At 35.5% G+C, this 72089-nt stretch overlaps 4 protein-coding genes and 2 long non-coding RNA genes across 13 annotated transcripts in view; 4 read left to right on the top strand and 2 right to left on the bottom strand.

The window, feature by feature from the left end:
* Positions 1-6416: 6416 nt before the first annotated feature.
* LOC112012100 (uncharacterized) lies at positions 6417-8529 on the top strand. Of its 2 annotated transcripts, none has more exons than XR_010626028.1 (3): positions 6417-6684; positions 7209-7270; positions 8209-8529. It is a non-coding gene; the product is annotated as an uncharacterized LOC112012100 (long non-coding RNA). The 2 variants fall into 2 exon arrangements; XR_010626027.1 differs by having other exon boundaries at positions 6420-6647.
* An 8939-nt stretch (positions 8530-17468) lies between these two features.
* On the top strand, positions 17469-18927 carry LOC136064411 (uncharacterized). The gene is made up of 2 exons (XR_010626024.1): positions 17469-17560; positions 18579-18927. It is a non-coding gene; the product is annotated as an uncharacterized LOC136064411 (long non-coding RNA).
* A 5708-nt stretch (positions 18928-24635) lies between these two features.
* Positions 24636-32159, top strand: LOC112012085 (cell division control protein 2 homolog A). Its single transcript, XM_065766105.1, has 9 exons — positions 24636-24783; positions 25046-25084; positions 25189-25373; positions 26864-26984; positions 27464-27637; positions 28699-28862; positions 29716-29803; positions 31149-31202; positions 31742-32159. Exons 2-9 carry the CDS (start codon positions 25076-25078, stop codon positions 31829-31831), a joined length of 885 nt encoding a protein of 294 aa, XP_065622177.1. The 5' UTR covers positions 24636-24783; positions 25046-25075; the 3' UTR covers positions 31832-32159.
* A 973-nt stretch (positions 32160-33132) lies between these two features.
* LOC112012081 (mitochondrial import inner membrane translocase subunit TIM14-3) lies at positions 33133-35059 on the bottom strand. Its single transcript, XM_024044442.2, has 3 exons — positions 35003-35059; positions 33809-33987; positions 33133-33483 (listed from the first exon to the last, which is right to left on the bottom strand). The coding sequence occupies exons 1-3, from the start codon at positions 35009-35011 to the stop codon at positions 33327-33329; spliced, it is 345 nt and encodes a 114-aa protein (XP_023900210.1). The 5' UTR covers positions 35012-35059; the 3' UTR covers positions 33133-33326.
* A 6261-nt stretch (positions 35060-41320) lies between these two features.
* LOC112012101 (probable cyclic nucleotide-gated ion channel 20, chloroplastic) lies at positions 41321-63594 on the top strand. Of its 3 annotated transcripts, none has more exons than XM_065766098.1 (7): positions 41326-41546; positions 43050-43572; positions 50327-50518; positions 53628-53726; positions 56164-56301; positions 62036-62278; positions 62973-63587. In XM_065766098.1, the coding sequence occupies exons 2-7, from the start codon at positions 43066-43068 to the stop codon at positions 63270-63272; spliced, it is 1479 nt and encodes a 492-aa protein (XP_065622170.1). In that variant the 5' UTR covers positions 41326-41546; positions 43050-43065; the 3' UTR covers positions 63273-63587. The 3 variants fall into 3 exon arrangements, with proteins under 3 accessions (XP_065622172.1, XP_065622170.1, XP_065622171.1); XM_065766099.1 differs by lacking the exon at positions 41326-41546 and adding an exon at positions 41594-41718 and having other exon boundaries at positions 62973-63588; XM_065766100.1 differs by lacking the exon at positions 62036-62278 and having other exon boundaries at positions 41321-41546; positions 62973-63594.
* A 6326-nt stretch (positions 63595-69920) lies between these two features.
* Positions 69921-72089, bottom strand: part of LOC112004563 (protein unc-13 homolog) — a 7100-nt gene continuing 4931 nt past the window's right edge. Inside the window, exons 7-11 of one of the 5 annotated variants that reach the window (XM_065766110.1) lie at positions 71971-72069; positions 71625-71834; positions 71435-71536; positions 70481-70711; positions 69921-70134 (exon numbers count right to left, since the gene is read on the bottom strand). In XM_065766110.1, coding sequence (XP_065622182.1) covers positions 70033-70134; positions 70481-70711; positions 71435-71536; positions 71625-71834; positions 71971-72069 — 744 coding nt within the window. In that variant the 3' untranslated portion in view covers positions 69921-70032. Of the gene's footprint in view, positions 70135-70480; positions 70712-71434; positions 71537-71624; positions 71835-71970; positions 72070-72089 lie in introns of those variants that run through there. The other 4 variants (XM_024036803.2, XM_065766111.1, XM_065766112.1 and 1 more) reach the window with 4 other exon arrangements.

Genomic DNA, 72089 nt, shown 5'->3' with positions numbered 1-72089 from the left:
CTTACTCCATCGTGGCAAAATTTAGCCATAATTCGAAAATCTTGAAATCGAGTTATAAGCATGTGTAGGTTTTTTTTTTTTTTGGTAAAACAGCACACAGGCCTAGTTAGAAAGCAAGGATCCTAGGCCCAATACTTTATGTTTAAGGGACTGGGCTTGGTTCACCGAAGCTAAGTTGGGCTGATTTCGAACCAAGTTGTGCACAAAGCGCAGATCCTACAACACATACATACTAACACACAGAAAACATATACGTATTGTATAGCAAGGAATAGTAAATAAGTGATGTAAGAGAAAAAAAATGAATTAAACGTTAGGGATCCTTAGGATGATATGGAATGTTCATTATTTTCTTAAGTTTTTAATACATCACGCTCACTAAGATATGTTACAATGTCCAAATAAGTTCAAAAATTATAAACCTAGATGACTCCTTAGGCCTCTATGACTTGCGAAGTTTGAATCCCTTTGAATCAAATTTTATTCTCTAGTGGCTGTTTCGGGATCCCGGACGGTGTTTTCCCTCTCTTTTCTCTTTTTTGAATTCTAACAGACTTTTCTTAATGATCTTTTCCTCTGATTCGCTATTGCTAAATTTCTTTCACTGTTGGTTGCTCCTCCTTTTATAGTGTCATCCTAGGGTTTCTGGTGTACCACTGATTTCCTCCATTTGCTACCCTAGGTACCAAAACCAATGTTGTGTTAGCAACATTGGTGGCTGGTCCCTTCCTTATTTTCTCACTATTTCCCTCTTTTGAGGTTCCCTCTTCAAAAGCTTTCGGCTAACTTTCTAATTCTAGGGGGTCCTAAAGGGTTGACATTTGATCTTTCTTTTTTCAAAGTTTCTAGATACCACATTTTCAGACTTACCTTCTGGTTGCTTTCCTTTTTATGATTTTTCCTAAATGGGTGGATTCCCTTCTATCAGGCTAAAAGATCCCTAGCCACCTTCCTTCATAGTCCATCTTTCTAGGTTCCCCGAGGTACCAGACTCTTATTTATGAATTGTTGGTTCCCCAAGTCTTCTGCCTCATTTCTGCATTGTTAGGACATATGTGATTCACTTGTTAGGAACTTATGTCACTACTTTATGTAATTGGCTAATCCTTTAACAAAATGCACTTTATTTGTATTTGGGTAGATCTAGGATGTGTTTAATATCTCAAGAAACCTTGTTTCAAGATCAAATGTTAAAGTCATACAGGTCTATCCAAGATTCAAGCTAAGAAAGTGCCTATCATTAAAACTCGACAACTAGCATCTATCAAGCTTAAAGAGCTATTCCAGCCCCGTGGCTCGACAACAGCTCGATAGATAGCTATCTGTCGAGGTTTAAGAAAAATAGATTTTTCTGTTCTATTTTATTTCAATCCATGATTATGTGTTTGGGCTTTCTTTTCTCACAGCCCTAAACATATAAAAGGATTATTTTAAGGGCCGTCAAAGGTAGATACAAGTTGCACAAGTGTTGAGCAAATTTTATTCAAGCAAATTATGACTAGAGATAGAATTTGTCCTAGTTCATCTTTCTTGTGAAGAAGCTGCTGTGTTTGTATACCATAGGATTTTGTGACCAAGCATCTTCTCGATCTTCATCACCTGGATGAATTGAAAAGCTTTGCAGCCTACAACCTTCTTTAGTTAGTGATTAAAGTCGCATACTGGGATCCACGTAATTGGTTAGTCACGTACTGGGAGTCGTGCATTGAAATGAGAGTTTGTCATTACAGAACAAGTCCAATTAGGTATTGGGGTAAGGGTTCAACTGTAGGTTGGTATAAGGTACTGGGATTCCTTTACTTGTAACCGCTTGTTGTGATAATAATGGATTCTCAGGAGTGGTGATCTTAAAATCACCCAATGGAGTTTTTGCTGTGTAGGTTTTCCCCATTCGTAAACAAATCACCACGTCAATTTAATTTTCACTGCATACTTAGTTTAATTGGTGATTTGTTTATGCTACTACGCTTATTGCATGTTAATTTGATTAATTAATAAACTTGGCTAATTAATCAATTAATTTTATCACAAGGGGTCAATACGTTTTGGGCCTATAAGTGGTATCAAAGCAGGCACACTTTAATTAGGTTTTAATTTTTTGCTGTATGATCCATTGACCCCTATTTGTCATGGATAGAAAACAATCTCTTATTATACCTACTTTATTCGATGGCACTAATTATGCATACTAGAAAGTACGCATGAGAGTTTTCTTGCAGTTACTAGATGAGAAGGTGTGGCAAGCTGTAAAGATTGGCTGGACCAAGCCAAAGGAAGGGCCAGCCGACTAGGATGATGCTAAGATCAAGGCGACAAACTTCAACAGCAGGATATTGAATGCTTTGTGCAGTGCAATCACTAATGAGGAATTCAAAAAGATATCTTCCACTAAAATTGCAAAGAAAGTATAGACCATCCTCCAGACAACCTATAAAGGAACCAAGGCTGTCGAGGATTCAAAACTTCAGAGGCTCACTACAAGCTTTAAAGAGATCAAGATGGATGAGGATGAGTCATTTGATGAGTTTTATGTCAAGCTCAAGGACATAGTGAACTCAGCTTTCAATCTTAGGGAAACCATTCCCAAACCCAAGATTGTGAGGAAGGCGCCCAGATCTCTACCCGAGAGATTCCATGCCAAGATCACTGTGATTGAGGAATCAAAGGACATTGACAAGATTCCTCTGACAAAGCTGGTTGGTAATATGCAGACCTATGAGTTAGGTTTAACAAGAATTAACAAGTTGGGTAAAGGCAAGAGCATGGCATTGAAGGCCAAGAGTAGTGATATTGATGAGTCTTCAGATGATGAAGATTCTAAGATGAAGTCCTACATCACCAGGCAATTCAAGAAGTTTATGAAGAATGCAAATGGAAAGGGCATCGACAAAGACCGTAGACAATCTAGCTCCTCACAGTTCAAGAGCCAAGATAAAAAGAAGAAGGATGCTAGGGATGGTGGTCAATACACTGTTCCTTTAGGACCAAAGTGAATGAGTGTCAAGTTTTCAGTCACATGAAATAAGAGTGCTCTACATATCTCAAGACCATTGGGAAGAATAAGGCACTTGCTGCTACTTTAAGTGACACCGAGCTTGAGGATGATTCCGACAATGAGGATGACGGAATCCTAAATGCCTTTACTACCACTGTCGATCCTACTGAAGGGATTGTTGAAGATGTGGATAAAGAAGAGGAATTAGTAGAGTCCAAGTTTGAGAAGATGGATGAACAAGATGACATCCACCACACAGCCTATACAAAGTTGTTCAAGGTCTCAAAAAAGCATGAGAAGTTGTATTCAACAAGTGAATATGAGTTTAGTGATTTATGATTTCTCACATATGTTCCTTTGTTTGTTGTGGTTTTGTCACAGATTGCCAAAGGGGAGGAGATTGTTAGGATATATGAGATTCACTTGTTAGGAACATATGTCACTACTTTATGTAATTGACTAATCCTTTGACAAAACGCACTTTACTTGTATTTAGGTAAATCTAGGATGTGTTTAATACTTTAAAAAATTTTGTTTCAAGATCAAGTGTTAAAACCATACAAATTTGTCCAAGATTCAAGCTGAGAAAGTGTCTGTCATTAAAACTCGACAGCTAGCATCTATCGAGCTTGAAGAGCTGTTCTAGCCCCGTGGCTCGACAGATAGCTATCTGTCGAGGTTTAAGAAAAACAGATTTTTCTGTTCTGTTTTCTTCCAATCCGTGATTATGTGTTTGGGCTTTTTTTTCTCATAACCTTAGACATATAAAATGATTATTTTAAGGACCGTCAAAGGTGGACACAAGTTGCACAAATGTTCAGCAAAGTTTGTTCAAGCAAATTGTGACTGGAGACAAAATTTGCCCTAGTTCATCTTTCTTGTGAAGAAGCTGCTATGTTTATACACCGTAGGGTTTTGTAACCAAGCATCTTCTCAATCTTCATCGCCTGGATGAACTGAACAACTTTGCAGCCAACAACCTTCTCTAGTTGGTGATTGAAGTTGTGTATTGGGATCCACGCAATTGTTTAGTCGCGTACTGGGAGCCGTGCATTGAAAGGAGAGATTGTCACAACAAAACAAGTCCAATTGGGTATTGGGATAATGGTTCAACTGTAAGTTGGTATAAGGTGCTGGGATTCTTTTACTTGTAACCGCTTGTTGTGATAATAGTGGATTTGGGAGTGGTGACTTGAAAATCACCCGGTGGGGGTTTTTGTCGTATAGGTTTTCCCCATTCGTAAACAAATCATCATGTCAATTTAATTTTTGCTGCATACTTAATTTAATTGGTGATTTGTTTGTGCTACCACGCTTATTACATGTTAATTTGATTAATTAATAAACTTGGCTAATTAATCATTTAATTTCATCACAATGGGTCAATATGTTTTTAGTCTACCATGCATCATTGGGTGGCTGATGGGACACATCTGCGCTCGTTCTTTATGCTCCTAGGCATGCTTCCTTGAGCTGTCTTAATCCCAACCTGGCCTTGCTGCATATCCCGAGGATCCCGGGCTTCTAGGAATCCCCAGGTATCCTGGTTCAGTTTTCTCTCTGGGTTCCCCAACAATTTTCTCCCTTAAGGGCTGGGCTGAACTTTTTTTTTTTTTTTTTTGTTTCGTAAGGTCCAATGTTTGCCCATTCATGGGCTTGGGTCACTTCCTATTGACTTTTAATGGATTTGGGCTTTGCCTTTTCATTGAAAGCTTAAATAGTTCTTGAATTTCAATATTTTTTGTAATGTTTTGGGCTTTGATACAATATTGTGATATTTTGGACCTCAACAAAGCAGAACTTGATTTTCTAAAAATCGAGTTTCAAAATAGAGACATATCCCTAAATAGTTTGGAAAGAGGGACAAATTGCTACATAGTTTGTAAATTAAGTGCCAATGCCCATTTTCCCTTTAAAAGCATATACTCATACGTATATGAAGTTTGTGTAGCAATTAGAAAACCAATTACGCACTAACTACTATAAAACAAGATGTTAGTAATTTTGCTTATATACATATCTCTACCATCAACGATTGCTACCTAGCCTTTAGACTCCATATCAACATCAATGCTTGATTATAGCAATTTTGCTTTTCACATCATATTTTTCCATTGATCAAGTGACTCTAGAAACCTTTTTTTATACACATTTAAAAGGTTAAAGACTAAAACTAAGACATTTAAAATGGACCAATTTGAAATATAGGGAGAAGGTTGAGGATCAAATGTGTAATTAAACATTTTAAATTTTAAACTAATCACAAATTGGTGTAATACACATAAAATTTCTAATAAAATTATATATGGAAAATTACATAAAAGACCTAAACTTATGCTTAAAAATTTAATTTTACCAATAAAAATTGTAAATTTATGTAATCATTTCAATTTGAAACATTTGTCTATCTCTATTATTCAAGATAGTAACAGAGTAAGAAAAGTAGGATGGTATGAATGCTGTCTTTTACAAAAAATTTTGGCATATTGTGGGTGATGTTGTGATTAATGTTGAACTGGATTTTTTGAACTTTGGATACAAGAAGCCTAATATTAATTATACTTATATTTTCCTTATCCCCAAAATAAAATCTCCGAAAAAAAATGTCTGATTACAGGCCAATTAGTCTTTATAATGTCATTTGCAAAATTATTTCTAAAGTACTGGTTAATAGATCTCTAGTTGATATCTCCTACCTAGAGTGTTTTTGTCCTAAGTCGCCTTATTACTGATAATGTTCTAGTAGCATATGAAACTTTACATGCTATGCATTGTTGTAAAAAAAGGAAAAACAGGTTCTCTTGCATTGAAGCTAGATATTAGCAAAGTTTATGATCGAGTTGAGTGGGCCTTTCTAAAAGGCATCATGGCCAAGTTGGGCTTCTGTGAAGTTTGGATTGAACGGGTGATGTGTTGTGTTTCCACTCCTTCATTTTCTGTCTGTATCAACGATAAATCCTATAGTAGTATTAAACCTTCTAAAGGGCTCCATCAAGGAGACCCGTTATCTCCTTATTTGTTTCTTTTATGTGCAGAGGGTTTTACTTCTTTACTAACACGAGCAAAGATGAAGGAGTGGCTACATGGTGTTTCCATCTGTAAGAGAGCACCTAGTATCTCCCATCTACTATTTGCAGATGACTATTGTAACATCCCAACCTATTTGTGTGGTTAATTTTATGGATTTACATACTTATCATTATTTTAATTATTTTAAGTGCATAAGACTTTGATATTTTGATGTTATAGAAGAAATAGACTCTTTTAACGTTATAGGAAGAAGTTTATAAAGGTAAGAATATATATATATATATATGCATAATTATCTTATTAGTTGGGTCTTTCTAGAATATAAGTTTATGGAGGGGTGATAAGTAAATTTTGAAAAGTCTAATGGGTGAGTCATCAACCCATTTTTCCCCTAGCAAGATACGTGCCCCACCGCCTTTTTCCCTTATCTCCTTGCTGCATCAGACTCCCTTTTCTTTGTTTCTTTATTCCTTTTTATTTCCTTTTTCTTCTTTCTTTACCCCTCTTTGCTTGTGCTTGATCCGGCCATACTTCCCTCTCTCACTGAAACCATAAATATCTATCTCTAAAGAAGAAATCAAACACCTAACACTAAAGTTTCAGCTTTAAAGTTTGTGGGCAAGTAAATAAAACTATTTCTTGTTTTGGGCATTTTAATGGTATAATTGTTTGCTTTAGTTTCCATTCTATATTCTCTAATTTGTTTTTTAAAAGCTAGAATTTGTGGTTTTGTATTAGCAATTTGAAAGATTGAAGGTATTATGGTTAATTTATTATACCTAGAAAACTGTGAGTTGAGATAATGGATTAGAAATTGTAAAGGTTGTTTTGTAGGTGAGTTTATTATGTAAAGATGCTATTTCACAAGGAAATCTAATTATTACTTGATTAAGTTTTCTTGTTGGCTTATAATTATAACCTGAACAACATGTTGCTATAATAATTTTCTGTTTTGTTGCTTGGTATGGCAGAAGCTTCATAATTCAAAACATGTGATTGGTGTGTGTGTGTGTGTGTGTGTGTGTGTGTGTGTATCTATGTGTGTATATTTATGTGTTGTTGTGGGAACCTTTGTGAGATGGGAATTAAGATTTTCTTGAGTTTGAGAGTTAGGTGGTGATTCCTATATAAGTTTATATACTTAGGAAGATTTGTTAGCAATAACTTTTGGTCCTTCATTTAGGTGACGAGAATGTGGACACATGATCTCCTCTTATCCAAATCTCTCGCGTCTTCTGCTTTCAGGTAAGGGATATGTGACACGTGTGTTTGATAAGTATAAGGTTTGTTTAGAAAATTTATTATGCTTTAAAACCTTTTAATTAAAGATATTACATATAAGCATGATTTAAGTAAAGATAGATGTTCGTGAGTTGTTGAATCTTATATATATGATAACTTTTAGCATATTAATGTTATCACTTATACCATGAACATAATATTTAAAAATGAAGTGGATATGCTACTATTATGAAGTATTTATGTAAAAGTATAATTGTCAGAAAAATATAGTTTTCGAGTTATTCCATTGTTATAATCTGAACTCAACCAGTAGGGGTTAAAGTACTAGCATTTCCATGGAAGTATTGATTGGTCATTAAAAGTGGTGAGGACTCTGTTGTACCCGCCCCTGTTAGAAAATGCCAACTTGTGAAAAATGCCAACCAACCCCCATGATTGATAATCTGAGCACACCGAAAGGGGTGTGATATTTTTGATATGATCTTGAGATTTTTTTAGCATTGTGGAGAATGCTGGATGCCTAGCACAATGTGCTGGAAGCCTCCCAAAAGTTGTGACAGACTTACAATTGCACTGACTAATATATTATTAATGAGCTATTAAGCTATTTTAAATTTATAAGAAAAGTATGATGATAAGAAAAGTATGTTGAATGTATTATAAGTCTGGTGGAAAGTTTATGATAAAATGTTTTATAGTCTATTTAAAGATAAGGTTACTGAGTTATGTTAAAGTTCCTTATTATGTCCTTTTATTATTATATGAAAGGAAAAATGATGTATCTTCATATGAAAGTTCAGAAGTTATTATTAAGAATAGTATGAAGACTATTTATCAAAGCTGACATATCCATAGAATATTTGACTTACATGCATTCTTATTAAATGCTCATGGAACTTAAAACCTTACTAGACTTCGTAGCTCATCCTATTTTATTTCAGTGTACAAGTTCTTTCCTAGAAGCAATGAGAGTATTAGAGGTGGCAAAAGATCTACGGTTCTCGTTTGTTTAGACTATATAGTTCTTTTGTTGTACAGGAGGAATCAAGATGTACTTGATCCTCATGAACAAAGATGTTGTTAAGTTTGTTTTGGTCCCCAGTGTATGTCTTTGGGGTTAGTTTTGTAAATAAGAGTTTTTGCTAAACATTTAGTTATGTAATATTTACTCGAAAACCTTTAGTTTCAACCAAGTGGTCAAACTTGCAAGTTTGAATGTAATGAAGTTTTAAGTTTTTATGAATTTTGTATATTATGGCTTTTATGCAAGGAATGAAAACGGATGACGAGAGGTGAAATTTGATAATCACCTTCAACTTTAGTCAGTTCATGTTAGTATTGAGTTTAACTTGATATTAACATGTCGGTCATGCTCTAATCTATGGAGTACAAGTTTGGGTTGTGACAACTCTCTACTATTTTGACGAACTATTCAAGAGTAAGTACAAGTGATCACTGAGATTTTACAGTTATATGCTACAGCATATGGTCAATGCATTAACTTTGAGAAATCTTCTATTTACTTCAATGGGAATACTGATGGTGGCCAGAAAGATTGGAGAAAAAACATTTTAGGTGTGAAGGAGGTGGATAGATTTGAGTCATACTTGGGGTTACCTACATTGGTTGGATGTTTAAAATATCAAACTTTCTCTTATCTTAAAGATAGCATTTGGAAAAAGCTACAAGGGTGGAAGGGCAAAATGATGTCTAGAGCTGGTAAAGAGGTGCTAATAAAAGTTGTGGCTTAGTCGATTCCTACCCATACAATGAGGGAATTTCAACTACAAGTGAAGCTTTGTGACAACTCAATGCTATATATGCAAGATTCTGGTGGGGTCAGGTTGGTGATGAGAGGAAGATTCATTGGAAGAAGTGGGACTTGCTGTCGAGATAGTGCCGACTCAATAATAGAAGCAGATGATGCAGTCGCCTAAAGCCTAAAAAAAATGCCCCCAATGTTATTTATTTATTTGTAACAGTATTAATTAAGCCCAAATATTAACCAATAAATAAAATAATATTTTTTATCAAATGAAAAACATGAAAAAGAGGGAGAAATGCTACGTCCTCAACATTTTTCACAACACTTTTACAATAAATCCTAAATGGCAGGTTGTTACGAGCTATTATTGAAGGCAAAAAATTAATTTCAGTAGTGGGTTTAAATTAGAACAAGTAACAACTTAACAGTTAGAATTTGTTATAAAAATATTGTAAATGCTGCACTTCTCAAAAAAAAAAAAAAAAAGTAATACACAAAAAAGTTCACAACATTTTTTATATGTTGAGTTGACAAACTTTTACTAGTTCTCATCTAAGTTTACCACTAACATAATTTTTTTACTTATTGTTACCAATCTGCCATATTAACATATGTGAATTTTTTTTATCAAATTCTTTGTTATAGACTTTCCCAAAAAAAAAAAAAAACTACATATGTTAATTAGTAGTAATTTTGCAACTAAAAAAAGATAATAGAGTTTAAGTAATATTTAATTTTTTCTAAGAGTCATATTTAAATATATAAAATGTCTCAATTTCAATTTTCGTCTTAGGCTTCCAAATACATTAAGCTGCCCTTGTGTTGAGATCCAAGAAAGAGGGGGGGATGAGATTTCGTGACATTCAGAATTTTAACTTAGCAATGCTAGCCAAGCAAGGCTGGAGGCTACTTCAAGAACATGGATCACTGCTCTATGGCTGTGTCAAAGCCAGGTATTTCCCATGGTGCAACTTTTTAGAGGCAGTGGATGTACCAAATAGCTCTTATGTGTGGAAGAGTATAATTGCAGCTCAACCTATAATAAAGAAAGGTTGCTGCTAGAGGGTGGGAGATGGTTCATCTATTTGGGTTACCAAGGATAAGTGGATTCCTAATCACCCAACTAATATGGTGATTCACCCACCGCTAGAAGAGGAATGGGAGTGGAGTGTTACGAAGTTGATTGATTAGAATGTTCGTTCATGGGACAATGAGCTGATTGAGATGAAGTTCCATTAAGATGATGCAATTGCCATTCTTCGAATCCCTTTGATCCATAAATAGATTATTGATGCTCTCTATTGACTATACAATAAAAATAGGGTGTATTTAGTGAAATCTGGCTATCATGTGACTAGATAGATCATGTGGGAGGAGAATGGGTGGGGTGAAAGTTCTTCAGCAATAGCTGGATGCCAGGTGTGGGCCAAGTTGTGGAAGCTCTATGCCCCTAATAAAATTAAAGTATTTGGCTAGAAAGCATGTCAGGATATACTTCCAACTCGTGAAAATCTTGCTCGTAGAAGAATTGTAGAGGATGGCAGCCATGGTTGTCAAAATCGCAATCCGGATCGTAAAATCGCACGATTTTACGATCCCACCTCACCAAAAAGTTTAAAATCGTAGCAGGATCGCAAAAATGGTAGGATCGTATGTAAGATCGTGTAGGATCATATAGGATCATAGGATTGTATGGGATCCTACCAATCCTACCATTTGGCTTATTTTTATTATTTTATTATTTTTTTAAGTGGGATTCATTTGGGTAAGAAAATCTGCCTAAACCCACAAGCCCAAAGGGTTATCAGAAGCCCAATAATGAATTTAAGTCCCAAATTTACCCCTGTGTCAATATAAAATCTCAAAAAAACCTATAGTACTTAAGTTTAACATTTTGAATGTTGATACTAGGAAGGATATAGATGATGAAATGGGATATGACAATGACAGTGATTAGATTAGAAGAACCTTAGAATGAGAATTCTCTTTTGGATTTCATATTTATAATTAGCAAGTTTACCTTAGATTGAGAATTCTCTTTTGGATTACATATTGTAAATTTGTAGTTAGCTAGTTTTTATATGCTAACTAGCTTAACTTATTTTGGATTTGGAACTTAGAATTTGGAAAACATTTTCCATATGTGTAGATAATATTTTGGTACTTAGTTGCTAATTAAACATTTACTGAACTTTTTAGATACATTATGTCAAAAGTTAAATATATTTTGTTTTGTTAGAATGACATAAGAACAATGTAATGCATGCAAATTACATTTTATGATACAATTTTTTTTTAACGGATGGATTCATATTTTAAGTGATTATATAAAATACAAAATCACTATCAATAGGTTTTTTGCTTAAAATCTGAAAATAGGTAGGATCTTACGATTCACGATCCAATCCTACGATCCACGATGCTACCTAGCTCCCATAATCCTATGTAGGATCCCAATTTTGACAACCTTGATAGCAGCAATGTACTCTGTAAGAAAGGCCACTGAATATGTACTTCATGTGTTGTGGGAGTGTAGCGTTTCGCAAGATGTTTGGACTGGGTGTTCGAGGCAATTATAGAAATGCATCTGTGGCCAAAATTATTTTTTGCAGTTGGTTGAGGAATTGATGAACAAGTTGCTGTTGGAAGAGTTTAAGTTGTTTCTAGTACAGGGATGGCTATTATGGAACCAACGAAACACGGTTCTTCATGGAGGAAACTTGCAGGATCTAGCTGGGCCAATAAAGAGAGCAAGGGACTATTTGGATGAATATAAAGAGACTCAAAATCAGTTGGCTGTCCTGACAAACACTGTGAGAGTGACATCGTGGAGCCCACCCTCTGATCCTAGATATAAACTCAATTTTGATGTTGCCATATTCCTCGTTCTAAATGCCTCTGGCTTTGGTACGTAATGAGTTGGGAGAGGTCATGGCCTCTGTGTCTGCTAAAGGTCCCCTGGTGATGAACAATGAGGAAGCTGAGGTGCTGGCCTGTCGAAAGGCTCTAGAGTTAGCAGTAGATTCGAGCTTCTTGGAGTTGATCATTGAGGGAGATAATGCAAATGTCATGACTACCATTCCACAACCATGGGTTAATCATTCTTACTTGGGACACTTGTATGAGGACATCTGCTATATTGTTTCAGGTCTTTAGTCTATTTCAGTTAGTTGTGTTAAGCGTATTGCTAATACTGTGGCTCACCCCTTAGCTGGATATGCTAGAAATATTGTTAATGAGATTGTATGGTTGGAGGACTCTCCACACCTGCATTAGAAGCTTTGTATTTTAATGAGACCATTGAATAGAGTGAGAAATTAATAAAAGTTTATTTTGTGTAGCATGTTTGTATAACGTCTTTCTCACATGGGGTGGACAATGGTTCCCACAAGCGTGAGACTCACCCTATGTGAGATATATGTTATATATAGCGTGTGTCTGGATTGGGCGTTTTTCCCAATCCGTGCGTTCTGCGTTTTTTTAGTGGGTCTCATGGGTACTGTTCACGGACCCACAAAAGTCAACAAAATACAGATTTCTAGGTAAATTTGAGTCCCACAACACCATTCAAACCTTTAAAAATTATTTTACTATAGTGTTTTCAGCAATAAGTTTTTAGTTTTCAGCAAATAAGCGGTATCTAAATACACCCATAGTAGTATATACCAAATACCACCTTCTCTCAAAGGGTAGAGAGAGAAATCTTCATTTAGAGATAACAAGTTTTTGTTGAGAGTGAAAATGTGATTACCAAAAAATCAAAAGTGACAAATTCTTGTTGCTGCACAACATTTCATTTCATTTCTTTATTGATTCATTTGACTAAGTAGTGTTTTCAACTCATTTTTCTTTTGCAAGCTATTATTAAAGAGGAAAAATGCCTAAATGCAAAATCACCCGTATAATTTAGGTTAGTTGTAAAAACATTATTTGGAGTTTTAATTCTTTGAGTAACTAACTCAGTTCCTAGCCTATATCTAAGTACCTCTGCTACAAAGTACAAGCTTAATATTTGTTACGATAGCTAAAACACATTAGCACAAGCTATTGCATCAACAACAATTCCAAAAGAAACACTTTAACCATCCAATCAAAGTGTTTTGTGAAAGTACAAAACTAAGTTTGAGAATAAAAGATAACCCCACTAATCTAATAATTTACACTCTGCATTAATCCTAGTCTTCTGCAATCTTGTCAACTTTACCCCCAAAGACACCCCAACATCTTCTTCTTCTTCTTCTTATTCTTCCCACAAATTTTCATGTCTCATACCAAACTTAAAAGCCCAAAAAGTAGGAACCCCTCTCTCATTGTCAAGTAGAGTACTATTTTTGCAATCGTTTCGCCTAAAACCTAGTAGGTATATTACTCCAATATATGCATACAAATATATAATAATAATATATATTTTTTTTAAGTTTAGAACCAACAACTAGCTCATAGCTAAAATGAACATGCATAAGCAAAGCACCCTTCTAATCCATTTCTTCTTAGGTTTCTTCTTTTCATTATGTCCCACGGTTTCTGTGAACTATCCTCAAACTAAATTACCTTCATGTCTAATGTTTATAAGCTCCTCAACAATAACACTCATTTTTTTATGGGTTATTTCCAGAGATCCATATTTGTGTAAAGGAGTTATGTGCAGCTAAAAGACTTCCTCAATAGCTAAAATCTCTCTATATGAGTTTTCCCTCTCTTGTTCATATTTCTACCTCTTCTTCACAAGATAGATTCATCGGACAACCTTGATCCCTCTAACAACCACTTCCATGACTAAGATAAATCCTCATAATTGATATGTAATACTTTTATCATATAAAATGCTTAATTTCATCAGCGACTATAAACTAAAATTATGAGTTTACAAGGAATTGTGATTAGATCTTTTGTATGCAAATCTCATTCCCATACATAACTCACATACAATGCATCTCATGGATTATATATAATTTATTCTCATATAAAATAAACCACTTCTATCAATTAAATGATGTCATACAAATTGGAATTTAGGGCACAAATTCAAACAATCCATTTATCAACCTCTTTGTAATTAGCTTATGTAGGATTCCTTGATGCTTCAACACAAGTGTCCTTGCATGTATGGCTCATGATGTGACATGACTCATAATGTTTGTGTTCCCACCAAGAGTGGGACATTGGTCTAAAATCATTTACCATGACTAAAGGAAACACTAGTCACATTTATATTATAACCTAATAGGATTAGTCATATTACAGTTAGGGTTCCTTGTAATCACTTATATAGTCAAGATCTACCTAGTAAATGTCTTTTGTAGGACTATGCACAAGCTCACATCACACACTTATTCTATACAATTTGATCCAATCAAATCCACACAATTCTTCGTATGACTGTTTTAACTTAGATTTAAGACATTCTTATTAAGGACCATATTGCATTATAGTGCCCCCAAATCATATGGCGTTACTAAGTCATTTGTCATAACCTTGTGAGAGACTACCTCCTCGGTCCAAACCTTGAAATATACATAGGTTTTGACTCATGTCCCATTCAAATAGTGTGGAGTTGTGTTGGTTGCCTCTTAATAAATCTCATCTCATAAATTTCATGTTGAATATTATTATTGTCGAATCTATAAACTCATGTTTTGCATATAAAGTTAAAATTTAAAATACTTTAAATTTAAAATTTTTATGCTGAAATAGTTATTAATTTTTGATAATCTTGATATTTATAAGTATGAAGAGTATGACAAAGCAATGTAATTCAAAGGTTGATTTGTCGAAACATTCCTTAAAAAATTAGATTAAATGTAACTTGAATTTTTTTTTTCTCATAAAGTGAGTCATTGAATAGAAGAAGGAAAAATATCTTTGTTACATGTAGGGTTTGTCAGTAAATTAGAGTCCACACATAGAGGCAAAGTCATAAATCAAAATAATGGTAAATTGCAAAGTACACCTCTAAAATTTGGGGTTGCTTGAGTTTTACACCTTAAAGTTAACTTTGTTAGCAAGAGCAGTCCCTTTGTTAGTGTACTTGCTTACGTGACAAAAAAAAATTACATGTTAAATGCCAACGTGTCACTTGACGGCCACCTAGGCAAGTCCACTAATGGAGGGGTTGTTTGTGGGATTTTTTTTTTTCAAAATAACATCTATTCTCAAACAATTTTGTTAGTTAGCAATGTTTCCAAACTATTTAGGAAACTAACATCTCGAGTCAGAAAGACTTGAGTTTACTATAGCAACTCGAGTCTATTAAACTTGATTTCTATGTGGAACTTGAGTTTTAGGGACTCGAGTTCCAGTTCCTGCGACTCTTTTTTCTTCCAGTTCTTTTTGTTCTTCCTTCTTTTTTATTTCTTAAGACCCAAATAAAAAATTCAAAAAATAACCAAAACTCAAAGGCTCTAGTTTCTGCAAATCTAGTTTAGAGAGAGAGTAAGAATATGATTTTCTTTCTTAAAACCCAAATAAAAAAATTCAGAAAATACCCAAAACCCAAAGGCTAGGGTTTTTGCAAATCTAGCTTTTAAAGAGAGAGAGAGAATTCGAATCGTTGCTAGTGCGTTGCTGTGTTTTTGTTGTGGGTTGCATTGTTGCGTTTTCTGGGTTGCGTTGCTGCGCTTTTGTTGTGGGCATTGCTTTGTTTTCTAGGTTGTGTTGTGGGTTGCGTTGCTGCGTTTTTTGTTGTTGGAGTTGCTGCGTTCTTGTTGTGTATCTGCTTTAGGGAACTCGACTCTATTATCCTCGATTTGCTTCAGTGAGCTCGAGTGCTTAAGACTCGAGATATTAGTTTCCTAAATAGTTTGGAAATGTTGCTAACTAACGAAATAGTTTGAAAATAGGTGTTATTTTGAAAAAAAAAATTCCTTTGTTTGTGCTAACTAAGGTAAATTTCAAGGTATAAAATCCAAATTTTCAAATTTCAGACTGTAAAATCAAAGCAGCCCCAAACTTTAGGGTGTACTTTACAATTTACCTAAAATATTAAATATAACATATAGCTTTTAAAAATTATAACAAAAACTGTGGGTACCTAGGATGTATCCTTGGCATGTCCTTCAACGTCCTAGGACGTCCTCGGACGGCTTCGCAACGTCCTAGCGAATAACTATAAACCGATGGTACACTACTCCCTTCGCTTCACAGCTTATAAGGCAGCAAGTGGGGGGGTTTTCCTTCGATGTGGGACTCCTAGGACACCGTCCGAGGACGTTGCCAAGCATGCCTAGGCATACTTTGCATGGCATATTGTGGGTACCTAGGATGTATCCTTGGCATGTCCTTCAACGTCCAAGGACGTCCTCGGACGGCTTCGCAACGTCCTAGGCATGCATGACAACGTCCTAGGCATACTTTGGCAACGTCCTCGGACGGTGTCCTAGGAGTCCCACATCGAAGGAAAACCCCCCCACTTGCTGCCTTATAAACTGTGAAGCAAAGGGAGTAGTGTACCATCGGTTTATAGTTATTCGAAATCCTAGGCATGCATGACAACGTCCTAGGCATACTTTGGCAACGTCCTCGGACGGTGTCCTAGGAGTCCCACATCGAAGGAAAACCCCCCCACTTGCTGCCTTATAAACTGTGAAGCAAAGGGAGTAGTGTACCATCGGTTTATAGTTATTCGAAAAACTATAAACCGATGGTACACTACTCCCTTCGCTTCACAGCTTATAAAGCAGCAAGTGGGGGGGTTTTCCTTCGATGTGGGACTCCTAGGACACCGTCCGAGGACGTTGCCAAGCATGCCTAGGACGTTGCGAAGCCGTCCGAGAACGTCCTAGGACGTTGAAGGACATGCCAAGGATACATCCTAGGTACCCACAAAAACTATAATGATTTGTTTTTTTTTTTTTTTTTTTTTACATCTTGCTAAATTAAAATTATTATATTTTTTTCTCACATCTTGTCAATTAAAATGGTTGGATTTATTTGTGTGTTTCCAAGGTAACCATCACTAAGATGGCATGGAGGGTCTCTTGCTTGTGTTAGTATTGTTAGAGACTTGAAGGCCCCTTGGTCAATAGGTTTAATGAGTCAATCCCGCCCTACATGAGAGGGTAGCAATTACAAAAAATTGATTATTGAACAAATTGCTCACAAATTATTTTTAAAAACAATATTAATTGACAAATGTTTTTTTTTTTTTATCTATAATATTACATTTTTGGCCAAAAAACCAAATCATATACTATATAATAAAAGTTAGGTTTAAAAGCTGTGATTATGCCAAGTGGTTTAACCAAATTGCAGAAATTTTTTTAGATTTTTTAATAAATTCATTCACTTAAGTTTTTAGATAAAAACAAAAAGTTGTTGACCTTTATCAACTTCTTAGTCCCTCTTGTGGAACTTTCTCTTTGAATTTTGATATGCATAAGGTAATTGCTTTATGTTAGTTTTGAATGTAGCTTGGTTGGTATTTTTGCCTAACTGAACTTTTTAAATGTCAGAAAAAGCGTGGTGCTAGAAAAGACCGTAGTAGTGAAGAAGAAACATGGCAGCTATCATGTTTTTACCCCATGATTGAGGTAAAATAAACACTAATTTCCTTTCAGATGGTTCTATGTATAGAGGACATGCCTGTCATCATTAGATATCCCATATTTTGGAGTACCTTTGTGGTCTTGTTTTGGCTAATGGTGATGTTTACAATTTGCTCCCACTATTATATCTGCTTAAGGTTGTCTGTTTTTGTTAGTGATTTAAGACCTGAGAGAAAAACCATATTAGTCAATGTTTGCATGTCTTAAATATATCTTGCTACCTTGAGAGTATCGTGGCAATGGAGGACTTATGTGTGACCAATATCTTTTCTACATTGGAAACTAAATTGATGGGATTGGTTACATTGCCATTCACAATATCAGTGGCAGTTAGTATATGCAATCAATGATTGATTCTGTTGTTTAGTCTATGGTATATTAATTTTTTATCTTGTTGGTAGAATAAAAGGCATATAAGAACAGAAAAAGTGGAGTTAGATAGTGTCTAGCAATGTGTCCAGAAATATTGCCAATGATCTGGACAAGCCATGAACTTAGCCAAATGTGGGCTACTCTTTGCTCCAAGGAATGTGAGTAATGGCATGGTGAACAAGCTTTTGTCAAAGGTTTGGTTTCAAAAGACTTGGTGCCAATTTGAAATATCTTGGGTCTCCTCTATTCTTAAACCAGAATGGAAGCAAAGGATTTTTAGTTTTTCAACCAAAAACTGGAAAGCAAGCTAAGTGGTTAAGCCAATAAGTGTCTTTCCTGAGATGGCCGTGTCACTATGATTAAGTCAAGTTATAGCCTCAAGCTATTTCCCTCTACCTTCAAAGATATCATCTCTGCATTGTTAGCAAAAATTAGTTGGATGATTCCTGTTAGTTTTATATCTATATCAGGATCATTATTTGAGTATCTGAGTAAATTTATTACTTATACTCTTATATACTTGGATGAAACATTTGGAGCAAAATATTTTTGATTTAGAAAATGAATTTTTTATTTGGTTTTTCAATTACAATTAATTGGTTGACCACTTTGGAATTTTTTTGGGTTGCAGGTACATGACTGGGAAGCTGCTTTTGAAGTTGGATACTATTAAATTCATAGCAGCAAATCATACCATAATTTCAGCTTTGAACTATATCTTTTAAAAAAAAAAAATCATTTTCCACTTTTTATCTGACTGTCTATGAAATAAATCTTTATACTTATCGTAGTCACTCTTGTGTACTCATTTCTTTTGGATTATGGTATTTTACACTACCAAATAGCAGCAATGATTGCAATGGCAACCCAACCTAGTGGCTGTAGTGATGCTTGAATAGTGAAAATGCCCATGGGACAACATTGAGTAGCCTAACTCCCTGTTTCATCTTTTCATTTTATGGAAATTGATTTATATCAAAGTTTGTGTTGTGCTTGTGGTTGGAGAAGAGCACCTACTCTAACAGATGCACACTTGTGTTATTGTGATGGAATTTGGAGTTGATCAGACATGCGGCCCTCTTGTCCACATTAGTTGCCATATTTGTTATTTTTTAGGGTCTATCCTGACTGAGTTCATTTACTTGATATAAAATTTTTTATTTATCTTAGTTTTGGTTAAATGTGGAATCAATTGGAAAAAAGAATTATCTTTTCTTTTTTCTAAGATCTAATCATATTAGCTTCTGCCCTTCTCTTTGCATCTGCATTTTTTTAATAAGTGAAGGATAGAAGTTAAATAAGTAATGACTAATGAAAAATGTATGCAACTAAAAACATACATACAGATATATATCAATTGTTTTGGTTAAACTTCATTTTTTGGTTATTATTATCACATTGTTAGTTTTCGGAATAGAGTTACTGGATTGGAGTTGGTATTAAGTTCATCTTGTTATCACTGGTTCTTTTTAGTTGCTTGCTTTATGTTTTTTGATATGAAAAACTCTTTGATTACTGATTTTAGAAGCAAACCCCGAGTTCTTAGTCATGTGGCTTAATGGTTAGAAATTTTCTGTTCTAGGTTCTGTTTTTATTTTTCTTTTTTCAGCTGCTAACCAGAACAATATTTTTATGGAACTATGACATGAACATCTGTGGTAATTGATGTAGTCACTTCCTTTTTGCTTGTATAATGTTTTCTGTTTTTCATTTCAGCTAGTGCTTGTATACCTGGAGCACTAGATTTGATGACTGACTTACTTCACAACCTCCAATATAAGACTATGGATTATGGTTTCCATATGACAATTACAAAATGGGATGAAGTTGTTTCAAAAGAAATGGAAATCATGGTTAAGGAAAAAGGTTGCTTTTCTTATATTTTCTGTTTGTATTGTACGGATTTCATCTTACATTGGACCTTTGTGAACACTTCTTTAATTTCCTTTTTTTCCATTTCACGTGAAATCTGTTTAAGTTTTCATGTATGTGCCAACTTATAGGTATAAACTCTTTCAAGTTCTTCAAAAGCAGGTATTAACTAAACATCCTAGCTAGGAACCTACAGCATTATGGGCTAGTGTTATTTTCCATTGCAGCTTGTTGGTTGCATAAAATAGCCCTAATAATGATGAAAAAAAATACCCATAGAGTTCTCTAGAAGAAGCCATGATGTCACCTGTACATATTCTGCTGACTTTATTTCAGCCTCATGGATTCTCTCACTAGCCCACTTTTAAATATTTCTTGAATGCATTGATTTGATCCCATAAGCAGGACTGCCACCCCATAGCATGTTGCTACCAGAGGTTCAGTTGTTGTTCCACTTCGACCCACAAGAACCTTTTTGATCAATTTATTTCCCCTGTTGGTAAGGTGGAGAATTGAACCAAGAGTTCTCTTTCTTTATTGCTAACCAAATTCCAATTGAAATGAAATGTTTATGATGAATCAATGCTATTTAGGAGGACCTAATAATAGTTCATTAATTCAAATCCTTGATTTTCAAGTTAAAGGGATGCTTATATTGGCAACTACAAGATTCTGTTTATGTCCTGTGACAACCTCATAGGGTGATACAATTGAGATGAGGGTAGATAAGTGTTTACCATAGATTTGGATAGAAGGAAATATGAGAAAGAAGGAATGAAATTAAGGAGTTATACACCCTCTTGACTATGGATCCATTTCTTTTATAAATCACGAGTGCCTTAAATATGAACTAGTTCTTTAATTACAATGTTATCGAATGGTGAATATATTGCAATAAGTCCCAAATAACTTAAATATTCAATTATTTGTGCTCTGCTAAACTTCTGGCCATTCAACCTTGTTTGAAGCCAAATATTTCGTTGAAATCTTTGACAAACTTGCTCTTTCATTTCTTTTAGCCTTCTCACAACACTCAAGTTCATAATTTTTTTCCCATCAGTGCCAAATAGCTTTTTGAAGTGATCGGACCACTTGATGTTCTTTCTTTCAAATTATCCTAGATTGGAGCACTACCTACCCTCTTAAGAATTTCTTCATTTTTATTCCTACTTTCCTTTTGTTACTTTGATTTCATATGGCTGAGACTTTTATAGTGAGCTTTGGAGTGGATACTTGTTTAGTAACTTCCTCACTTGAATGGAAGTTAGAAGGTTTAACTTAACTTCTACAACTGCCATCAGAAGTTAAGAAATTAGTGAGAAGTTAGAGCAGTGAGTAAGAATTTTGCTTCTACTTCAGAATAGTAGAAGTGGTCCGAATCATAAGCTTTGGATATAGATTTTACTCTGAAAATTTCTAAGTGTTTGGCGGTCATCCAGGTGACTCCATGCTGGACGACTTGCACTTGGATGACTTTCTGGTCTTAGACGATACTATAAACAATTGGAGATGGTCTAATTTTGGTTCACCATCATATATAAATAATAAAAATATAAAAATCAGGAAAATGATCTCAACTATGTTATTTTATAAGGAGGTATGCCTTGAATGTGATGGAAGCTACCAAGGGAGATACGTAGGAAGTTATTGGTATATTCAAATATTTGTGGAAGAAACCAAGATAATCAGTTGATTTTTTTTGTGAACAAGAGTAATTATTGTGGTTGGGCTAATTTCATGGGATGTTTTTTTTTTTTTTTGGATTTTTAGATATTAAATTTTTAATAACTTTAAAAAAATTACTATTGTGATGAGTGGTTATTAGTAAGTAAAAAGTGACTCAATTAAGCTAAATGTAAAATTATGGTAGATGTAATATTGGTAGTGCTTACTGTAATGATTGAACTATCAATTGTAAGGAAAAAACAGGGTACCACTGAATGTTACAAAAGTACGGTTAGGAGTAATGTGGGTATTGCAATGTAATAATGGAGACGGTCAAATTTGAGAATAAAAAAATAGGGTACACACTGAATGTGAAAAAAATAGAGTCAAATGCATGTTGGTACTACTTTAATGTGACAATGGAACCATCAAATGTGAGAAAAAGTAAGAAGAAACAACAAATGTGAGAAAAGAATTGTCACATGTGATGTTGGAACTGCACAATGTTGAATGGAAACCGTCAAAGTGTGAAAAAATAAGAAGGAACACCAAATGTGAAAAAGAAACTGTCACATGTGATTTGGAACTGCACAAGTGAATGTTGACGGAAATTATAAACGTCAGATGTGAGAAAAAAAGTAATGAAACATCCATGTGACAAAAAAGCTATCACATGTGATGTTGAAACTGCACAATGTGAAGATGGAACTGTCTAAATGTGAGAAAAAAGTAAGGAACCATCAAATGTGAGAAAAAAAACTATCACAATGTGTATGTTGTAGAATTGCACAATGTGAGGATGGAACTATCAAATATGAGAAAAAAAGTAAGAAACCACAAATGTGAGAAAAAAACTGTCATATGTGATGTTGAAACCGTACAATGTGAGGATGGAACCGTTAAATGTGAGAAAAAAAAGTAAAGGAACCACCAAATGTGAGAAAAACTGTCACATGTGACATTGAACTACACAATGTAAGGATGGAACGTCAAATATGAGAAAAAAAAGTAAGGAAACCACCAAATGTGAGAAAAAAATCACATGTAATGTTGACTGCACATGTGAAGATGAAACCGTCAAGTGTAAGAAAAAAGAAAGGGAACCACATAATGTGTGACAAAAGAACTGACACGTGTGATGTTGGAACCGCACAATGTGAGAATGAACCATCAAATGTGAGAAAAGTAAATGAACCACCAAATGTAAAAAAAAAACTGTCACTGTGATGTTGGAACTACACAATATGATGATGAAACCGTCAATGTGATAAAAAAAGTAAAAGAACCACTAAATGTGAGAAAAGAACTGTATATGTGATGTTGAAACCGCACAATATGAGGATGGAACCGTTAAATGTGAAAAAAAAAAAGGAACCACTAAATGTGAGAAAAAACTGTCACATGTAACATTGGAACTGCACAATGTGATGATGGAACCGTCAAATGTGAGGAAAAAAGTAAGAGAACCATAAAAGGTGAGAAAAAACTTCACATGTGATATTAGAACCTCACAATGTGAGGATAGAACTGTCAAATATGAGAAAAAGTAAGGGAACCACAAATGTGAGAAAAGAACTGTCACATGTGATGTTGGAATTGCACAATGTGAAGATGAAACCGTTAAGTGTGAGGAAAAAGTAAGGGAACCACCAATGTGACAAAAGAACTTGTCATATGTGATGTTGGAACCGCACAATGTGAGGATAAAATCGTCAAATGTGAGAAAAAAGTAAATGAACCACCAAATGTGAGAAAATCTATCACATGTGATGTTGGAACTGCATAATGTGAGGATGAAATCATCAAATGTGAGAAAAAAGTAATGAACCATCAAATGTGAGAAAAGAACTATCACATGTGATGTTAGAACTGCACAATGTAAGGAGGAACCGTTAAGTGTGAGAAAAAAGTACGAGAACACTCAATGTGACAAAAGAACTATTATATGTGATATTGGAATTGCCCAATGTGAGGATGGAACCGTTAAATGTGAGAAAAAAAGTAAGGGGAACTACTAATGTGAGAAAAAAATTGTTACATGTGATGTTGGAATTACACAATGTAAGGATAAAACCGTCAAATGTGAGAAAAAAGTAAGGGAACCACCAAATGTGAGAAAGAACTGTCACATGTAATGTCGGAACTGCACAATGTAAGGATGAAACCGTCAAATGTGAGAAAAAGTAATTTGGTGTAGCAGGTTACCTATTAGTGGGTACCGTACCCCTTTTTTTGGGGGGTCCGTAGAATTACTCATATATTTATGTGTTATTGTGAATTCTTCTTTCAAATATATTTTTTTTAATTTTATAAATTTGGGTAGTTTTAATTTGTAAATTCATGATGATTGCTTGGGGTTAAAGTAAAAATATTAGGTCAATTTTAATCATAATTCATGCAATAGTAGGGTGTTAGATGTTGATATTAATTTTATGCGTATTTATTAATTAACACAAACATCTTAGCATGTTTAGTATTGATATTAATTTGACACTTTGAGATGCAAGCGCTTCATTATAATTAAATATAAATGTTATTATGCTAGTATGTTATAATTATTATGTTGTTTCTCGTCTACTTCACCTTAATTGTTATTTGAATAAGTAAAAGTTATCTCTTAGTTCGATCGGTATAACATTTCTCTTCAATTATTAATTAGTCTTTCTCAATAAAATTATTCATGTTATAAGTTTATGACCAAAACCGTGCAAAACTTGATCCATTTACTACTAAAAGCTTTTAGAAATTAAAAAACTTGCATAATCTTTAAAATGTTTTTATTATTTTATTTGTTATTAAATTTAATTATATTATCAAAAAGTAAATATTTTTTAAATTTATATATAATTCTTTATTAACTGTGCATTAGACATGATACTAGTTTCAATAAAAAACGGTAGAATTTTAATATATGTTTATCATCATTTTTCTAAAAAGAAAATGTTTATCTATCAATTTGTAGAATATTTTATTGATGAATATGAATGTGTAGGCATTGATAATCGGATTTTACTTTAAAAAAACAATGGAAAAAAAAAAAATCGAATTTCGGCTATTTTGTTGATTTCCTAAGCAAAATTTATTGAATTGACTTACAAAGATTTTTAGTAAAGACCGAAACTTAAAAAGAAAATTGAAAAAAAAAAGAAAAAAAAGGGCGCCTAGAGTAGGGTAGAGCGTCAGAGTAGAGTAGAGAGTAGAGAGTAGAGAGTTGAGAGTAGAGATTTCCTTCCCATCCGATCTCCTTTCCCTCTTCTCTTCTCTTCAACTGAACTTTCTCCACTTCTTACCGGAGAAAGGTAATTCTTCTTTTTCTGCTTCTTTTATTTCTTTCTTTCACTGTGAATGGGTATGGCCGATGCATCCACTTTTTTTTTTTTTTTTTGTGAATGTTACTTACTGGCGTCGATGATTTTCATTTTCATTTTAATTTAATTTGATTTATTTATTTTTGTTGTTGGTTTATTATGAAAACGCTCAATTTCAAGAATTATGATAAATCTCAATTTCAAGAAATTTACTGAAAAATATGTTATTTTCTCTCCTTTGGCTTTGGAGCAGTTTTAGCTGGACTGGGTTGGTTTGGATTGGATGGAGCAGGTTAGTCTGTGAACAGATATAATTTTCTGTTTTTTCTTTTTTCATTATTTGTAATTCTTTAGATTGTAATTTTGTTTGTGAATGTGAATGTGAATGTGAGTCAGTATGAGAAAGTTGAGAAGATTGGAGAAGGAACATACGGCGTGGTTTATAAGGCTCGTGACCGGGTGACTAATGAGACTATCGCTTTGAAGAAGATTCGGCTGGAGCAGGAAGACGAGGGAGTACCAAGCACCGCAATACGCGAAATCTCCCTCTTGAAAGAAATGCAGCATGGCAACATTGTCAGGTATTCATTTCCTTTTGATTCGTGTCCTAGATTCATTGAATCACCTGATCCCAAAAGTTCTATGCAATTATAGCTGATAAGAATGCTTCTGTACATTTTGGTTGGAAATTCCGAATTTGGGGGCACGTGGTCATGGATTATTGTATTTTTATATGTGTTTTTATGATTGGGAATTGCAATCAGGGGAATCTATGTTTAATATTCTATATTCAAATGGAAAAGGTTTTGATTGCTTGAGGTGAAGGTTGACTAGTAATGCTAAGTTTGATGTTTGATCATATAACGAGGTCTTAAAGGCTCCACTGGAAATGCATATGGTGCACTAAGTTTCCGAAAAGAGTTACTTTCTTTCTGTGGACAGCAACTTGGGGTAAATGCTTTACATGTGATAGCCTAATTAATATTAGGAGAGAGGCATAATCTTGGAGGATTGTGTTGTATGTGTAAAAGTAGCGGTGTTTAGATCACTTGCTTGTGCATTGTGAAGTTCCTCATGAGTTATGGTCTTTTGTATTTTCTGTTTTTGGGGTCCATTAGGTAAGGCTCAAGTCTGTTTGAGTAGAGGAATTGGTTTGGGAAACATGGTGGATCTTTTACTTGGAATATAGCTCTCTTTTGTTCATTGTGGGTCATTTGGAGGGAGGGGAATGATTGCACGTTCAATGGATTGTGTTGAGCCGAAATCTATGTCTTTAAGATTATTGTTTGAATGGTCTTGTTTTCACATAAGTGATATGCACTATGTTGTAGACTTTGTAGACTCCGTTCTTATAGAATATTGCTTTTATATAAATTCCTTAGAGGGACTTTTATACATATCCTGTGTACATGACGTTTTTATTAATAGTTTTGCCCTCACAGCCATTGGGTTTTAAGCCCACGATCTTACCCTTCACCATTTCTTATGGGGAGGGAAGAGGTGCTGATTGAGCCAGTACTAGTTTGCTTATCTTCTCACTTATTTAAGGTTTTCCAGTGGAAGTCCATTGTTATTTTACAGCAAATAGGACACTTAATCATTTAGAGCACTGCTGCCTCTGCTTTCCTGATATTTGAGGGGAGGGATTTACACTACAGTTATTCATATCTAAGAAATTCTGGTTCCTGTGAAGGATTATGGATAGATAACCTTTTTTATTTCTTCTTGATAAGTGCTAGACAATTAGCATTCTAGTTTGTGCATGTTAGCTCTTATAAGAGAAGCAAGCTTAATAAGGACAATGGCATTAGCATGTCAACCTCATAACAAAACGACTGCAATCTGGTGCTGCTAGAGGTGACTAATACACATGCATGCTGATCAGCTGATGTGTCCCCTACAGGGAATGTTACAAGAATCTACAAGCTACATAAATTTTTAGCATATGGAAATTCTCAGATGTGAACCGTCTGGCATCAATTATTTGTCCTTTAAATCTATGTTAACATTATGATGTTTATTTTGTCTCTTGGAGATCGCCTGTAATTGTTGATGAATTTGTGGTTGATAGGTTACAAGATGTGGTGCACAGTGAGAAGCGCTTGTATCTGGTTTTTGAGTACCTTGACTTGGATCTGAAGAAGCACATGGATTCATCTCCAGAATTTGCAAAGGATCTACGTCAAGTAAAAGTAATTGACTGCTTTCTGCCCTTTGGAGACTCTATACAATAAGATTTTCCTTTTCTTCATTTTTATTTTGTGGGTGATCTTTTGAGGGAAAGAATTGTAGTTCTTTTAGTAGTTATCTAATTGGCAAATAAAAATACTGTCGCATCAGGTGCAGGCCATTTCTAGGTTTTAATGCCTCACAACTTCTGTGATGAGGTTAGAGACGGTAGAATAAGATGCTTATTGTTTTTCTTTTTCCTTATTCTTTTTTGATATTTTGTGAACAAATTTTCAGCTTTTGCCAATTCCTACAGATGCTGAGCATGGATTTTCCAGCCCAAAATATGTGTCATTTATTGCATATTTTTCTTTCTCATTTACCTGTTGAGCATATTTAAAGAACTTTTCAGTGCAATCTAATATGATCATATTTTCACGATACCTTTTTTTTTGGGTTTAATTTTTCTGGGTTTAATTGGTGATAATTTTCATTTCTGTAGATGTTCCTTTATCAAATTCTACGTGGCATTGCTTATTGTCATTCCCATAGAGTTCTTCATCGAGATTTGAAACCCCAGAATTTGCTCATAGATCGCAGCACCAATGCACTGAAGCTTGCTGACTTTGGACTGGCCAGAGCATTTGGTATTCCTGTCAGGACATTTACACACGAGGTATAAATTTCACTGGGTTCAACTATCCTTTGTTCTTATCTGTGTTTCTCTTGTAGACAAGACACACTGGGTGATGTGTTACTTATCAATCAATAGAGTTTTTCTGTTGTAATAGTGTATAATGGTGTTTAATTATTGCAATTGCTCTGGGCTTTCTTTGTTCATTGCCAAAATTTGAACACTATGATGATTTTAATCCACCTGTAAGTAACAATCAAAAAGTAAAACTTATGGCCTTTGGATCAAATGGCATCCCCTCCCCTACTAAAAGTTGTTGAGGGTGCATCATGAGCTCAATCTTGTACACATGCATGAGTTCTGTGTATATGATTTATCCAAAAAATAAACACGAAGTGAAGAAAAGATGTGCAGGTTAATGCCTGTTGTCATGTGGGGCACTTGGCTAGCTGCCAGATCTGAGTTTTTTCTTCTTTCACAAGCCCTGCGAAAAATCATAATGCATGCTATGGAGGTGCATATTCTACCATTTTTTGTTGTTGGACTTTGTTGTTCATGGCTCATTGCTCTAGTAGAACTACTGAAGGCATTTATTGGAACTAATCAATGAAAAATTCTTATTCTTGCTTTGTCAAAAAGCCACTAACAGCCCTTAATGGATGGCAGAATCTTTGACAAATCTATCTGGTTAAAAATATGAAAAAATTAATTTAGGGGAAATTCCAAAAAAAAGAACCAGATAGTTTATTCTTGTGACAAATTAAAGCCCATACTCTTAAATGTGTCACTTTGAACCCCATACTTTCAATATTGTGCACAACACCTCACATATGGTCTCAAGTGTTTCATAATTTTCAAGTAATTGACACAATAATGAAAGTGTGGGGTTTAATTTGTCATGAGGATATATTTGTATTTTTTTTGGGACTTTCCCCTTTATATAATCGTATCTTATTGAGTTTCAATGACAAAATGATATACCACCATAGCAGTGTTTCTAATACCACTGCTATCACTTAATAAGAAATTTGAGTAATAAATAAAAATTTCAATCCATCAATTATTTTCATACCTGGTTGATGATTCTTGGTGGCTCCATTTAGGTGGTGACACTGTGGTACAGAGCTCCAGAAATATTGCTTGGATCCCGCCATTACTCTACCCCTGTTGATGTGTGGTCGGTAGGTTGTATATTTGCTGAGATGGTTAACCAACGGCCATTATTTCCTGGGGACTCTGAGATTGATGAGCTGTTTAAAATTTTCAGGTGAATAGCTTCCCTGGCACATTTTCCATTATCAAACTTCTTGGATAATTAAGTCTGCAGCCATATGATTGGAAGGGTGACTCTGATTGTGCTATAAATAAACATTTTGTTATGCATGTAAATAGATTATTCATATACCCGAATAGATCACTGTGTGGCTGGATAATGTGGCTTCAAATTTACTGGACTGGATTATGGTTTTATTTATTATGGCACTCTGCTACATTTTTGCATGTGGTTTTTGATGAAAATCAAATCTAATCTGATGGGTTACATTCTAGATACGCATTGCATATATAATTAGTTGACCTTGAATAATTGAAGAAATCATATGGTTGACAATCATTGGATGTGCACAGTAAGGTTTGAGCCATTAAATATAAGGTCTCTCTCTCACCAATGAGTTCTACCTCAAATGGCACCTCCTCCCTAAGAAGAAAATGGTGGAGGTTAAGGTCATGGGTTCATAAATTCACTAGGTGCGTGTGTAAACTTAGCAATCAATATATATAATGTTGCTCATAGATATATGCCCAATGAAAGAATGGTAGAAGTATTTTTCAAATTGATGATTTATTCAATTAGAACATTTGGGAGAAAATAACCAATGAGCTATAGCTCAACTGTTACTTCCTTATTTCCTCCTCCCCAAAATAGTGGGATAGAGGGCGAGGTTGTGGGTACAAAAAAATGACGATACTTCTTGTCAAGTAGTTAAACAAATAAAAAAAAATCTTGAAAGAAGTTGCTACATGACTTTTCTTCTAAAGGTGCATGTATATTATTATATTGATGCCTCTCTCTCTCTCTGTGTCTTTCTTTTGTTTTTATATTTTTATTTTTTAAAATGAAGGGTCTTGGGTACTCCAAATGATGATACGTGGCCTGGTGTGACTTCTTTGCCTGATTATAAATCTGCCTTTCCCAAATGGCCTCCTAAGGTAACTTAACTTTATGCATCACTTAATAAGAAATTTGAGTAATAAATAAAAATTTCAATCCATCAATTATTTTCATACCTGGTTGATGATTCTTGGTGGCTCCATTTAGGTGGTGACACTGTGGTACAGAGCTCCAGAAATATTGCTTGGATCCCGCCATTACTCTACCCCTGTTGATGTGTGGTCGGTAGGTTGTATATTTGCTGAGATGGTTAACCAACGGCCATTATTTCCTGGGGACTCTGAGATTGATGAGCTGTTTAAAATTTTCAGGTGAATAGCTTCCCTGGCACATTTTCCATTATCAAACTTCTTGGATAATTAAGTCTGCAGCCATATGATTGGAAGGGTGACTCTGATTGTGCTATAAATAAACATTTTGTTATGCATGTAAATAGATTATTCATATACCCGAATAGATCACTGTGTGGCTGGATAATGTGGCTTCAAATTTACTGGACTGGATTATGGTTTTATTTATTATGGCACTCTGCTACATTTTTGCATGTGGTTTTTGATGAAAATCAAATCTAATCTGATGGGTTACATTCTAGATACGCATTGCATATATAATTAGTTGACCTTGAATAGTTGAAGAAATCATATGGTTGACAATCATTGGATGTGCACAGTAAGGTTTGAGCCATTAAATATAAGGTCTCTCTCTCACCAATGAGTTCTACCTCAAATGGCACCTCCTCCCTAAGAAGAAAATGGTGGAGGTTAAGGTCATGGGTTCATAAATTCACTAGGTGCGTGTGTAAACTTAGCAATCAATATATATAATGTTGCTCATATATATATGCCCAATGAAAGAATGGTAGAAGTATTTTTCAAATTGATGATTTATTCAATTAGAACATTTGGGAGAAAATAACCAATGAGCTATAGCTCAACTGTTACTTCCTTATTTCCTCCTCCCCAAAATAGTGGGATAGAGGGTGAGGTTGTGGGTACAAAAAAATGACGATACTTCTTGTCAAGTAGTTAAACAAATAAAAAAAAATCTTGAAAGAAGTTGCTACATGACTTTTCTTCTAAAGGTGCATGTATATTATTATATTGATGCCTCTCTCTCTCTCTCTGTGTCTTTCTTTTGTTTTTATATTTTTATTTTTTAAAATGAAGGGTCTTGGGTACTCCAAATGATGATACGTGGCCTGGTGTGACTTCTTTGCCTGATTATAAATCTGCCTTTCCCAAATGGCCTCCTAAGGTAACTTAACTTTATGCGTTATTTTGTTCCATAAACTTCCATTACCATGACTAATTAAAAAAAAAAAAAAAATCAATTATCAAGTCCTGAGGGTATATCTTATTGAAAATTTGTGTGCCCTACAACCAGGATCTGGCAGCTGTGGTTCCAAGTCTTGATTCAGCTGGAATTGATCTTCTTACAGTAAGTTTGCATTTGATGTATTTATTATAGTTGTCTCCCTCATGAGGGGAGAAGCTGATATTCCAAATCCTTTGCTTTAATGGCAGTTTCTTCGTTAGTTAAGGTTAATTATTTTTTTAACTCAAGCTTTGTTAGGGGGAAAAAGGAAAGAAAAATGGTCAACTACTTGAAAACACTTTGATATATAAAATATATATTTCTGGTAATGCACAAAAAGTGAAGAAAAGAAAATTTATGAAGAAGTCGTAGCTCTTCTATGTTGGCCTGAAAACAGGTTCTTAGCTCTTGGTTTTAGCTGCTTGATATTGCAATGTTTATATTAGCAATAAGCTTATTTTCCTGTTTAACTCAAATATGAACCCAAATTCATCTGCTTGAGGACATGCTTTCTCACTTTATCGGCTTCTAACATCTAGAAGTTAGAAGCTTTTCATGGGCTAGAGCGCTTAACTATTCTAGATCATCACAAATGGATAAAATGTTATACATATTGGCAACTATGCTTTCCTACTGTTTATGCATTTTGTATCATGTTCCAGAAAATGCTCTGCTATGACCCCAGCAGAAGAATTACAGCCAGGAGTGCTCTTGAGCATGAATACTTCAAAGATATCGGATTTGTACCCTGATTCTACCCAGATTCTCTGTAACCATCCTCGTGGCAGAGAAGTGTCTATATTAATGTGTAGCATTCTATGGGTTTTACCTGTGTGAGAAATATGTGTGCGGTCTTTTTGTTGCGATTGTTTTTTCTTTCTTTTTTATTTGCATTTTCCTTGGAGTTTAGATTACTTTGATTTGGTTTTGGATAAAAATATCGGAACAGCTAGAGCCTGCTTCAATTTTTCTCCCTCTTCATTTCCTAAGAAGTACAATCATTTCGTTTGTTATTGATTGAGAGAAAACACACTACTTTTTCATGTGGAATTGGAAAGTTAGTTTTACCTTGTATTGCTATTATGTATCTTATCTCCCTCTTTTCTCCTCCCTCTTTCCCTAATTAGGCTTGAAGCTAACAGAGTTTTCGAAATTGGTGTTGTTTGGTTTAAATGCTAGCAGCCTAGCACACTTGATCACTTTTTGGCCTACAAGATTGAAATTTATATAGGCTAAGAAATCTCCTCCTGAGACAGGCTTTGTCAAAACATTCATCACTTAAGAACTAGTATGAAAGAATGGTTGAAATCAAGACATGACTATAATGAGTACTTTTGTATTCATCTCTAGCATGCTACGTGGGCTTATTCCTTCGTGGTGGGAGGTAGAATACCTACCCTACTGACCTAACCAGCACTTACTGGTAGAGTTTGTCCTTCAAAGTTGCATTAGTAGAATTTAATTTGTAACTGAAACAATCTGTTAGTAGCTGACACTGACAGAAATTTGGGCTCCGCCATTTCCATACTACGGATTAGGATCCAGTGCAATACCTAGGGTATGGCACCGGGTGCAATTCACCATTTTCACTCACAAATTTTTAGCACCTTTCACCTCTTTAACTTTCACTTTTTACATCTTTAAACTTTTTTCTTCACATTTTTGAATCAATGGTTGAGATTGAAAGTTGCTTTTTGCAACTATCAATCTCAACCATTTAAAGGAATTGCATTATGTGCAATACCCACCTGATCTCAATTCTCATACTACAAATATCTTGTTAAACGATCACTGGGTCTGTAATGGGATTCGATTTACCATCCCTTCTGGAAGGAGATTAGTTTTTAATCTCTAAAGACAATGAGGCATGGTTTTGAATATCAAACGGCTAAAAATATAAGAAAATAGAGAGGTTCATAGTTTCAGCTTTCAAAGTTGAATCGAAGGTCGAAATATGGCTAATTTCAAGGTTTAATAACTAGATCATGTTTATAAAAACTAATTTCAATCACTTTGAGGGTGCCTTTTGTAAACAAAATAAAAATATGGCTACCTATAACCAAACTTTATTATTGATAGATACGTTTCCAACAAAATCAAGTGAATGACAAATTATAGAGAAAAGCTATTACAGAAAACTCAAATACACATTTATTTATTTTTTTTCTTTTCCCATATCATATATGAATGAAACCTCCAAATATACATTAGTACCGTGGCGTGGCGTGGCCTAGCCTGTTGTCTCATCTAAAATGCTGAGCTTCCTCCCCTAGTCTTACCCGTTAAGATATCCTTGGCTTCATTTATCTTGGTTGCAAGATAATGGCTTCCACCGGCATCCGGGTGATTTGCCACCATCACTCTTCTATGAGCCTCCTTAATCTTTTCCATCACAGCGCTTTCCCTGAAAGAGAAATGAGTTCAGGATCAGGAGCCACAAAAAAGAAACAGATTTTTATAGGACATCAATAAAGAAAAACTTCATTATTTTAAAGTAAAAAAGAAAAAAAAGAAACTGTATATCTAGTGCCCAACCAATACATTATATTTGAGAAACTGGAACGGAACTATGAATCATTTATGAACCCATCACATACCCCAGATGTAACCAACGAAATCAACATCAAATGGTTCCTAATCTGCTAGAAAGATGTGCAAAATATAATGGGTACTTTTCTTTCATCAATATAGGGTAGGGTGGATGAGTCTTAAAATATGAAAATTATTACCTGACTCCAAGAATTAATGCCGCTTCTCGCTTAGTCATAACCTGCTCAAACCCACCATAATAAAATCTTCGAACACGGGGAGCTGAAAGGTAAGTTTTGAATGCTTGCCATGCTACAATCATGTATCTTCCCCCTAAGGCAGCAGCTGCCACAGTAGCACCTACGGCTAGAGGAGCTTCCTGAAAAGCAAGCCAAAGACTTCCAGCTTAAATTTTTGTGTATTTTTCATTTAAAGTATGAACTTCTGAAAAAATGCTTCATTTTATCAAATTTTTTCTGTTAATCCCTGTTAACATGATGATGAATGCAATCTATATTTCCTAATCTCATTTTAGCATTTAATCCATAAACAAGCGTGGTACATCTCATATACACTTTTTGAAGTTATGTATGACTCTTGGAGACGGAATAATTATTATTCTTATTTTTAAAAGGCAGCCAAAATGAACATACCCAATGTGACAGAAAGTAATGAGATATTATCAGTTGTTATCTTTCAAAGACGTGTCATATAGCTGAAATGAAGATTAAAACCAAAAAGCTACTATAACCTTCACCCTCACCTCCCTGAAAAAAAAAAAAGGCAACTTTATGGAATTATATAGCATAAATCTAACACGAATTTAGAAGAAGAAAAAGGAGAAGGGGTTGTTGACTTGTTTCAGGCTTTGGTTTTGCTACAGGAAGATTCATTATTCCAAAGACAGAGGGAACAGAAAACATAATTTCACAACAAAGCTCAAATCTTCCATGGGATTATGGACTCAAATATCATCATGACAAGTTGGAAAATCTTTTTGTTTTGGCCACGACAGCTATCTTATACTTATACATGGACTATGGAAGACAACTTATTATATGCACACTCACTATCTATGATTGTCGAGAATTTCTAAAACTGAAACAACCTTAATAATGCTTCTTCTCCTAACTCCTTCTAATATATAAAGTTGTTTTACAACACTTATAATTCCAATTTGTATTTATGCGTTACAGATTCTGAGCTAAATATGCAAGACCACCCCCCAATAGAGAGAATAATGTTGTAAACAAAATTTAGTATTTGAGTAATGAGTACGTGTGTGTGTGTATATATATATATATATGTGAGACAAAGAACGCATTAGCCCCATGTATGTATCTCCATATGACATCAATTCAATAATAAGGAATTAAAAGAAAGAAGGGGCTTACCAATGCCATATTTCCGAATTTGTTTTTGTTTTGTGATAAAAAAAAAAAAAAATTAAACCAGCATTATTTATAATAAAAATTAAGTTATATGAAAAATGTATATCATGCATTTTTTTTTTGGTTGCAAAAGAATATATTATAAAATATTTTTAAAAATTATGGCAAGTTTTAAATTTCTAAAAGCTCTTAGTAGTAAAATTGTAATTTAATATTATATATGTATATATATATAAAAGTATCTAAACCTTCTAGGATACCACAATCAAAATCATTTCAAAAATAGATAAATAAAAGTACATAAAGAGAAAACAAAAATTGTATTGTGGGGGGGTATGGAAGAGTTTTCACCTAGGCCTAAAGCCCAAATATCTAGAGGACCCGTGGAGTGGAATGGGCCAAGCCCATCTATTTGAGATAAGGCCCAATAACCTAGAAGATCCCGTGGAATGGATTGGAACCGGTCATATATTTAGGAAACAAAGGGAATCCTTATGGATTGCTGGGAGGATAATCGTTCCCGCGAAATTGGTGATACACTACATCTAGCAAACTCTTATCCGAGGAACCAAACATAGATAATCCACGGCGTGTCCATAATTGGCAGAAATAACCCCGAGAAACCCTCAAACAGTAAGGATAGAGGAGATCTTTACCTCTGCATTAATGAGGGATCCTCCACCTAACCTCTGTCACATTAAATACATATGAGACAACTTGAACAGTAGAAACACCCCTAAAATTCATGTTTCAGGATAAGGAATGGGGGAACCCAATAAAGAAAAGGAACCCAATAAGGAAGGGGGGAACCCAATAAGTAGTAAAATTGTAATATATATATATATATATATATATATATATAATAAGTATCTAAACCTTCTAGGATACCACAATCAAAATCATTTCAAAAATAGATAAATAAAAGTACATAAACAAAAATTGTATTTGTGGGGGGGGGGGGTGGGTGGAAGAGTTTTCACCTAGGCCTAAAGCCCAGATACCTAGAGGACCTCGTGGAGTGGAATGGGCCAAGCCCATCTACTTGAGATAAGGCCCAATAACCAGAAGATCCCATGGAATGGATTGGAACCGGTCCATATATTAGGAAACAAAGGAAATCCTTACGGATCGTTGGGAGGATAATCGTTCCCGCGAAATTGGCAATACACTACATCTAGCAAACTCTTATCCGAGGAACCAAACATAGATAATCCATGGCGTGCCCATAATTGGCGAAAATAACCTTGAGAAACCCTCCAAATAGATAAGGATAGCAGAGACTTTACTCTGCATTATGAGTTCCTCCACCTTAACTTTGTCACATTAAATACATGAGACAACTTAAACAGTAGAACACACCCCAAAATTCATGTTTTAGGATAAGAATGGAGAACCCAATAAAGAAAAGGAACCAATAAGGAAGGGGGAACCCAATAAGTAGTAAAATTGTAATTTAATTATATATATATATATATATAAGTATCTAAACCTTCTACGATACACAATCAAAATCATTTCAAAAATAGATAAATAAAAGTACGTAAACAAAAATTGTATTTGTGGGGTGGGGGGGGGGGTGGAAGAGTTTTCACCTAGGCCTAAAGCCCAAATACTTAGAGGACCCTGTGAGTGGAATGGGCCAAGCCCATCTACTTGAGATAAGGCCCAATAGCCTAGAAGATCCCATGGAATGGATTGGAACTGGTCCATATATTTAGGAAACAAAGGAATCCTACGGATCGTTGGAGGATAATCGTTCCCACGAAATTGGCAATACACTATATCTAGCAAATTCTTATCCGAGGAACCAAACACAGATAATCCACGGTTTGCCCACAATTGGGGGAAATAACCTTGAGAAACTCTCTAAATAGATAAGGATAGAGGATATCTTTACCTCCGCATTAATTAGGGGTCCTTCACCTAACCTCTATCGCATTAAATACATATGAGGCAACCNCCACCCACCAATTGTTAAAAAAGAAAAAGAAAAAAGAAAGAACGAATAGAATTAATGAGAAAGAAAGAGGACGAGCAAATAGCGATGAGACTTTTGACTAATAGATTTGTGTTGTTTATGTTTATACGTAACGGCAACGCAAGTTTGTGAAAGGCGGTTGTGTATTCCAACTTGAGCTTCAAGAAAATATATCAATTGAGTTGAGGCGGCGAATTTTGGTTTCTTCCACAACCCTTTTAATACTATAACAATTCGATTTCTTCTTTTTATTTATTTACTAGTATTGTGGAGCTTATAAAAAAAATTATATATAACTTTTAAAAATATCTTTTTGATAAATTAATCAAATCTAATAAAAAATAAAATAGTAAAAATATTTTTAAAATTAAGTTATATGAAAAATGTATATCATGCATTTTTTTTTTGGTTGCAAAAGAATATATTATAAAATATTTTTAAAAATTATGGCAAGTTTTAAATTTCTAAAAGCTCTTAGTAGTAAAATTGTAATTTAATATTATATTGTATATATATATATAAAAGTATCTAAACCTTCTAGGATACACAATCAAAATCATTTCAAAAATAGATAAATAAAAGTACATAAGAGAAAACAAAAATTGTATTTGTGGGGGTATGGAAGAGTTTTCACCTAGGCCTAAAGCCCAAATATCTAGAGGACCCTGTGGAGTGGAATGGGCCAAGCCCATCTATTTGAGATAAGGCCCAATAACCTAGAAGATCCCTGGAATGGATTGGAACGGTCCATATATTTAGGAAACAAAGGGAATCCTTTGGATTCTGGGAGGATAATCGTTCCCCGAAATTGGTGATACACTAATCTAGCAAATCTTATCCGAGGAACCAAACACAGATAATCCACGGCGTGCCAAATTGGGAAATAACCCCGAGAAACCTCTCAAAAGATAAGGATAGAGGAGATCTTTACCTCGCATTAATGAGGGTCCTCACCTAACCTCTTCACATTAAATACATATGAGCAACCTAAACACCCAAAATTCATGTTTCAGGATAAGGAAGGGGAACCCAATAAAGAAAAGGAACCCAATAAGGAAGGGGGGAACCCAATAAGTAGTAAAATTGTAATTAATATATATATATATATATATATATATATATAAGTATCTAAACCTTCTAGGATACCACAATCAAAATCATTTCAAAAATAGATAAATAAAAGTACATAAACAAAAATTGTATTTGTGGGGGGGGGGGGTGGGTGGAAGAGTTTTCACCTAGGCCTAAAGCCCAGATACCTAGAGGACCTCGTGGATGGAATGGGCCAAGCCCATCTACTTGAGATAAGGCCCAATAACCAGAAGATCCCATGGAATGGATTGGAACCGGTCCAATATTTAGGAAACAAAGGAAATCCTTACGGATCGTTGGGAGGATAATCGTTCCCGCGAAAATGGCAATACACTACATCTAGCAAACTCTTATCCGAGGAACCAAACATAGATAATCCATGGCGTGCCCATAATTGGCGAAAATAACCTTGAGAAACCCTCCAAATAAGATAAGGATAGCAGAATCGCATTAAATACATATGAGGCAACCTAAACACCCAAAATTCATGTTTCAGGATAAGGAAGGGGGGAACCCAATAAAGAAAAGGAAAAATATCCTTGAGAATTTAGCTGGGAATAGGATAGCAGGAAGGATAATTGTTCCCGCAAAATTAGCGATACTCTACATCTAGCAAACTCTTATCTGAGGAACCAAACATGGATAATCCATGGCGTGCCCACAATTGGCGGAAATAACCTCGAGAAACCCTCTAAACAGATAAGGATATTGGAGATCTTTACTTCCGCATTAATGAGGGGTCCTCCACCTAACTCCTGCAGCATTAAATACAATGAGATAACTTAAACAGTAGAAACACCCCCAAATTTCCCGTTCAAGATAAGGAGGGGGGGGGAACCCAATAGAGAAAAGAAAAATATCCTTGATAATCCAGCTGGGAATAGGACAACAGTGAGGATAAGGGTAGAAAATATGCCAATATAAGGAGGGAGACTGGCACATAGAAGGGGGATAAAAAAAAAAGGAAGAGAGAGAGAAAATAGAGAAAGTGGAAAGAAATTCTAGTCCATGATAGTTGAGTACCATGAGAAGGATAGTTTTCTCTATTGGAATGAGCAAGTTTCAATTGGAATACAAGTTGTGTTAGTTAAATCAATTATTTGAGTTTCCCATTGTGGAGTCATCCCTCTTATGTTTTCTTTTGATAAATAAATTGTGATTGTCAACCAACACAACCCCCGATAGAGCATACTTCAATAACATTTTTATGTAAGTGGTTTTTGACCCCCACAGTATTGAAATGTAAATGTAAAAGTTTACATATAAATTACTTGTGTCTAGCCATTTTGATATTGCCATAATTGAGGAAATAATCTGCACAATTAATTAAGAACATCAAATCAAAAAATACATCAATAATTATGAAAATTGAATTACGTAAAATATTTTTAAAAAATCATAGAATTTAAGTAATTATTGAACTACATTAATAGAAAAATAGAAACACAAAAAAATAAAATAAAATAAAAGGAAGATAGCTATTCTCGCTGAAAAAAATCAAATCCTTTCTTTTGCAATTCTTCACTTAATTTTGGTTTTTTATTGATTGATTCTAGTATTTTTAAACAGTAGAGTACAATATACATTATAAGTTTGGTTGTTACATATGAAAAACTTGTAAATGATGATGTATAAGGAAACTTTATGTTTTTGGAAATATATTAATTTTAAAACCTATTATATGTACTAAGAAATAACTATTACATATATTTTAAAAAAGAATAGCTATTCTTCAATTTAAGGAATAGTTATTCCAATGTAATAACTAATCAATGTAATAAAAAGGTAACTAAATGACCGAATTGCTATTACACATGAAAAACTATTCCATTACAAGAGCTATTACAGCATACTAAACGTACTCTTAATAGAGTCTTAGTTCAACTCAATTTCTCTTAAATTCAAACTTAATTTGTGGAGGTGTGAAAAATAATCACGTTGCTTTTTCCTAGTATTTATGAGTCGCACTATTTTGTATTATTCATGAATTCTACTGAACTATTTTAACTAATTTTTACTTTTATTTATCGCACTTTTAGTAATAAATTTTCAATTTTAGTAAAATAAAATTTATTCAAACACACCCTTAAGAGCATCTGCATTTGAGCTTGTATATGCCAAATGTTAAGAATATTTGGCATTTAAGCCCCAAAACCCATCAGCAATGGGAAGGTCATATCCCATATGCAAAAAAAAATTTGAGATTTAGCTACAGTACCATCTCAAATGTAAGATGGTACTGTAGCTAAATGGTATAAAAATAAAATAATTTTTTAATGCTTTTTAACCTCTGTGTGTGTGTGTGTGTTGAAATAGTTGGAAAGAAATTGAAAAGAAAAAAAACTGGCAGAATATTTGAAAAAGCTGGAATAGTTGAATTTGAAAAAAAAAAAGACGGCAGGTTCTGTGTGTGTGTTGGAAAGAAATTGCCAGGTTCTGTGTGTGTGTTGAAATAGTTGAAAAGAAATTGAAAATAAAAAAACTTGGCAGGATGTTTGAAAAAGCTGGAATAGTTGAATTTAAAAAAAAAAATAATGACGGTTGGAAAAGTAATAATAAAGAAAGATTAAAAAAATAATATTTTAATAAGATGGTAAAATAATAGAATTTTGAAATGTTTGGTGTATTGTAAAATTGTATGATATAATTGATAAAGTAACTTTTTGAAATGATAAAATAAGATGAGATATGAGATCCGGACTGGACGCTCTAATAATGAAAAAGAAATGAAAAGTGAGTCAAACGCAGACCAGGTAAATATATGAAGTGAAGGAAGGAAGGGAGGAAGGTGCCGATCGAGAAGGCAAATAAGGAAGCACCGTCTTAAACGGGGATGGAGACGGAGACCCAGAAGACTGGTCCCCACCAACTCTGCTGAAACTTCCTAGCAAGCAAGCAAGTGATGTAACGTAAATGTAAATGTAAAACAAACAACAAACCCTTTCTTTTCGCCATTTTGTCCATCCCATCCCACACGACAACTGACTTTTCAAAGTCCTCAAAGTCAGAATTAGTATTATTATTATTATTATTAAAAACTCTTTTCCTTTTTTCTCTTTCTTTATTTTAAGTCACCCTGAGCTTAAAAATGGCCGTTGCTCCATTTATTTATATATATATATATATATATATATATTCTGTCTCAGCGTCTCCATTTTCAGAACCAAAATCCAATTTTACTCTGTCTGAGAGAGAGTTAGAGAACCTGCTGTCTTTTTGTATTATTATTATTATTAAAAACTCTTTTCCTTTTTTCTCTTTCTTTATTTTAAGTCACCCTGAGCTTAAAAATGGCCGTTGCTCCATTTATTTATATATATATATATATATTCTGTCTCAGCGTCTCCATTTTCAGAACCAAAATCCAATTTTACTCTGTCTGAGAGAGAGTTAGAGAACCTGCTGTCTTTTTGTTTGTTTGTTTGTTTGAAGCTCCCTTCTACCCGCTACTACTATTCAGCTCTTCTCTTCAATCAGGTATTCCAACACCCAATTATTCCAACTTTCGTTTCTTTCTTTTTTCTTTTTTTTTCCTGAAAAATCTTCTTTCTCTTCTTTTTACCTTCCAAGTCTTCAACTTGTTTTTATTAGATTATGTTATTGTACACTCAAATGCACATACATATGAGTTATATGCCACTGGAATTTGGTGAGGTTTTATTAGATTGCAGAACCCAAAAATGGAAAAAAAAAAATTCTTATTATTACAATGGCAATCTTTTATTTGACAGTATTACAAGAGCACCTCTTGATTTCAAGAATACCACTGACATACTCTTTGCTAATGGTTTCTAAGTCCTTTGCTTACTCTACTAGTGTGTTGCTAACCTTGTACTTGTAGTATTTAGTATTTACAATTGGCTTTATGTTGAGCGATGCTCCAAGAGGTTTATTAAATTCACTCTTGATTGCGATGTTAATAGCAAATGTTTTGTTTTGTTTTGTTTAAGTCAAATTGTCCTACACTAATCTAGAAGTAGAAGATAATCTTTCTTTTTTTTTTTTTTTTGGGTACTGGGTTTTGAGCCCACAACCTCATCCTCCTCCTTTAACAAGGGGAGAGAGAATCATAATCATGTCTGAAATGTATTTTTGTTAATACTTTCATTTTCTAGAGAGAGGAAATCTGTTAACAATCAATCTACCAATTACAATGCATGTTCATGTGTATTTGAGTGATAACATCATCCATAACTAACTCACATTTATCACATGTTTAGATTTAATAAAGCACATGGCTTCTCTACTTCTTACAACTTCCTAAAAACTAGCATGTGCATGTGTCTTCAACTAATTTCTTCTTCAATTTTCAAACACTGCAACAAACTTGGCAAATGTGGGTTTAGTACAATAACCATATGACTTATGTGAAATTCAGCCATGCCATGTCATTCCACGTATCCCATGCCGCATCATTACTCTCCATATATGCATCTACTATCCTCTGTCTGTGACTATATTTTTTGTTCTCCATTTTGTTTTTCTTCTTTTCTTGAGTGTTATCTTATTAATTTTTTTTTTTAATTATAAAAAATGAAAGTTAGGCTACCAAAAAAAAAAAAAAAGAGCTTTAATGTGTGTTATCAAAATATGGGGGGGTTTCTATGCATAATGCAGGATAACCTGATGCTTTATTGCACTTAGTGGGCTGAAATGCAAAATAAGTTATCCTGAATTCTTGCATGTGGCATTGGAGTTAAATATTGTTGAATAAGAAAAACAGCAAGAATTTGAATATTGGATTACATTACTTGAGAGGAAACAACGAAGAAGGGAATTTATGATATCTTGAGCAAGCACTTAGATCATAAGGATTGAATGAATAGCCTTAGAATATGGTTTTGTTTCCTTCTAGTTGGAAAAGCATTAGTGCCAAGTTACTGAATATATTTACTTGCATTGTGGTGGCATGACTATTTTTATTGCTATCTAGCAGGTGCAAATATTCATTCTAACTGTTTAGTTTACATTCTTTTGTAGGTCTAGTTGATGAGAAATGGCTGGTTTTGAAAAAGATGATATACCAATGCTTTCAGACACACATGCGCAGTTCTTTGATGAACATCCGGATTCTCGATTTCAGAGATTTGTATCCACAAGGAGTGCATCGATTTCCATTCCTATGAACTCACTGGATTCCTATGATAGTGAAACTAACCTTGTGGGCTATACTGGTCCCTTACGGAGTGAAAGAAGGACTCCATTCACACAGATGAGTGGTCCATTATATGTTAGCCGTAAACCTGAAAGTCTTTTTCCGGTTAATCAAGGTGTAACAGGACGAAAAAAAGCAGAACCTGTGCCAGAAAAGTTTACTTCTTCCGGAGGAAAGGATCAGAATGACTGGCCGAATGACAACTATGCTGCCAAAAATGAACATTTACTGAGGTCTGGGCAGTTAGGAGTGTGCAATGATCCTTATTGCACAGTTTGCCCAACATATGACAATTTCAGAGCCACTCAACAAAAGAACTCAAAAGCTTCATCTGTATTTGATCCTAAGGTGTTTTTCTTTCTTAACCTTAGGGCTGTTCTTCCTGTGTTAATTTATAAGTTTATTGCTATTCTATGTTGCCTTGTATTATATGCTATGGTAGTCTATCAAAACATTATATGCTTTGGTAGTCCAAATTCTTAGCCAAATGCCTACATTATAGCTAAAAACTTTACTCTGTGCTAACTTGTTGCGTAGATCTCAAGTTTGGGGGTCCTTAAAAAGGGATAAAAAAGGATTTCAAGTTTGATAGCGGGTTCCGTATTATAATAGAATTCTCCCCTCAAAAACTTGGTTATAAATAGCATAGATCTCTATTGCAGTTCATAAATTTTTTTCTCTTATATTTGTTTTAACTGTTTGATTAAAAAAAAAACAATGCCATATTTCCATACTTGTTCATGCATGCTCTTGTATGAAGCTTTTCTGTGGATTCTGTGCTGATGTTTATATCTAATTTTATTAGTTATACAACTACTATTATTAGCATCTAGAAATTTCTGTTTGAAATGTCCAATGCTATCTCTGCATCTGACATTCAGCTCTTATGCGGTTTAAAATTTCTATTGATGATTGTTCAACATACATTCTCCTAAGCATAGCAACAACCTTCGTTAATTCTATGATTGCATAATAAAGAACTTTAGGGCCCAAAGGAGATAAATATTCAAGTAAATAATTTGCAGCACAGTGAGCACTGTCCAGGTCAAAATTTTGTTCTTATATTATAATGAATTCTGGAGGTTAATAATGCTAAAAGATTTATTTTGTACATCTATGTACATCAGAAAGCATGTAAAGCCCAGGATTTCCAATTAGGTATATCATAAATAGCCTCCTTGTAGTGGCAGGTCTCACTTTGTTCAGCAGGGGAAAATGTAAGATACATATAAAGGAGAATAGGACAACAAACATTCAACTACATCTGCCATGAGGAACCAATAGCTGATGTATGAAATTTAGTTATAAAATTTGTAAGTACAAATCTACTAATACCTTCTGAAAGTTTTGGTAATGAAATTATTAAGTTTGATGCCGAGGTATCATTACATGATCTTTAGTTTTCACAAAACACAATGACCAATGATCATCAAAACACATTAAAAAATTCCCAACAAATAGATTAGATTATGCATGAAAGAGATAATTGCTGAAATGTCTTATTGAAGAACAATTTTTGGGATTGTTAAAGACGAGAATAAAATAATATAGAGAAGCATAAGCAAGAAAGAGAGAATAACACAAGGGATTATGTGGTTCAGCTTGACAGCCTATGTGCATAGGATAAAGCCCTAGTGGCTAAATCTTTATTGTATAATTAAGTCAACTATTATAGTAAATCCTTAACGGGATATATATAGAGACTAGAAGCTAGGGTTAGTCCTACATGGGCTTACAACATAATTGGGCCTCTTGGGCCATTATATCAGTATAAACCCAAAACCTTTAACTGGGACTGTGTTGTTGTGTTGTTGTTGTCGTCTTATGGAAGAACAAAACCTTTTTTGGATTATTAACATCACAAAGAATGTGTTCTAAATCATCATAAATTGGATTATTAACATCACAAATAAGATGTTCTAAATTATCATAAACAGATATAGGCCAATGTGATAATATACTGAAAGTACCAATGAATTTCAAATTTGCTGATGCATTGGGTTTGTATGTTAAACATATATACAGGCTGACCAAGTTTTGCAAAATTTTAGCGGAGGCACTTGTTCTCACCAGCCACTTTGGCTCCATATTTGGTTTTATTTATTTTTATTTTTATTTTTATATGTTAAAAAAAATCTTGGTCCCTTGAATGCATATGTTGCTTCTAAATATTGGGAATTAGGGCCCTAGCTCAACCTCTTGTGGAAAGCCTACGTCATTTGTAGTTGAAGGACAAAATGCTCGATTTTTGTTCCTGTGATGCCCCAATTTAATTGATTGTGTGGGTGTGTGATGAGTCCCACATTAGGCATATACTGGGTTGAACTAGACTTTATTAACAACTACAAGGAATCTTAGTTGTGACTAGTCATTTTGAGGTATAGCGCAGATGTGGCTAGGCGGTAACCTCGTATGGGTAGAGACACTACCCCGCAAAGTGGGCTCTAACAAGGACATTAGGGATTAAGTGGGGAGATTGAGTAGTTCCGTTGTGTTTGATGTGGTGTATTTGGAGGGAACGCAATCAGCGGACATTTGAGGATTTGGATAGATCCGAGGACCATATGCTTGCTTTCTTTTTTGGTTCCCTTTTTGATTGGGCTAGGGCTTGGGGACTCACACCTAGTGACTCTCTTCCTCTTTTCCTTAGCTCTCTTTCTTTGTAATTTAAGTTTTTTATGTTTTTGCTTTCTTTTCTTCTTTGTACTTCTATTTTGCTGATGCTATTTTGCATCTAGCAGTTTTCTTGAATATATTTCTTTCTTACCTATCAAAAAAAAAAAAAAAAAAAAAAGATTGTGAACAATCTGGTTGAATCATTTTCTTTATTTTTGTTTTTTATTTTTATTTTTATGAGTAATATATGTGTGGGGAAAATTTGTTAGAATGTATTTGAAATATTATATAAAATATGTGTTGTATTAGTGTAATTAATCTTAACCCTACACACTTCTGGAAGATTAACATGCTATCAACTTCACACACCACCCATTGCCACTAGCTCTAGTGTTCCATAATATCAACAACCAAAACCAACAAAACTCCTGACACCAGCAACCATATTTAACCAAATCCCTCATGTAGACAACCACAACTTCACCCTTCAATCACCAATAGTACCTCCGATGACCACAATTCACTAGCTTGATGGGTCAGCGGCTCTAACAAGTGACTGTGTGTTCATCGCGACACCAAAACGACATAAATTGCTGAGGTTCACTCGCTAGGTCTAGTTGGCTGCCTCAGGCAACACAAGGAGGTAGTTTTCTTGGTTAGAAACCTCATTCCTTCGATCTCGAAGCTTTTAGGGTTGGATCAGTAAACTCTGATACCAAGCTCAGTTGTAAAATATCACGTATTAGGTTTGAAGGAGAGAAAAGAAGAGTGGAGAGAGAGAGTTGAGAAAGGTCTAGGGCTTTGTTAATCAGTCCCTCACCTTAGCACGTATTTATATTAGGATGATATAGAGCCCATTTGGATAAGGGTTATGATAATCAAAATGCGCATTTATGTATGAAAATGCTAGAAGTCAGACATTTGGCTTTGCGTATATAAAGAAATCACATTTTTAAAATTGCCAAAAACTCATGTTTTCAAAAAACAAAGAGCTCAAGCTTTTTCAAAAACACCAGTGAAAACGCAAATATGGGTTCACCATCAAAGTTCCTTTTTAAGTGTGAATTTCTTAAAATATCCTCACAAAATTGCATAATGACCAAAATACCAAAGAAAAATTTCTTGCCTTGACACCATTGATCTCCTTTGTTCGCTTGTCTCTCTTAGCTTGTTGCTCCGTTGCCATTGCACGGATTAGTTGTCCTCACCATTTTGCTTGACTAGAATCTTATGGGCAAGGGTGAAGACTCAGACTGACAACTATGACCACTACTACCCCAAAAAAAAAAACTACGTAGATGCTTCCCTAATTGACAAGCTTCACATTCTAGACTGAGCACGTGACTTAATGCTGGAATGGCAAACTTGAGCTTGGCCAAGGGGTGACTCAAACGAAAATGCCAGTAGATAGGAGATGTGGTAGCACTCCAAGCTGAGAAGGTGTGGAAGACAGAATCATTAGGCTCTAGATAATATAAACCGTCTTTCTCATGCCTCGAACTAATCATCTTTTTGGTGTTGAGGTCCTGAAAAACACACGAAGTAGGATCAAAGGCGATGGAACATTGTAAGGCTTTAGTCAATTGACTTATAGAAAGTAAAGATGATGACTTATTAGGATGAAGAACACCTTTCCCATGGACAGGTCGAGAAGAACCATCAGCTAAAACAACATGATGTTTAACGGGCAGTAAATCAGATAAGAGAGATAATATACTAGATATACGTTTATTAGCACCGGAGTCAATGACCCAGGATGGAGAGGAACCAGCCACACATGCAACATTACCTGAATTATCTAATGTAGCAACTGAGGAAGTAGTGCACAATTGTTGAACAAGCTCGCTAAGCTGAGTAGTAAGTACATCATGAGGATCAGACCTAGAAGTTGTATATCCAATGGAGTAGAACTAGGTTATGGCTGTACAACACCATCAATGACCTAATTCACATAATCTTGCTTCCCATATTTTACCCAACAATAAGGTTCAGTATTATTAAGACCACCACAATGGTCACACTTCCTGTTACCACGACCACCCCCACGAGAACCACCATAAAAATCATGGCCGCTACGACCGCCATGGAAACCACCATGAGAATTACCACAATCCCCACTACTTAAGAGTAAATCTAAAGACTCCAAGGAGGTGGAAACCAAAGATTGTGTGGAAACCAAAGATTCCTAAGCGAGTAGCCTTCTTCTTGTGGACAGCTGCGCACAATCGGATTCTCACTTTGGATAATCTCATGCTTAGGGATCGTCCTTTGGTAAATCGGTGTTGTATGTGTTGTGGTGATGGGGAGTCAGTAGACCATCTTTTGATTCATTGCCCTATTACTCATTCCTTATGGTCCTTCATGCTTCAAGCTTTTGGTATTCATTGGGTTATGCCAAGATCGACGACAAGTTTGTTATCTTGCTGGCATCAATGGCTTGGGAAGCACAATTCAAATATTTGGAATTTGATTCCAGGGTGCTTAATGTGGACTGTTTGGTTGGAATGAAATCGTCGCTCCTTTGAGAACATGGAGAAGACGTTGGATGAGTTAAAGGTTTTATGCCAGCGTAGTCTTTTTGAGTGGGCTCGTTGTTGGGGCTTTACTGATTCTTTGTCTCTTTCAGAGTTTATGTTTTCCCTTAATTTAGCTTTCTGATTTCCTTTTCTTTTGTTTTGCTGTTTGGTTCTTCAATCTTGTTGTTCATCATCATGAACTACTTGTACTTTTATTTTTTCTCTTTTATAATATTTCTCTGATTACCTATCAAAAAAAAAAAAACGATGGAGTTTTATCCCAATGATGAGTGCAATAGTCGAGAATAGGCATTAGCAACAGTGGGTAAGGTCTCACTAGCAGGAATCTGATCTTTGAATCCATGTAAGTTAGCGTCTAACTCAGATAGCAAAGAAGCAATCATAAAATATTTCCAATGTCGCTTCTGTTGTTCCAAATCAGTGGTAAGAGGCTGATACTGTAATAGCTACTCTCATAAATTTTTAAGAGTACTGTATTACTCAGACAATGGTTTCCTAGGTTGCTTCATAGTGAAAATTTTCTCATAAATCTTATACACCCAAGAAACATTGCTTTGATGGGAAAAAGATTCTGCAACAGTGTCCCAAATTTTCTTCAAAGAATCACAAAAAACAGTAGTAGCAATGTGGGGTTCCATACTATGCCACAACCATTGCATAACGATTGAATCTTTACTCATCCAATCATCATAATTGAAGCTTTAACATCAGGTGGTTGATCAGTCAAATATTTTAATTTCTTTTTCCCATGCAAATAAACTTTCACTGCATGTGTCCAAGCAAATAATTCAAACCATTCAAGTTTTTTGAAGTAATGGATTTAGGCATATCATCATATCTAATCAGTGATGATTTGTGGTGGTCTTTTCTTTAGCCATACAAAACTCAAATTGTCAAACAACTCAAACAAGATTAGAAATACCAAGCCAACAAACCAACATCACAACAGCCAACTCCAAGCAACTAGAACAATACTCAATTCCAACAAGTAGTCACAAACCAACATACCAAATGCAAATTACATAGGAAGAAATCTGGAGGGGAACAATTTCGGCAGCAGAAACAGCGAAGAACCCAAAAAAAAAAAAAAAAAAAAAAAAAAAAACTACAAAACCCACAAGAAATCAACAAAGCAACATCAAATATGCTATTCTATAGTCTAGTTGGCCCCTACGGAAGGAAGCCCAGTCGATCCAAGCTGTTGGAAACCACTAAGAAAGGAGATTGGAAAATCAATGATAAGCAACACCAAAAATAGCACTAGATTCCGACTAGTTAGATGGTGTCTTCGCCGGAATTTGGTGACCATGCCAATGCTGATGTCAGCACTTGTGTCAGCATTGACATCATCATACAGATTCTGGCGTCAACCCTCCTATCAATAGATACAGCCACCTTCTTGTGTTCTAGTGGGTTCTAGGGTTGCGTAGGGACGCTCTAATATCAAGTTAAATTGTAAACTATGGAAATTTGGGTTAAAGAGAAGTAAGAAGAAGAGGAAAATAAAGGGAGAGAGTGACAGAGAAAAAGAAGAAAATAAGGTTTTGGTGTTAAATCAGTCAGCCAGCACCTTAGCATATATTTAATTATTTATATTAGGGTTTATAACATGATTACACAAATGCCCATTTAATATGCTAATATAACAAATAATGAGAAAATAACTCAAACATTTAGTTTTTGTTTAAATTTAACAGTTTTTAATTCTAGCTACATTGCAGTTTATGTGTTTTTTTCCCCACTTCTTATAGTAAGAAAGTGCTCTACATTGTTGTCCAAACACTTTGTTATCGTTCTATGAAAAAATTCTTGAGGCTTCAAATTCATTTTATTGTACCATTTATTTTCCTATGACTTTTTCATGTTGTGTATTTTCACTAGTTTTTGTTTAGCAGAATAATGTTGTACAAATATTTTGATGTTCTTATGCTTTTTTGTTGTTTTTTTAGTTCCATAATGTGCTCTATGGGGATGCCAAAGGCTGGGCTAGGAGATCTTTTTCCTTTCTCCAACAATATATTCCTGGGGTCATGAACCCTCATACTAAAGTTGTGCAACGATGGAACAAATTTTTTGCCAGTTCTTGCTTGGTGGCAATTTTCGTAGACCCATTATTTTTCTTCTTGCTGTATGTACTAAAGGTATGGATCTTGTTCTTGAAGTATAATGTTAGATTGACCTATCAAAAAAAAAGTATAATGTTAGATTGATTTCGAAGTTATTAATCTTGATGGGTTTTGCTTGTGCACTTGATGAGGCTCTAATCACGTCTCAAAGTTTTCAACATGTGGCCAACATCTATTATTGGGTAGTCTTTATTTTTCAGTATCTTGGGATTATTCTCAAATATTATTAATTCCAACATATAGATGGCACGTGATCTGTTTCGAATTAAACAATTGATAATATGTATTCATTGACAAATGTATTGCCCCATAGTACATTCCCAAAGTACTTGTGTTTGCTTTGTTTTTAATAAAATTTTCATTAATTATCAAGGGAAAAAAAAAAAGGTTTTCATTTCCAGCATTGCACTCAATCTTTTGAAAATTTATCCTGTCACAATGGAAAGATAAAGAAAAGGTAAAGACTGTATACTAGCAAATTTTTGGGAGTTTCCTTGCGGGCTTCGAGGAGGAGGCTATTAGATTGTACGTCAATTGAGAGTAGTTGGAGGCTACAATGTCACCAAATTCACAGTAGAAAAGTTGAAATCTGGTATGAAAGGGATGAGGGAACTCAAGAACTTGATCTCGACAGACAATTATGACACAAGGAGGGGGCCGCAATAGTGCTGGTCGAAAGAATAGTGTGCTTTAGAACATCATGAATTTACGACTCATCACATGGAATGTGAGAGGTATGAATGACTGAGAAAAGACGTTGAGGGTGAGGAATGCTCTTAGAATGTGGAAGGGGGATATTCTTTTCTTACAGGAGACGAAAATGGAGGTAATTAACTGTAGTGTGGTGCGGAGTCTGTGGGGGAGTCAATTTGTGGATGGGGATTGTTTGGACATGGTAGGGGATTCCGGTGGCATTTTATTGCTTTGGGATAAGAGAGTGGTGCAGAAGATTGATGTTGCAAAGGGCCTTGTTAAAGATGAGAATAAAATAATATAGAGAAGTGGAACCAAGAAAGAGAAAAGAGCAGATTACGTGGTTTAGCTGGATGGCTTACATTCACAGGTTAAAGCCCTAGCAGCTACATCTTTAATGTATACTCAAGTCAATTATTACAGTGAACCCTTAACAGATGACACTTTGATTTTTTTTTGGTGACTCATCTTTTGTTTGCAGATGACACTTTAATTTTTTGTGGTGATGAGAGTGAGCAAATTGGTTTTTTGAGATTTGAACTGCTTTGCTTTGAAGCTGTTTTGGGATTAAAAATGAATCTTGGCAAGTCAGAGATGGCTTCGGTAGGGGATGTGCATGATATTGAAGATCTAGCTAGTGTGTTGGCTGCTTATGATCGGATTCTCACTTTGGATAATCTCATGCTTAGGGGTCGCCGTTTAGCAAATTGGTGTTGTATGTGTTGTTGTGATAGGGAGTCGGTAGACCATCTTCTTCTTCATTGTCCTGTTACACATACCTTATGGACGTTTATGCTTTAGGCTTTTGGTATACATTGGGTTATGCCAGGATTGGTGGCAAAATTGTTATTTTGTTGGCATCAGTGGCTTGGGAAGCATAATTCGAACATTTGGAATTTGATTCCAAGTTGCTTAATGTGGATTGTTTGGTTGGAATGAAATCGTCGTTCCTTTGAGGACACTGAAAAGACGTTGGATGAGTTAAAGGTTTTATGCTAGCGTAGTCTTTTTGAGTGGTCTCATTGTTGGGGTCTTACTGATTATTCTTCTCTCTCTGAGTTTATGTTTTCTCTTAGAATAGTTTCCTGTTTTCCCTCTTTTTTGCTGTTTGTTTTATTTTTTCTTGTTGTTCATCATCATAAAAAAAGTAAGATCTCTACTTTCCCTTTAAAGTATTTGGGTCTTCCATTGAGGGAAATGTTTAAGTCCATGGAGATGTGGGATTAGAAAAAATTGAAAATATTGGCAGGGTGGAAGAAGATCTATCTATCCAAGGTGGGGCAGCTTACTTTGATTAAGAGTATTCTTTCTAGCCTACCTACTTACTATATCTATTTATTTTCCCTTCCTGTCAGCATTGCGCAGCATTTGGTAAAGCTGCAATGAGATTTTTTGTGGGGTGGGATGGATGATTGTGTAAAATTCCATTTGGTGAGGTGGTGGACGGTTTGCAAACCTGTCCAACAGGGGGGCTTAGGCCTTCATAGCTTGGTATAATTTAATCAAGCTCTATTAGGGAAATGGCTGTGAAGATTTACTTTTGAAAAAGAGGCTTTTGGCATACGATTACAAAGTATGGAGTTATTGGGGGTAGGTAGACTTCGGGGTCTCATGGATGTAACTTGTGGAAACATATCAGGATTGGGTGGAATAGTTTTGCACAATTCATTTTCTTCGAAGTGGGTAATGGTTCAGGGATTTGTTTTTGGTGCGACTACCGGTGTGGTGATGTAATTCTTAAGAAGCTTTTTTGGACCTGCATTGTCTAGCTTGAGACAAAGAGGCTATGGTGGTAGATTATATACATATACATGATGTTTTTTAGGATTTAGTGCTTAATCGTGCTTGCCAAGATTGGGCATTGGAGATTTTGCACCCCTTTGTTTCTCAATTATACTTGGTCAAAATTGGGGGATTTGCTGAGGATTGTGATGGTGAACCCTTACCAAAAGTGGTGATTTGAGGTAAATCTTTTTACAAAGATCTCTATTCTAGAGAATTTCAGTTATTTCTGTGGAAGAGTATTTGGAAGGTGAAGTTCCATCTAAGGTAGCTTTTTTTGTGTAGACCATGGCTAATGGGAGAATCCTTACAACGGATAATTTGAGCATGTGGAGAGTGTGTGTGGTAGATAGGTGTTGTATGTTTGAGGAGTGGGATAGAAGGCTTGCACTCAAATATGAAGATGTTATCTTTACGCACTCTGTATGACCGATGGCAGCCTTAAGTTGTCATTCTTTCTCTGATATGCTGGTTTTTATGGATTTATGTACTTTCATCTGTTTTTTAACAGCCCCTGTACAGTGCCTGTGTACTGTGGTTGTGCTGTACTTATCTTTATTTAAATAAAATTTGCATTTACTGATTAAAAAAAAATCTTGGTTAACTATAGCAAAAACTTTACTTGCTTTCCCCCACCCTTTGAATGCAGGATAACAAGTGTATAATAATTAACTGGCCCATGACCACTACAATTGTGGTTTTCAGAAGTATGACTGATCTGATATACTTCTTTCACATGCTTCTTCAGGTGACTGCTACTTCTCTTCCCTTTGCAGAAGCTCTTTGCTTTTTTTCTTTTCATTTTTTAAAATTTATTGCAATTACGTAGTTCTTTTAATTAACCTGCTAATATGGACTATATGTTGAAGCTAATTTAAAATTTAAAATTATTGTTATTGTGGAATAATTCTTGCTAATAGAGTTCTGCTACACTATGTTTGAGTGCTTGCTGATCCAGGCATTATTAGTTTCAGAGTAACCTTTGTTTTAGATATCTTGTAACATCTTTGCAGTTAGAAGAGATCTGAACATTGAAACATGAAAAGCCAGTTTAAATTTTGTATTTTTTATTTAATTGCCACATGGTAGAGTTACTGCTTGGATTGTGGTATCGTCATGTCTAATATGGAACTTGTCAAGAGAGAGAAATAGAAGAACTTTTGTGGCACAGGAGTTGTCAATTGAGAGGTCAATTCAATGTTTATTCGCTCTTTATTCCATTGATTATTAGTAGATGAGGGTAGATTATCTAATGTTTTAGACTTTATAGATTCTTTGTATATTTGATACTTCTTAGGGGATAATTAAGTGTATTCATAACTGTTTCCAAAAACTGTTTACTTTTTTCTAAAATACAATTGATCATCTAATATTTTAGACTTTATAGATTCTTTGTATATTTGATACTTCTTAGGAGATAGTTGAGTGTATTCATAACTGTTTACTTTTCTCTAAAATATAATTTCTTATTTTTATATGTATTAAAAATAAAATAAAATAAAATATCTTTCTGTCCTAATTTTTCTTGAAAATACCAATAATATTATCTCAAAAAACCTTAAATAAAATTGAGGGAAAAAAAGTTTACCAAAAATTATCATGTAACTTAAAAAAACCAGAAACAAGAAAAAAGAAAAAGGAAAAAAGAGTTAAGGAGTGAGATAAACCCCTCGCATTGATTAGTTTGTAAATATAGATTGATAGGCATTGCCAAAAGGGCATAGCACAAACCATTCCAAAAACTGACTCCTATGCATGAACACCTTGCATTAACATAACTTAAACTTAAACTCTGTATGAACTGTTTTTGTAAACATAAATTGATTAATTATTTGGTTTGATAGATTTTTGAGGAGGAAAATAAGTTTAATTCTTTTTGAATTGTAAAAAAAAAAAAAAAAAAAATGAATACTTTATCATTTCAGAGTCTAATTTGATTGTCATTTTTAAAAATTAAGCTTTCTTATGGCCTGAGAATGTGGCTACCACCTTTTTTTGGAGGGAATGTACATTCTTGTAAATGTGAGGTTTGATGGGAATTTAGAATGGCCGTGGGCATTTAATTTCCTTTGAGCTATTTACAACCAAATAAGGGAATGCTTGGTACTCCTCTCAGGATTTCTAGGAATCTTAAAAGATGATCCAAACCAAACCATCACATTAGTTCCGTGTGGATTCTATTCAGAGTTGTAGATGAGCCAAACCAAACATCACATTAGTTCTGTGTGGATTCTGGTCATGGTGATTGTTTTCCTCCCATCATGTTCTATAAATTGCATTATGCTTGAAAACAAAGCTCCATGGTCGAAGATTGTTTTTCTTTTCTTATCTTTTTTTATTGGGAAGTTGCACATTCATTTAGTGGGTTTGGAACACACGACCTCATCCTCAAATTTCTCATGTTCAATGAATGTAATCGAAAGGTAGTGGATAGAAAAGTTTGAAAATAATTTTTATTGTTTTGTGGGTATATTTAGTCACTTAAAAAGAATAATTATGTTCTTAAGTTGGAAAGTTAATTAAATATTTGCCAATTTACGCAAGCAATATTACAACAGGTTCATATCCTAAATTATATTAATTTAAAAAAATTACATTTTTCCTTTTTCTAATGTCATGTAAATAATTGAAACTTATTTCTCAAATATTATAATATATGAGTATTACAAATTGGCCATAAGAATAATTTCTTATCAAATATTTCAAAATGAACTTATAACATACACACACATTGAGCGGGACATCAGCTAGTCCTATCTAAAATCTTGGCATTGTACATGTTTATTAATAGATGATTTTATTACAGGGAGTGACTTAGGTGTACAGGTTCTATACAAAAGCTTTGGCGCTTAATAACAATCACAAATAAGAGGAATCCAAAAAAATATGATTTTTTTTTTTTTTTTTTCTGTACATATTCATCTTATGTCGTATATCATACGCATCCTCATACATTTATTTTAATATACTGTATGCTATTGAAAAAGAATATAGATATAACAAAGTGAAATACTGTTATAAAAGAATTTTATGGGTTCCATCTTTCATATTTCACATGTCTTAATTTGAGAACTTGATTCATAATATCCAATGCCTCCAATCGTTAATCCCTTAGTAATTGTCTTAGCTTTGATTGAAGCCTTTCCTCTAGTCTGGACTAAATTATATAATTTGCTTTTCTGCAGTTTAGGTTGGCATATGTGGCCCCAGAGTCGCGAGTGGTTGGTGCTGGAGAGTTAGTTGACCATCCAAAGAAAATTGCTCTTAATTACATTCGTGGATGCTTTTTTATTGACTTGTTTGCTGTATTACCTCTTCCTCAAGTAATAACCCTCTCTCAATCATCCTCTTCCCTTCATCAACTTTGTATTTATCACCATCTACATATAACACATCCATGCACTTAATGTGTTACAATCTTCTTATTGACTATTCTAGTTTCTAGCTTATTGTTTCAGGGTGTAATTGTGGCCAAAGTTAATTAGCCTAACACTCAAAATTATAATTTATATATGTGGGTGATTACAATGATATTAATATTTTTCCTTGACTTAATAAAAATCTCATAACACTTACATTCAAGCTAGGACGTATGTGTCATACTATCCCAACTTGGTACATAACAAATCCAAATGAGTCTTACACAACACATTCATAACATATCAGCGACTTGGGCTCTTATAGAGACATATGGAGTAGCTATTACACCAATTTCTACCCATTCTCGAACAAGATGACAATCCCACTCTATATGCTTGGTTTGCTCATGAAACACAAGAATAAAGGCAGTATGAATTGTTACTTGATATTCACTGTTATGAGTAATAGGGGCAAAACAGTAATATCATGTACTTTATATATAAATAATATTTTATGTGTTAGGGTTGACTTATCAAACCCTAAACACTTTCATAGTAAACAACATGGTATCAAAGCCACCAACCCGCCGCTGCCGTTAACCCTCCGACCACCACCCACCGATATTGTTGTCGCCGGCAACCATAACCTTACCTGCTAGCTCCAACGACCCTAATAGAGACCTCCGACGATCTCGATTTAGTGGCTGAAGGAGTTGTCCAGCGTTGATGACCCTCTCTCCGGTCTCGCGACACCAGATCGACGTCGCTTGACTGCGAGAGAGGCAGGGTTTTACTCGCCCTACTCCGGCGACCCCCTAGCTTACTCGCTGGTCCTCACGCCGCCGCTCCTGCACCCTAGCGCCGCCTGAGTTTTTCAATTGAGGGTTTCAACCATGGTCTGATTTTTCTTCTCTTCTTCAATACGTTCTCTGATTATTTGTTTAGGCAGCCTTAGGTTGATGTTTAGTGGTGGATTGGGAATTTCTTTTTGGTGTTGGTATGGATTTGTTGCTGCCTTATTTTTGGAATAGTTTGGCGTTGATTCTTTGATAGATGAGTTGCTGTTGGCGTGGCTGATTGGTTGAAGTACATTGGTTGTTGGTTGGAGTTTGTTTTAATTCAGTTCAACATATTTTTTTAGTGTTAGTTTGTTCTTCAGATTGCTATTATGGAGTCCAAAGACAGTGCTCGGCCCCTTAATTATTTCTTATCTCCTGATATGTTATCAATTACCTCCATTCGTCTAAATGGTAGTAATTATGCTCAGTGGGCACAGGCAATTGAAGTTTTTCTTCTTGGTAGAAAGAAGTTTGATTACGTGATTAAGGAACCTCCTGTACCTACAGACCCTAAATTTGCTAATTGGAGAGCTGAAGATGCACAAATTAGGAGTTGTTTGTGGAACAGCATGGAGTCTAAGATTAGTTGTAGTTTGGTTTTCTTACCAACTGCTAAACTTGTTTGGGAACAAGCCAAGGAACTTTACTCTGGTGTTAACAATTTGAAGCGGATTTATGATCTTCATCAAAATTATTTCTCCTTGAGTTTGAGTGATATGTCTTTGGAAGACTATTATAACAAGTTTAAGGGTGTATGTGAAGAACTCAATATTTATCAGCCTATTTTCCTCTGATGTTAAAATTATGAAGAAACAATGAGATTCTATGCATGTTGCTCGCTTCCTCTTTGGATTGCCAAAAAGTTTGAATCCAGTAAAATCACAAATTTTAGCTAGTCTAGACCTCTCTTCATTGAGTGAAGTTTTTTTTTTTTTTTTTTTTTTTTTTTGAGAATCTCATTGAGTGAAGTTTTTTGTAGACTTCGACAGGCCACATATCTGATTTGAGTACTGACCCTTTCTCTTCCTCCAATATTGATGCATTACCTTTTGGTGATAAATCTGCCTTTACCACTTATATGAGGAGTACTAGAGGTGGTCGTGGAGGTCGAGGTCGTGGGGGCCATGGTAGTGAACAAGGGGGTCGTAGTAAAGGACGTGGTCTTCGTAAGTGCACTTATTGTCATGGCGAGAACCATACAGTAGACTTTTGTTGGGAGTTGTATGGTAAACCCTCGGCTCACCAAGCTAGTTTTCAAGTTCAAGAACCGCCTTCACATTCACTTCCACCAACATCCAAAGTAGTCTCTATTCCCGAGGAAGAGTACAATCGCCTCCTGTCTCTGCATTCCAACTTTGTTAGGTCTGATTCTACTGCTACTTTGGTTCAACAAGGTACTTCTGCTGCTTGTCTTGCCACTCAGGACCCTTGGGTCATTGACTCAGGTGCTATTGATCTTATGACAGGTACCTCGGGTTTACTCTCTGACCTTGAGCAATTTAGTAGTCTTCCCAATGTCACATTGGCAGATGGCTCAGCCACTACAGTTTCTAGTTTGGGCACTACCAATCTCAGTCCTAATCTTTCTCTCTCTTCTGTCTTATATATTCCTGATTTTTCTTTTAATCTTTTGTCAATTAGTAAGCTTACTAAAATTTTGAATTGTGCTGCCATTTTTTTATCCACTCATTGTATCTTTCAAGATCTCAAGATGGGGAAGATGGTGGAGGGCATGAAGCTAGCGGACTTTATTACTTGGATCGATGTGGTTCTTCCCGTTTAGTGGCTTCTCATTTGTCTATCTCGCCTCTTCAGCATCATTGTCACCTTGGTCATCCATCTCTCAAGAATTTGAAGCCATTAGTTCCGTCATGTTGTCAAATTGAGTCTTTACAATGTGAAGCATGTCAGTTGGGTAAACACCATAGGGTGTCTTTTGCCTCTAGGCGTGAGAGTTGTGTTAGTAGTAGTTCTTATGAAAGAACGGTCTGAATTGTACTCAATTTTCAAATCATTTTACATGGAAATAAAGACTCAGTTCAATGCTTCACTGCGTATTTTTCGGTCTGATAATGCTCGTGAATATTTTGATACATCTTTGTCTCAATTTTTTGATGATCATGGTATAATTCACCAATCTTCATGCCCCCATACTCCACAACAAAATAATGTTACTGAATGCAAAATGCATCATTTGTTAGAGGTCACTCGTGCCTTAAAGTTTCATATGCGTGTTCCCAAATCATATTGAAGTGATGCTGTTCTCACTGTCTGTCACCTAATTAATCGTATACCTTCCACTATTCTAGGTGGTCAAATCCCTTATACTGTGCTCTCTCCTGATGCACCTTTGTTTCATCTACCTCCTAAGATCTTTGGTTGTGTGTGCTATGTTCATATCTTAGGTCCAGGGAGTGACAAACTTGATCCTAGATCCATTAAATGTGTTTTTCTTGGGTATTCTTGTACTTAAAAGGGATACCAATGTTACTCACCTACCCTTCGGCGTCGTTTCATTAGTGCTGATGTCATATTTGATGAATCTCAGTCCTATTTCTCTCCTTCGGCTGCTAGTGACAGTTCTCCTCCTTGTCTTCCTCTCCTACCACCTGTGTCTCCTATTGAATCTCCTCAGAAACCACTCCAGGTATATTGTCATTAGCAGAAACCTCCAACAGAGACTTCGACCCCGCCTAGTGATTCGACTCCTGGTCCTGCCTCTCTTCCAATTGCTTTGCGCAAAGGTAAGCGTTCTTGTACCTCTCACCCTATCTCTCAGTTTGTCTCTTATGGTCACTTGTCTTCATCTCTTCATGCCTTTACCACATCCTTGAATTCTACTGTTGTTCCTAAGTCTGTTCAGGAGGCTATGTCCCTCTCTGGTTGGAAATCTGCTGTGGAGGCAGAAATGTCTGCCTTGTCTGAAAATGCTACTTGGTCTTTGGTTACTCGTCCTCTAGGGAAAACTACTGTTGGTTGTCGTTAGATGTATACTGTGAAGTATTTGCCTGATGGTTCTATTGAGCGTTTGAAGGCTCGTTTGGTTGCCAAAGGGTATACCCAAACATACGGTGTTGACTATGTCGAGACATTCTCACCTGTTGCTAAAATTTCTTCTGTTCGGATTTTGATCTCCTTGGTTACTAATTTGGGTTGGCCATTATTTCAGTTAGATGTTAAAAATGCCTTCTTGAATGGCGATTTGAAGGAAGAGGTGTATATGGAGCAACCACCTGGGTTTGTTGCTCAGGGGGAGTCTGGAAAAGTGTGTAGGTTGCATAAGGCAATCCATGGTCTGAAACAATCTCCCAGAGCTTGGTTTGGTAAATTTAGTGAAGTAGTGTTGAAGTTTGGATTGCGACGTTGCCATTCTGATCACTCTGTGTTTTCTCATACCTCTGATAGAGGAAAGATTTTGTTGATAGTATATGTTGATGATATTATAATAACGGGAGATGACAAGCAGGGTATTGATGATTTGAAAAGATACCTTCAAAACTCCTTTCAAACTAAGGATCTGGGTAAACTTCGTTATTTCTTGGGTATTGAGGTAGCACGATCTAAAGAAGGCATCAGTTTATCACAGAGGAAGTATGTGTTGGATATTTTGGAAGAAACTGCCTTGTTAGGATCTAAACCAGTGAAGACTCCTATGGATCCGAATGTCAAATTGTATGAAGATCAGGGGGAGCTGTTATCTAATCTTGAGAGATATCGTCGTTTGGTTGGTAAATTAAATTATCTCACAATTACTCACCCAGATATATCATTTGCAGTTAGTGTCTTGGGCCAGTTTATGAAAAATCCTCGCCTTCCACATTGGGAGGCAGTTATTCGAATTGTGAGGTATCTTAAAGCACATCCAGGCCATGGTCGTTTGTATAAAGCTAATGGTCACCTACAGGTAAAAGCCTACACTGATGCTGATTGGGTTGGATCACCATTAGATAGAAAATCCACTACTGGGTATTGCACTTTTCTGGGAGGAAATCTGATTACTTGGAGAAGTAAGAAACAAACTATTGTTGCCAGGTCTAGTGCAGAGGCTGAGTATAGAGCCATGACACACACATCATGTGAGCTTATGTGGATTAAGCATTTACTTGAGGAATTAAGATTCGTTGTGAAGCTGCCTATGACTATGCATTGTGATAATCAAGCAGCAATTTACATTGCCTTCAATCTTGCGTTCCATGAGCGAACCAAGCATATTGAAATAGATTGTCATATTACTCGGGAGAGAGTAGAAGATGGCATAATTGCTACTCCATATATTTCTACAAGAGTCCAGATTGCTGATATGTTTACTAAAGCCTTGTGTAAGACTCGTTTGGGTTTATTATGTAACAAGCTAGGATTGTATGATATATAGTCTCCAACTTGAGGGGGAGTGTTATGAGTAATAGGGGCAAAACAGTGATATCATGTACTTTATATATAAATAATATTTTATGTGTTAGGGTTGACTTATCAAACCCTAAACACCTTCACAGTAAACAACATTCACAATACTAAGTCATAGGCAACTGCATTTCAAACCGTAATTATTTAAGTAGATGCTTAATCCACATAAGTTCGCATGACGTATGTGTCATGGCCTTGTAATTAGCCTCTACACTAGATCTGGATATTAATGTCTACTTTTACTTTTCCAAGTAATCAAGTTGCCTCCTAGAAAAGTGCAATATGTGGTAGTAGATCTTCTAAGTGTGATCAAGTTTTCCCCTATAAGATGGTTTCATGTATTAATCAATCTGTTTAAATACCTTTATGGTAGTATGGGTTTTATTTAAATGATAAGTTTGTTTTGAATTTCTGTCCTTGTCATAAATTATTTTTATTATTATTTTTAAATGCAGATCATAATGTTGTTAGTTCTACCAAATTCTTTGCGAGGAGCAAATCATGCTAAAAATCTTTTACGGGCAGCTGTTCTTGTTCAGTACACTCCTAGATTGTATAGGTTCCTACCTCTACTTGCTGGCCAGTCTCCAAGTGGCTTTGTATTTGAGTCAGCATGGGCGAATTTCATTATAAATCTTCTCACCTTCATGTTGTCTGGCCATGTTGTTGGGTCATGCTGGTATCTCTTGGGGTTGCAGGTAAGCGCAGGTTGTTATATCACTGAAGACATGTGTTGAACTTGCTTTCTTTTTGGCAAGTTTCTTCTTGCTGTTTTTGGAAGTTTCTTTTGAACTTTACACTTCCTCTTGTACATGAAATTATGTTTCGTTGTAGAAATTTTCATTATAGCGAAGCATCTTTTTGTTCAATCTACCTTTTATGAAACATAAATTGCAGGTGAAAATGCAACCTTGGGTGAACAATTTTCAGAAGCAATATTAAGTCAAACATTCCTTGACACCACCCCCCCCCCCCCCCCCCCAAAAAAAAAAAAAAAGGCAAAAAGAAAAGGAATAGGAAAGAAACCAAACATTGCATCATTTATGTTCTCAGTTTTGTTAATAATGTTTTGAGTAAAAAAAAGAGAAAGAGGAGGTTTTGACATTATTGTCTTATTGGAATTCGTAATCTTTTTTTTTTTTTTTTTTTGATAAGTAAAGGAAATTTTATTCAAAAACTCAATAATGAGTCACCCAAGTATACAGGAAGTATACAACAGGGGACCAAAATAATCAAATACATAAATTACAAGCATGAGAGGGTTAAGTCTGCCAACTGTTGCTTTTTATTTCTACTTGGCCAATTATTCTGTTTGCTACATGCATAAAGACTTTTCTTCAATGATTCACTAATTTTCTCATTTTACGTCCTCTTTCATCTTTCCTCTCTTAGAGGGTTAATCAATGTCTTCGACTTGCCTGTCATAAATCTGGACTCGATGCATGCACGAGATTAATAGATTGTGGGGATGGGAAAAATTTTAAACATTTTCCCAATAATTCAGCATGGACAGACAATGACAATGCCGCTGCTTGTTTTACTGAAGATGGCTTTCCTTATGGAATCTACAAGGCAGCTGTCAATCTTACTACGGAACATAGCATCGTAACCAGATATATATTTTCATTATTCTGGGGATTCCAGGTATTCCTTTTATATATTTCTTCATTTTTACTTTATCTTCTTATGTGAAATGTGTTGAACTATCTCATACAAGTTGAACTTCAGTCAGAATTTAGTTTTACATAGTTTTTAAATCAACTAAGGATGTGCTGTAAGAAAATACATTGCTATTTTTGTCAAGCCCTTTAGGTGGGAGGCAAACCTGAGATGTGCCATCATAGCTTTTGGTTTCTTACACTTGATTTCTTATCTGGCATATTATTTTTTAATTTTTGGCATTGACCTGAAGCTCAATGGAAGTATGGAACATGCCATAGCTGTTGCTTAATAATAGAGTGATGGCTATGCTAATATAAAACAACATGTGAATATAAAATAAACAAGAGTAACATATTCATATAAAATTCTAACATTCTTTCTTACTTATCAAAAAAAAAAAAAAAAAAAAATCTAATGTTCTTTTTTATTTTTCATTTCTCATGTTTATTAGTGTTAGAAATAATTTTTTTAAGAGTTAGATGTCCCACACCTGGGAGATGACATTAGAGTTGGATTGGAGAAATATAGGTGTAAAGAAATTTCTTTATTCAAATATTTTTTAAAAATACACATAACAAATAAGTAATATAAAGGGCATTGTAGTGGGGCGAACACAAAAACAAGTCTTGGGCCTAATTATAATAAATAAATAAAAAACAATGGGCCCAATGAGAATATCAGCCCAAGAAATAGGGATCAACCCCACGATGGCCAACCCATTTCTTAATCAATGCACGCAAAACCTCGAGTCCTCGGTTATGCCCAACATCCACCCAGGCAGCATACAAAGGTCACCTCCAAGGTCTATTCGAGCTAACGAGATAAGTAGCAGAAAGACCAAACTTCTACAAGATAGTCCTTTAAAGGTTCCTGGAGATTCCACAACCGCCTCCACATTGAGATAGGTTGCCAGCCTGACATCACCACATTCAATGCAGAGGAACAGTTTGAACAGAAAGACCAAACTTCTACAAGATAGTCCTTTAAAGGTTCCTGGAGATTCCACAACCGCCTCCACATTGAGATAGGTTGCCAGCCTGACATCACCACATTCAATGCAGAGGAACAGTTTGAACAGTAGGAGGAGCCCTCGAAGTCTCCATCCATGATGAAAAACCTGCAAAAGAAGAGTTAGATAAGACTAGGAGTTATTCAAGTGGACTTCTGAACAATGAAAAATACCTCAGAAATCTCCGTTCATGATGAAAAACCATGAAAAGAAGGGCCCGATAAGATCAGAGGCAATCCAAGTGGCAATCCAGGTGGACTGGGACAAAAGATGAAGAAGAGTATAGCTCATATAAAAGGAAGAAACTAAGACTCAAAAAGGGGATAATGTAACATATGACACTAAAATTAATAAAGGAGATTCTGGTTTTTTACGTGTTCTTGTCCAAACTTCCCAACTTCCCATTGTGGATCAATATCAACCCACGTCATAAATTAATTGTAACACATCTTTTGCTTAGTATCTTAATCCAAGAGAAGCAGGGCAACGCTCTTACAATTGGCGCCGTTTGTGGGAAATTCCACCAAGCAGTAGGTTTGGGAAGAACATACTACAAGTATGGCAAGTAGAGACGGATCCAAACGTTCTAGATCTAGTAGATTAGTTAGGTCGACCACCTGACCCCACCGTATGTAGGTTGGGAATAGAAGAGAACATCCTAGCGACGGAAGGGAGTCTAGCTTCACTATAACCCTATCTCCTTCTCCTTCAAGGAGGGAGGAAACGCCAACCAGCCAGGTCAATAGAACCTAGGCCAGTAGTTGGAGTGAAGAAGTAAAAGATCTTTGGAGACAAGTGCGAGCTCTGCACCAAGAGATCCAAAGGAAAGAAAGAATTAGGGAGAAATCCTAGTGATGAATGCAGCAGCTAAAGTACGAGGGCAGGAAACTGACATTCTCCCTGGCTCAGAAATAGATCAAGGTCTTTGAGGAGGGAGGGGTCAAAACCAACTCATCACCATGGGGGATATGCACTGCGGAATCAAGGGATGGATGCTGTGAATTGGGCCTTACAACAGGTCTCTAAGTCCCCATTCTCTGCTGAGATCGAGAGCTCAAATCCACCCTGCAGATTTGTCTGACCTGTCTTTGTAATCTATAATGGGAAATCAGACCTTGTTGAACATGTAAGTCATTTCAATCAAAGTATGGCTCTGTATGCTCGAAATGAACCCTAATGTGCAAAGTCTTCTTATCTAGCCCAAGCCCCACAGCCATGAGATGGTTCGACGTCCTAGAGGAAGGAACGGTTCATAGCTATAGGGAATTAACGAGGGCCTTCGAAGCTAGATTCATAACTTGTAGTCGAGTTTCCCAACCCATTGATTCCCTATTGACCATCACTATGAAGGAAGGGGAAACCCTACGGTCTTACACTAATAGGTACTAGGAATTGTACAATGACTTTGGAGGGAGTAACTGTAAGGTGGCAGCTAGTACCTTTAGAATAGGACTGCCCGAGGAATTCGGGCTAAGGAAATCCCTCACTAAAAACCCTATTGAAAGCATGCACAGGCTCGTGGAACAGATTGAGGAGTAATAGCTGCAAGCTCGGGTGAAAGGAAAGTCAGTGGTAGTGGAAAGGGGAGAAGGAAAAATGGACCAATTGCCTTTAAGACCAAGAAATAATTTCTTTCCTCCAAATCCTAGATCAAGGGCCGAGGTGGTTAGTTCCATCTTCAAAGAACTTGTCCACCAAATTTTGGAAAAAATCAAGCATGAACCATATTTCAGGTGGCCGATAAGTCGGGCGAAGATGCATCCCAAAGAAATCAAAGTCTGAATTGTTTGTATCATCGGGAGTGTGGACACACAACGAAAGATTGCAGGGTCATGCGAGATCATTTGAACCATCTGGCTAGGACTGGGCATTTAAATGATTTCTTATCACCAAACCAAGCTATCAATCCCAACCCCTAAGGCTCATAGCAGTTAAGAAATGGGTGTCTTTCCCTCGGAATGATAGAAGTGATACACGCAGCAGGGATTAGTGATCTTCCTTGGGGATCTGGAGTCATGATTGTGATGCCCCATATCGGTCCTAGTCCTCGGTTTAGTTCGGGAAAGAGGAAAAGATCGGAACCAGAATTGATATTGGGATTTACAGACCAAGATAAAGAAGGGACCACCCAACCACATCGCGATGCCCTCGTGGTCACTCTACAAATAGCTGGCTATGATGTTTTGGTGAACTTCATAGTGGTTCATGCTTATTCCCCCTATACGGCCATCTTGGCCTGACCTTGGTTGCATGACATCGAAGCTGTGCCATCCTCTCTACACTAGAAAGTGAAGTTTCCTACTGAACAGAGAGTGGTAGAAATCAAGGGGGACCAGAATACAGCTCGGCAGTGTTGTATAGCCGCCATTTCTCAGAAAAATCAAACTCATAAAGATTTGGCTGACATTACTCAACATCCATAGCAATCATAGTCAAAGGTCTGAGTGTCAGATAGTCAATGCAAGGACCTCACAAAGGTTTACATCGATGCTGAGGTGGATAAATATTTCCAAGTTAGCCAATAACTTTCATTACTTGATAAAGTAGAATTGCTACTATTTTTAGTTTAGAATTTAGATGGTTTTGCATGGAGCCCTTGTGATGTATCTGGGGTGGATTTGAACTTTATTTGCCACCGATTAAATGTGAATCCTGAGTACACTCCTAAGAAACAAAGGCCCTAGCCATCGTCTTATATTCATGCTGAGGCAGTAAAAGAGGAGGTAGACAAGTAGGGGCGATAAAAGAAGTATTCTATCCGAACTAGTTGGCAAATATAGTGGTGGTAAAGAAGAAAATCGGAAAATGGAGAGTGTGTGTCGATTTTACGGACCTAAATAAGGCATGTCCAAAAGATCCTTTCCTGGTCCGGAAAATAGATCAACTAGTTGATGCGACATTCGGTCATCCGAGAATGAGTTTCTTAGACGCATTTCAAGGATACCATCAGATAGCCTCGGCACCCGAGGATCAAGAAAAGACTTCGTTCATCTCCCTAGAGGGGAACTATCACTATATGGTAATGCCTTTTGGATTAAAAAATGCAGGGTCGACTTACCAAAGAATGGTTACTAGGATGTTCAAGGACCAACTTGGGAAAAACATGGAGGCGTACATAGATGATATAGTAGTAAAAAGCAAGGAAGCTCAGAAACATCTGGAGGATTTGTTCGAGGTGTTTGGAGTCCTGAGAAGGCATTGTCTGAGATTAAATGCCTCGAAGTGGCATTTGGCGTTGGTTTAGGAAAGTTCCTCAGCTATATGATTACTCATCAAGGGATAGAGGTGAACCTCGATCAGATCACGGCAATACAATGCCTACAGCCCCCGAGGAATCCCAAAGAGGTACAACGTCTGACAGGAATGGTTGCATCTCCAAATCGGCAGAACGCTGTAAGCCCTTCTTCCAACTCCTGAAGAAATAGAATGATTATGTATGGACACCCGAGTGTGAGGAGGCATTCCAAAGGCTGAAAGAATATTTAATGAAGGCCCCAATACTCTCACGGCTCGAGAGTGGAGAGAATCTATACATGTATCTATCAATGTCAGACCATGCCGTAAGTGTAGTCCTAGTCAGAATAGAAATAGTTTCTCAAAAACTGGTGTATTACGTGAGCAAGACACTGCTCGAAGCTGAAGTGAGATACCTTGCCATAGAAAAGATTGCCCTAGCTCTGGTGCATGCAACCAGATAGCTACTTCACTATTTTTAGGCCCACACAATCATTTTCCTCATTGAATACCCACTTAGGCATTATTAAGGAGAGATGACTTCTCAGGGAGGATAGCAAAATGGGGAACTGCGCTAGGGGNCAAATATGCAACTACTTCCCAGCAGCAGCAGAACAAGTAGATAAAAAATAATAATAAAAATAAAAAAACACTTTACCATATGAGTCTGTACAGCTAAAATCACTATTAACTGTTTTGCTAAAAACTGAGCAGAAACGAAACCCCTCTTTAGGCAGTGAGATGCTTGTTTTATTTTATTTTGTTTTTTTATCTTTCAAAATATTTTAACATATTCTTGAGACTTTGGTGTATCTCTTGTTATTTCCCGTGTACGTGGGCTGTGCCCCTTTGTACTCTTTTAAAGAGATTTGTTAGCATTAATGAAAAAGAATTTGGGGTATTTTTATAATTCTCAGGTTTCAGGTATAGGCTTTTGTTTTGATCTACTAGGTCTTATTTTGTGTTTTACCATGCAATGGGTATTTGTAGATTATTAGGTATTTAGTTTGGGCTTAGTAATCAAAGTCCATTAAGTCCAAGTCATATTAGGATTACATTGAATTTTAGATAAACATTTAAGTAACTTTTTAAACTAAATGGTTTGAGCTAAATGGCGAACAAGTTTTATAAGAAACCCATCAAGGTGCAACTTAGTGGTTGGAGGCTTGGGATGAGCTGTAGGCCTAGACATCTTGGGTTCGATCCACTCTAGGAGTTCCCCTAGATTACTGATACACACATCTGGCAGGTGGGTTGTGTATCCGTGGTTTACTCCCCAAGGATGAGGTCCAAAAGGCCCCACCTTAGTGGGGTTCCACGTCATTTAGAAGAAGAAAAAAAAAAAAAAAGATTTTATAAGAATTTCGCAATAATAATTCCCTTGAGAATGTGTAATGCAATCCTTTTCCTCTTCCTTTTTCTTGTCTCCAAAAATTCATCCTGCCATCAAATACTACAATCCAACCTTGATTTAATGCACTTAAACCCCAAAAGGCCCCAAGTCAACCCACCATCATCTAGGAAACAAAACAATCCAAACAAGCCCGCTAAGGATTGGTTCCAATTGGCAAAAATACCAACAAGGTCCTTGAACCAATGGGAAGAGAACAAGAAATGCCTAAATAGCCAAAACACACACACAATCTAGCAACAGCATGACAATAACAAAGAGATAAGCAACTGCCTCAGAATACAAACACAGAAAATCAGCTAACCAAGGCCAGGCCTCTATAGGTCTAACTTACTGACCATTAAGAGCCTATGCAGCAAAGCAAGCTGCAACAATTCTTTCACAAGTAATAAATATATTATATTACGCCAAAAGCCTTGTAGCTCAATTGGCACCTTCTGGCTTTTCCAACAAAGATATCTAGGGTTCAAATTTCCCCTCCCCCAACTACTAAATTATCAAAAATAAAATTATTATATTTACACCCCCCCCCCCCCAAAAAAAAAAAAAAGGTTCAGTGGCAGCATGCAAAGTTTCCTCCTAGAAATTACACTCTGAAGTTTAAAAGAACAAGAAAATCCAAAAATGAATTACCTTGAACAGTGAACACTGCCTAGAGCATCTATACAATCATACAAAAATCCCAAATTCCAATGACAAGGATGAAATGCTGCAACATTCTCCGCTAGAGTTTGAACAAGAGATTAACTCAAAAATGGCCCTTCCTATCAAGAATCTATCATCTTCTGTTGTTGATACCCAACAAATTGCTAAATTATTATTTTTGAAATCATGAGGTCAGCACAATTTAGAACTTTCATTCTCAACCAGAAAGGTAAAAGAAGAGAGGAGAGAGGTAGGCAAATTAGCATATTAAAAGACGCCAAAGCGCCCCAGGGGGGGTGGGGTGTGCAGGGATTCTACAACAAGGCACACGAAGAAAGAAAAAGAAAAAATAAACTATTATGGCTTAGAAGGTAGCGAGGGCATAGGAATAGGATTACTGGAAAATATTTATCAAGCACGGGGAGAAAAAGAAATATGTTAGGCCATGAAATTAGTATATGATTGATTCAACTACCAAAATAAATGTGAACTTACACAGCAGCAAAACGAACCTTGATATCACCAGAATCACCGGAAGTAAGAATTCCAACTGCTGACATCAAGTTCATTACCCTAGAGAAGTTTGTAGGTTCCTGAAACAATAATCTCATAATGAGAAGAACTTCTCTGAAAATAAAAAGGAACAAGAACACAGTTTACAATGTGTAGGTATATGAGGGACTTCAAAGGATGCAACAAAAGCCAGTGAACAATAAAGAACATGTGCATCCAAATCTACCTATTATTCAGAAGAAAATAATAATAATAAAAAAGTTAAAAATAAAAATACAGTTCAGTGAAAACACCTAAATTAGGCAAAGAACAAAGAAATACAGGCCATTTACTGCATATTGTTACAATCTCATAATTTTTTTTAATGTCACTTAAATTTGAACAATGGAATATTATATAAGAAAACTATTGAGGAATAGGTATTACCCGACTGAAATGTAGGTGATAATCTTGCAGCTTATCATCACACCAACTGCTTATCGAGAAGAAAACAGCCTGCACCAAACCTAACTTTATTTCACTGCCATTGTATTGCCTTGAACATGCTAGGCTATCCATGTACTGCTCTTCCTTCTGATCAGCATGGTCACCAGACAAAACTTTCTGCAACTCATGGAGAGCATGTTCTAATAGCATAGCCTCATTTGTCCCTACATACTTCAATAGGGAAAATTGCCTTAGATAAATATTAAAAATCATACATATGTATAGTTTGAAAATATAGCTTATAGGGTATTCTGCATTAAAATGAGAGTAACTAAGGACCGTCTTATATAAATAGCCATATAGCTAGTAAATATATTTCATAAAATCCACTGCTCTGAAATTCAGAAATGGTTCAGTCCCATCAAACAATTAACATATGGAATCAAAAACTATAGAGAAACATTTCAACACCAGATCAAAAAGGTGTGTTTATACTTTTATCCTTCAACTAACAAAATTGTTGCTAAATTTTACAGTGTATACAAGAATATGAGATCTTACCCTCCACAACCATATTGCAGATACATACGGTAATTAGTATGACATGAATTCTACTAGCATTTATTTGATGCACTATAATTCAGCATTAGACATCCCTCTCAAGATTATTTTATCAGCTACTGTAATTTCACTTAGAACCAGAAAGTGTATTTTACAACACCTATAGAATTATTTAATTTTCAAGATTACAAGTTCTAATAAGATAAAGAAAATGAACAAAACTACAACATTAACTCACACTGGCCATAAAAGATCGAACAAATCTGAACTACACAACGAGGTAAACCACTATAAAAATAAATTATTACTATCACAAAACAATGACTAAAGAAACCAGTCACATGGCTACATCAACAAATCCATGAACATTAAAGGCTGTTGAGATTATGTTACCTGCTGGAAAAGGACCCACCCATATAATGCATTATGCATTTTCTGTGTGATGCCTAAAATACACCAGGTCAATTTGTTAAGCATCAGCAGTTCATTAGATTCCTAAGCACAAATAACAAACTGAACATCATTAAAAGTTAAACTACGTCACAAAACCACTTAATTGAAATTAATATAAGAAAACATATACCTCTATGAACTGGCCTTCATCAAGAACATCAAACACACCAAAAAGTAACTTCTCATAAAGTCTAATGTTCAAGTGATAACCAGCAGTCCAACAATAGGTTTCACCCTGGATACTAAATTTTCCCGACAGAGACGACAACTTTAATTCCACTTGTGTGATAGGCAACAGAACCTCAGCCCGTTCAGAAGGGGACATCGTGATGTCCCACTCCTACAATATCCAACAGACCAATGATCCATTATTAGATTTTATGAAAAAAACAGAAAAAAAAAAATTCAGAGCAGCTGATACAAAAATTATACCAAACTCAAAACATTTTTTGATAAACAAACTCAAAACATGATACCTTAGAATTTCTGATCTTTGAGAGAGAGCTTTTAATGGTTTCACGTTCATATGCTTCAAGATTAGCAGAGAAGTAAAGAAGCTCTTCTAAGATACTTGCCTATAAAATGGATGCAAACA

Source organism: Quercus suber, unplaced genomic scaffold (genome assembly GCF_002906115.3).
Source record: "Quercus suber isolate HL8 unplaced genomic scaffold, Cork oak 2.0 scaffold_681, whole genome shotgun sequence".
Taxonomy (NCBI): domain Eukaryota; kingdom Viridiplantae; phylum Streptophyta; class Magnoliopsida; order Fagales; family Fagaceae; genus Quercus; species Quercus suber.
This window is presented reverse-complemented; position numbering and strand designations above follow the sequence as displayed.

Excerpts from the sequence above, each read along its gene's own strand:
- LOC112012085 (XM_065766105.1), top strand. Across the intron at positions 26,985-27,463 it reads AGGATCTACGTCAAGTAAAA|ATGTTCCTTTATCAAATTCT; the intron begins GTAATTGACTGC and ends TCATTTCTGTAG. Across the intron at positions 31,203-31,741 it reads CTGGAATTGATCTTCTTACA|AAAATGCTCTGCTATGACCC; the intron begins GTAAGTTTGCAT and ends ATCATGTTCCAG.
- LOC112012081 (XM_024044442.2), bottom strand. Across the intron at positions 33,484-33,808 it reads GCATTAATTCTTGGAGTCAG|GGAAAGCGCTGTGATGGAAA; the intron begins GTAATAATTTTC and ends TTTCTCTTTCAG.
- LOC112012101 (XM_065766099.1), top strand. The coding sequence starts at position 43,066 with ATGGCTGGTTTTGAAAAAGATGATATACCAATGCTTTCAGACACACAT. Across the intron at positions 43,573-50,326 it reads CATCTGTATTTGATCCTAAG|TTCCATAATGTGCTCTATGG; the intron begins GTGTTTTTCTTT and ends TTGTTTTTTTAG. Across the intron at positions 56,302-62,035 it reads CTGTATTACCTCTTCCTCAA|ATCATAATGTTGTTAGTTCT; the intron begins GTAATAACCCTC and ends TTTTAAATGCAG.